The following is a 60948-nucleotide window of genomic DNA, read 5'->3' on the forward strand; positions in this document are numbered from 1 at the left end:
GCAGAATCCTGCACCAGCTACTCATGTAGCGGAGTGGGAAGCGGACCTGAGTGCTCCCCTTGGGGACAAAGTATGGTAAACTATTCACACTAGAGTCTCTAAAAGCTCCATTAGTGTTGCTATTAAGGAGAACGCCTAGAAGGTCCTCACGAGGTGGTACCTGGTCCCCACCCGCCTACAATAATCCCAAATACCTTTGATATGTGCTGGAGAAAATGCAGCCTGCGGGGGGACTTCAAACACATTTGGTGGTTCTGGCTGGCAATCGTTTCTTTTTGGAATAATATTCGATCTCTTATAACGGACGTCACTGGGCTTTCCGATTGACGATCACTAATCTTCTTTTATGCACTCCTGCACCCCATCTCGACAAATCCATCGATAAACTCATTTTACATATTTCCTGCTTGGCCACATTTCAGAGACCACGAAATTGGTAAAAATCAGAATCCCCCTCTTGCCAAGATGTTATAAACCGTATCTGGTTCGTTTCTATGATGGAGTACATCACCAGCCTCCAGAATAATAAAGAGGTCTCCTTTCACAAGACCCCCTTGCCCGGCACATCTTGAATACACCTTATTTCTATTGCCACCCATACCAAGCGGTTATTTTATGACACGTACATGTTTTCTACCTGTTTATTGTGGAATTTGGACAGCTGTTTTTTGCTGTTTTGAATGCACTACTGTTTAAATAAAGTCATTCAAGCAATCTGAGGGCCAGGAGAACAGTAAGTAGTACAGGGTTCTCGAGACCATCTAGGAGTAAATTTATCAAGCGGTGGGTTTGAAAAAGCGGAGATGTTGCCTATAACAACCAATCAGATTCTAGTTATCTTTTATTTAGTACATTCTTCAAAATGACAGCTAGAATCTGATTGGTTTCTATAGGCCTCATCTCCACTTTTTCAAACTCGCAGCTTGATAAAATTACCTCCTAGACTATTACATTTCTACTTGTTGCTCACGGCATTTTTCCAAATGGTTGGCATTGAAAGAACAAAAAAAAGGACTGTTAGATTGTGTGCACATAGGGCTTTATAAGCCCTTGCTGAGGGTTTTTCCTGGCCATCATACACCACCAGTGGGAGGCTTTGAGCAGAGAGGAGAATTAAACTGGGACCCTTCATGGAAAGTCTGATAGTTTTTTTGCTGACTTCCAACATAACCCTCCTCTCTCCCCAGCTGGGGACGTAGTGATCCCCTCATGCACTGAATAATCACTGTGAACAACTTCTGGCCATAAGTGTATTGAAATGTATATTGGTGGCCAGAAGCTCAGAATACGGTGGGAGACAGTGCTAAATTTGCACATGACTGCATACACAGTGCCCGGAAAAAGTTGTATCTAATTATAATAATTTTCAGCCACACCTTACATTCTACCTCCCAAGGTCTCATGACAGAAATGCTCCAACACTTGTAGCACAAACAGCCTTAGTTATGTTCAATCCTCCAAAACTCCAGTTAAGAACTCCTGTCCTATATTGACATTGTGAATATTTTGCCTTTGTTTACATTGAGTCCATTATTTATTCTAGATGAAGTTCGTCTGCTTAGCACTGCAAGGATTTCAATTAGTTCTATGTAGTCTAAATAATTGTAATTTATTAGATCCACGGCACCTCCAAAGGGACCCACCAGGGTTTGTGCCAGCAAAACACTATTTTAATAGGGGACACATTTTGAAAACTTATAGGTACATCCGATTGGATGGCAACATAATTGGATTTCACTGGGCTTCTTCCTGGCACCCTGCTGTCATGGGTGTCAGGGTAATAGTGATAAGTGAGAAATAGATTATGTACTATTGTGCAACTACAATTCCCAGCAAACTGTCGGCCATCGACTGCTTGGGCACACTGGCACTTTAGCCTGCCAAAGACTGGTGCTAGTTCCTGCTTTTACTAAGCCTGTTTTCCCCCTTCTTAAGAGTAAACCAGCTCAGGCAATAGTGCTGGCTCTTGTTATTCATTTTGGTGGGGGACTCATTATAGATTAAAAAAAAAGAGAGAGAAAAAGATAAATTAAAATAAACTATTTAATAAAACAGGAATAGAATATATGTAGTAACCTCATAGTAACAAATTATCTCATCATCATCAGTTATTTATATAGCGCCACTAATTCTGCAGCGCTGCACAGAGAACTCATTCACATTAGTCCCTGCCCCATTGGAGCTTACAGTCTAAATTCCCTTACATACAAACAGACAGAGAGACTAGGGTCAATTTGATGGCAGCCAATTAACATACCAGTATGTTTTTTGAGTGTGGGAGGAAACTGGAGCACCCGGAGGAAACCCACGCAAACACAGGGAGATCATACAAACTCCACACAGATAAGGCCATAGTTGAGAATCAAACTCATGTGCTGTGAGTTAGAAGTGCTAACCACTAGGCCACTGTATTCACTTTCATTAGTCTGACTATGAGAAAAAGTTGATTGTTTGCTTTAAGTTAGTAACCCTCTGTATTGCAGCTGTTCATTTGAGAGCTATGATCTTCTGCGTCATCCATTCACATTAGCATCCGTCTATAAACAGTAACCAGTAAACACACATACACCTGTGCAATGTAGCAGTATTTTGAAATTTGGAGACATTTAGGATTTATACAAAATGACCAATACTGTGGCTGCAATGCATTGTGTGTGATTTCAGTTCTAAGATCACAGTGGTCACTTTTATCAAAATGTGTTTGTTACATTATGTGCGGAACGTGTGCCAAATAACTGTACATACTGCCCATGTAATAAATATAAAAACCGGTCAGCTTAAATGTAAAGTTGGCCTAGGGCTTCCCACCCTCCAAAATCTAAGTGAGAACAGACAATTTACCTGGGTTTATATAATATTAGCCTTTCCTGCATTAGGCAAACTACCGCAGAATAACCCAATCACCATTATGGGGACTGTAAAGAGGACCTATTCATCAAACTGTGAAATGTTTAACCAGATTGCTAACTCCAACTGAGGATGGCATTAGGAGCTCTAGCCTATGTCTAAAGCAGTGCCGGAGAGGGATCTTCTGATCCTACCCCGTCAGGCTGGACCATCCTCCACTGCCTGATCTGTCTCTGCAGATGCACTGAACTATGGCTGCAGATGCGCAGTAAAGACACCGCGTCAGAACCCAAACGTTCCATCTTTCACTGTTGCGATAAGCAAGCGGTGAAGGAATTGGAAGCACCAGGCAGTCATTGCCAGAACAGCCTCTTATCGGCTGCGCTGTCCCGACATGAATTTTTAATAAGTAGGTTAAAAAGACGCCCCTTATATCTGCAAAAAGCAATGATAAATGATGATAATTAATAGGACAAAATTGCAATTATTGATATATAGGCCTCTAAGTGTACATCAATTGAGGGTGCACCTGGTATTGGGTGACCCTAGCAGTAGAGATCTATAGTTTGGCCAACACTGATGCAAGCCATTCCTAATATTTATAAAGGTTTCAGGCCCTCTTCTTTCCTCTGCCCCCCCCCCCTCCCCATCTGTTGCGCTGCCATGCTTGTGTTGTTCACGAATCTTATCTTTTATCCTTATTTTGAAGTCTTGCCAGTGCTTTTTATCTGCTGAATATATCTAGTAACTGGAGCAAGAACATTTACTTTTATGTAATTTGCTGCCTCAGGGGCAATTTGGTAGCAGAAGACCATTTGCTCCACAATGTAATAATGATATGACTCTTTGCTCAATATCAACATTGTTTAAATATTTTCAAGGGCCTGGTCTTTTTTATTCTTGGCTGGCTGAGAGCTGGTGGCTGACTGAGCTACTCTGGACATCTGCAGAAATTATCCTGAGGGGTGAGACAGGGGTGTAATCACACTCATTAGGAGAATGGTCAAAATCATTAATCAACACATACAAATACAGAGAGTTGCTGGAGTACAGGTATACAAAGCACAATAATGTGGCAATGATTGAAGCTACTGGACTGCCTTAAATAGGGATGAGCTGCATTTGTAAAGGGAATTTAGCAGATGCATTTCTGACATAAATTCGGATACAGTATCTTATCATCAGACTGAAAAAACCTTGTTGATGTTTATCAAGGAGTTTTACAGTTAAATAGCTGGTCTGCAGCTCAGATGCCAGTTGCTGCATCTGCATAATGACATTATCACTCAGAGCATCACCTGTGACACCTGCCATCCAGTATGTGTCTTAGATTACAAATATTGAGTATGTGGTTGGAGTGTTGCAAAATGAAGGAAACACAATTTTTACCAGAATGAGTTTCTGGAATACCAAATCTGGTGAATAGTCCACAAAGTATCGAGGAGGAAAGTCAATCAAATTAACAAATTGGTCCAACTCCTCCGGTGATGGAGCGATGGCGGCAGCTGGGTGTTGCTATGGAAATAAGGAGAAAAATGAACATCAACTATGATGATTGATAATCCCCAGTTGCGTGTAAAAGTTATTAATATTTGAAAAACACATTAACATTAACGTTGTATCATGTGCATAACAATATGTACCTGTGTCACAGTAAACCAGCTCTGACGGGCATTTGATATATTTGATAAAACATAAGTAAAAAAGAGAACGCAAAGCATAGAGTATAACTGTAAAAATTATTATTCAATTTATTACACCATTATATGGATATCACAAATATACTTATAAAACACATAATAGCATCTGAAACAGATCCCAATGTTGATCCCAGCTGAATCAACAGCTGTATGATTCCAAAAAATAAACATGCAATGTCCAGAGATAGTGGCCAAAAATATATGTGGATATGGTACTATATAGATTATAGAGACAGGTAAAGCAAACCGTAGCCAAAGATATTATCCGTAGCACAAGCTGAGAAAAAAGGTGGCATTAGGTCCTTAGCAGGCTCAAATGATGAATATAGGCAATGTCCACTGTATAAGTGTCCAATATATACCATTAGGGGCAAGTAGCACCACTCGATAGTGAGATAAACAGGTACTTATCTTCCTATATGAGCCCGCAGATTCCAGAACCAAACATCGATGCTCTTAGTGCGATACTCAGCATAAATTGCAGGTTGCTTCCTGAGATGAAGAAATCCTCTTAATAATCCAAATAAACCCCGGGGTTAATATGGCCAACAACTGGTAAGTAAATCTGCTGACGCATTTCTCGGCGCTCAGCTGATCGCTTATGGACTGCCTGATCACATGACAGTCACACAGGAACTACCTGATCACATGACCTCCAGATCACATGACCTACAGATCATGTGACTTGGAAGTGTATCACTTATCTATACAGATACAATAGTGGGTCCACAGTCTTCAAATACAAAATGTATATTTATGATAAATAAACCAAAAAAAACTAACACGATCCACAGGAAATAATATACATTGACCTAAATTACAAACATTAATATAATTATAAATATATATTATATAGTATAGAAATATAAAAATTATTATTAAAAATCACCTTGGTTCAAAAGAATCATATAGAAATCATTCCATCATATATTATAAATACCTACAGTATATTATGAATATAGGTGAATATCATTATGCATTAGTATTAACCATAGAAATTAATTAAAAAGTTAGACATCTCATTATACGATAAACTACCCCTACTAGACTAGAGAATTGAAAGCTATATCCGGTCCAAATTATAAATATCAGTATTCTCTTAAATGATATATAAATAAGGCCTAACAACAATAGAGCTACAAAGATGAGGATGATTATACGTTGGAAGAATTCATAGGTACATGTATACATCTGTATATTCCTAAGATCTATAGAAAACATCCTATGTCTCCACATATGTTATATATTATTTAGTTCTATAGTGTCGTTAAGACCCTTGGGTATCAGAGTTTTAAGTCTAAAGATCCAATATGCTTTGCGTCTGCAAAGAATATTGAATCGATTCCCTCCTCTTTTTGTTAGATTAATCTGTTCTATTGCTCGAACCTTGAGACCTTCAAGTTTCCCTTTTTGACATATATTAACATGTGATGCCAAACTGTGTGATTTTAGGCCTTTCATAATATTTCGGCCACGTTCTAAGAATCGCACATTTAATGTACGGATCGTACGACCGACATATTGGATACCACACTTGCAATTAATGAGGTATACCACATATGTAGAGCGGCAATCCAGAATTTTATCGATCTCAAAGCTTTCACCTGGTGTGGAGGAGGTAAATTTTGTACATTTATGTTCAGCATATAAGCAGGTATTACACCTAGTTCTTCCACATTTATAAAAGCCAGTAGGACTAATGATCAACCAACCTCCTATAAAGGAGTCCGGGGAGGGAGGCTTATCATTAATATTATTTTTAAAGAAACTTGGGAGACAATTTAATTTTAAGGTTCCTAGATTTTCTAAAAACCGTATTTCGCCCTTTGTTTACATATGGGCCAATAAATTCATCAAGTTCCAACAGACCAGAATTCTTAGTAATAATACATTTGATCTCATTCGCATAACTGTTATATTGAGTGGTGAATACCATAGATTTGTTAGAGTTAATGGTCTTGGGACGTGTAATAAGGAGACACTCCCTTTCAATACCTAAAACTTCAGTATATGCATTCTGCACAAGCTTTTCTGGGTAATCTTGTTCAATAAAGGCTTTAAACAATTTGTCCGAGTGTTTGTTAAAATCCCGTATATCTGAACACTTTCTCCGCATACAGAGGAACTGACTTTTGGGCATACTATTCTTCCAAGAATGAAGATGACTACTCCTGTAATGCACAAATCTGTGTGAATCGACCTGTTTTGAATAACTTTCAGTAACAATAGAGGAACCCTCTATTCTCAGAGTAACATCTAAATAATTAATTTCCACTGGATGATGAGCACTTGTGAAACTAAGACCAAAATCATTAGTGAGATCATTAGAGAATCAATAGTGATATATTTGCTGACTTTGCGGGATGTTGCCTGATAATCTGTCATGATTATGGTGCAATCAGAATTATTAGGAAATAATATATTAATATGGTTATGATCACAAACAATTGAGTTGCTTTAGATAACATGGCTTTCAGTAAATCAAAATATGTAAGCAACATTTTCTATATGCTTCAGAGGCCTATTTTTGTAACCGGGCTTTGATTGTTTACACAGAGATGGTCACTGGGTCAGGCGGCCAGTCAACCATGGGGTAAATGTATCAAGCTGTGAGTTTCCAGCGGGTTTGAAAATTGGAGATGTTGCCTATTGCAACCAACCAATCAGATGCAAGTTATTATTTATTTTGTACATTCTACGAAATGATAGCTAGAATCTGATTTGTTGCTATAGGCATCTCCACTTTTCAAACTCGCCCTAATCTCGCAGCTTGATACATTTACCCTCATGTGTTTATTGTTCAGCCCACTAATGCTGACATTCTTTTGGCTAGACAGGAAAAATACATTACAGCAAAACTTTCCTAAACTAAATTTGTGGAGAACTCTGTATAAATTTGTAAACAGTTGAGCTAGCCAAATGAAATGTGTCATTGATATACTGTGGGGTATAGGCAGCTATAGAGATAATGGGTCTGATTCAGTAAGGAAAGTTAAAAAAAAAAAAGGAGTGATGTCACACCTTGGCTAAACCATGTTGCATTGGAGGGGATGTTAATTTCAAATGTGATGGCAGATTTACACTTGGGTAGGTCATGTCCAAATCTACTTTAAATTTCAGTGTACAAATAAAGCTACAAAACAGCCAGTATTTAACTTATGTGAAAAATAATAAACTAATTTGCACCCCTTGCATTGTAACATAGTTTGTCCAGGAAAAAAAATCACTACTTTTTTTTTACTTACTTTCCTGGATGTATCAGGCCCAATGTATCTACCTAAAGAATTAATATAATGTATTCCTGTTTCCTACGAATAGGTGAAAAGAATCATAACATGTTTAGTTGACTTAATGACATATCTCTACTATATTATAGAAGAGGGTTATAATATTTATAGAATTCTGTATTAGAACTGTTGTTGAACAAAGGGCATTAAAATAGTTGTAAAATGCTACAATGATTTTAGAAATTGTTAGTTCTTGAGGCTCTGTATCTACTGATTACTTATCCACACTGCTTTTTCCAGGTGGCATATTACACAAGAGTATGTGAGTATGCATTGCCAATTTGTGTTTTATTTCTGCTTTATTCTAAGAAATCTATGTCAATGTGTTTACCACCATTATTATCTAACAAACATTGTGACTTTTGATCATATTAAACTTCATTTAATAAAGTTTTGTCTGTTAGAGAACAGCGGCGGCCGCGGGCAGCGCTGCGACTCACCGCCCCCCCTCTCTCTGGCGTTCCGGCCATCGCTATGATGACCGGGATGTCACTTCCGGAACTTCAGGGCAACGGCCGGATGTCGAAATAGGTTCTATGCGCTGCGGCAAGTCTAGCAGCCAGGGCGCATGTGCAGTTCACCAGCCTGTGGGCTGATTTACAGGGCACATTATCTATTAGCCTGCACCTGGGTGTAGGTGCAGGGCAAGCCCTGATTGTTGGATTCTAGTATTTAAGGCAGGGAGGGCTTAGCCTCCCTGCCGGTTATAGCGCTTTTGACCCAGTTTTGCTGAACTGCTCCTGTCTGTTGGACCCTGTCCTGTGGATACTCTGCCTGTTGGATTTCCTGTTGTGACCTTTTGCTTGGACTTTAGACTCTGCAACTTTGCCTGTGACCCTGACCCCTGGCATGTTCACTGACTACACTGCTTGCTTGTGACCCTTGACCTCGGCTACTGTCTGACTATCCGCTGCCTTCTATTCAGCTTCCTGGCCTGCCACTATGGGCCTGTATTACCAACTCACACTACGCCTGGAGTAAAGTCCTGGGGGCATCCGAGTACCAGTGAGCACATAAAGCTCTAAGGGAAAGGCGGCTGCTAAAGGTGAAGACCTCCGCCATCTTGTTCTGTTAGTTGGTGATCAGACCGTCAGCCTAACATTATAACCAGCCATAAAAGTATTCCAGGAGGAGGAAGCCTTGGTATGGATGAAAGCGGAACCAACTTGCCCCCAGCTCAAGTTCTGTCTGATCAAATTCAGACCCTGTCATAAATCGTCCAAGGATTATCCCAGCGTTTGTCTGCTCAAGAGGAAACCTCTAGGACCTCACAGGCTACATCGGATCCTGCAGCTGAACCCAAGTTAAATTTGCTGAACTGGTTTTCTGAAAACAGAGCATTGTTCCGGAATTTCAAGGGGGCATCTGAGTACCGGTGAGCACATAAAGCTCTAAGGGAAAGGCGGCTGCTAAAGGTGAAGACCTCCGCTATCTTGTTCGGTGAGTTGGTGATCAGACAGTCAGCCTAAGATTGTCTTTGTGCTTTTAAAGACTTTACATGTCAGATAGGCTTGGCTTTTCAGAATGCTACATTAATTCATTTGATTGTTTGGTTTACAATAACTAAGGTTAAATAAGGTTGTGATTCCATTTTTGGGATCAGTCAGGGAGTAACTTGCTAAGTGTGTCTACTTTTGAACTAACTGTAAGTGGTGGCAGAACTGTGTGGTTAGTAGTGAGTTTGAGATACATTGGGGAGTCATTTTATACAAACTGGGTTATTTTGTTTTGATTAACCATTTTGCATCCACATGTCATGCATGCCCAAGTGGGTTTTTTTGTAACACTATCAATTTTATTATTGTGCATATGTATAAGAAGTGTAGGAGCTCACTAAATATTTTGGAAGCAAGAAAAAGATCCCAAAGCATAGCATCAAAGACATTCACCCGGACCCCGTCATCATACTAACTTCAATTCCATATACAGTATTATAGTAAATAATAAAAACATTACTACAAAATTAGATAAGTAACCAGCATAATCCTAACAAACAGCAACCTAATATAACATTCTAAAATGGTCACCATAAACACATGTGCATAACAACAGGAATCCATCAGCAACAGGAAAATGAAGCAGTTGCCACAGACAGCAGATGTGGATGGCAGCATAATGTATGGAATTAATTGCACGCAATGGAAATGTTCTTGCAACAAATTTGTATTTTAATGGTTTGTGTGTTGTAATTCTATCACAATACAATAACCTGGGGGAAGTGGGTGACCAAGTAGCAAAGCATAGTTATAGGGTCATTAAGGCCAGGATTTTTACAGAGGTCCAAATATATGACACATAGCTGGCAAATAGCGTGCAGACACAACTCCCTAGGTTTGCTTATAACCCATAGAGAGTGGTGGCAAATGTGAAAATATATGGTAGTAGGTAAATTTGACCAAATGCATTTGTGTGTGTATGAAATAGAAGTACAACCATACAAGTAATTGATATTTGTACTAAAAAGGGGAATGGTGCTATATTGAGCTACTTCCACTGCTGAGTCAGCTAACTCTATTCCTAAAGAAATAAAGAAAGCCCCCTTTGCCAACCACCACCTGGAATATAAGAGGGACCCAATCATCATCACCATTTATTTATATAGCACCACTGATTCCGCAGCGTTGTACAGAGAACTCATTCACATCAGTCCCTGCCCCCATTGGAGCTTACAGTCTAAATTCCCTAACACACACACACACACAGACAGACAGAGAGACTAGGGTCAATTTTGATAGCAGCCAACTAATCTACCAGTAGTAGGTTTTATTTAGAGTGCGGGAGGAACTGGAGCACCCGGAGGAAACCCACGCAAGCACGGGGAGAATATACAAACTCCACACAGATAAGGCCATGATCAGAAATTGAACTCATGACACCAGCGCTGTGAGGCAGAAGTGCTAACCACTTAGGCACCGTGAATGGTACGATTACCCTCACCATACCCTCTCCCTCTCCCCATCCACTGTATCCTCTCTATGCTGTAACATATACACGGAGTTATAGTCAAACAGAGTATAAATGATCTAAATGAGAGGATATGTGGATACCGTATTCCAGTTCCTGTGTGTGCATGATGCATTGTTTAGACTTAGGTGTTACTGAAATATCCTATTATGCTTTTAGTTGTGACTTACAAACCCACCATCAGGCTTCAGTACATAGATGCAGGCAAGTATAATTGCATTTTATGTTCTGTCTAGCACACAAGTGTAGGAATAGGGATCAGTTTGGAAGGGATATATACTAACATACACTTGATACATTTCAAGATGTCAAAGACGTTTCCCAACTGAAGCTGAGCAAGTACCAAGGGTAAGTTGGGAGATTGTATTGTGCCCTACACATGAGCCAAGCTGAGGTATAGTAGTGTTGACACTACGTAGTGATAGCTTCAATAAAAGTCATTTTTAGAGAGCAGCAGTGTGCAACTTTTAAACTACTGTATTCAAACATCTCTTGGAATGCGCAATATGACCTCACATCAAGTACTCATTAAATACATTTGTACGTGTACCTCTTTTTTTTATTCTGTTTTTGTAAAGCTTATCACTGATAAGACTGAAGAAGACAAATACCACTCATCCCCAGCACTGAAATGGTTAATGTGATATGAAATCACTCTGACTACCAGGGTATTTTTATTTAATTAACTTTAAAGGAAGTAAACTCCAACATTCCGGATCAGTACAATACACACAGTTCTAGGACTTTTCACGGACAGGATGTCTAAACAAATTTACAGAAATCAACTGTATGATTCAATTAACATTTTGCAGATTCTGATGAATATTATTTCTAGCTGTCCACCCAGCCAAGTTTCTGCAGAACATTATTTCTGTGTCAGTAATGGTTGGCTCGTTCGTTACTTAGCTGGATTACTTTTACTTCAAATGCCAAATAAGGTGTTAGGGGCAGCACAGTACATACCTCCAAATATGGGGATCAGTGATATATAAGATAGCAGGCAGTCCACTGCAGATCAAATAACGGAGAATGAAGTATTACTAGTAATATTGTATCAGCACAACATAACTATAATTGTACTGTAGTCTATAGTATTCTATTAAACACTGAGATCAGAATAACAACATTTTGGAGTGAAAAATGAATGTTTTTAATAAAGTGAATGCAGATATTGGTTGTTTTCAGCTGTTAGATTCAATAGATAATGAAAATGATTGTGCTGACTGGTAAGACAGGGTTAGCTCAGGGGCAAATTTAATACAGCCAAAAAGTATGGCGGAGGAGACTGGGGTGGTTCAGAGGGAGAAAATAAGAAACAGAGATAAAGGAGTGGGAGCTTACATGAATAAATATATGTAAGCCAGGTTGCAGTAGAGAGGGAGAGATTAAGTCATCTTGGTGGGAGAAGGAGGAGAGTGAGAGATGATTGGAGACAGAATGCAGGTCACGTAGGAGATGACCCTCACTCTATACACAAATGTTTGCTTATTCCTGACTACTGGTTGTTCTGAATACATGAATTACATGAGCTGCACCCAATTCTGAAACTCTATAAGACACACTTCAAACGCTTAGGGGTATATTTACTAAGCTGCGGGTTTGAAAAAGTGGAGATGTTGCCTATAGCAACCAGATTCTAGCTGTCATTTTGTAGTATGTACTAAATAAATGACGGCTAGAATCTGATTGGTTGTTATAGGCAACATCTCCATTCTTTCAAACCCGAAGTTTAGTAAATATACCTCTTAGTCTCTGTGCATTTATTTATTTGTGAAGAATCCTTCTAAACATTTTACAAGGTAATGACAGATTTCATTTTTATATGTGATTTAGTATATTTTAGGCATGTGCTCCAAATTGTAAAAAAAAAACCTTATAGGCTAGATTTACTAAAACTTATAAAAAGTGGAGGTGTTGCCCATAGCAACCAGATTCTAGCTATCATTTATCTAGTACAATCTAGATACAGATTGACTATTTCACTCTTCACAAATTACCTCCACTGACTGTATCATACAATACTTCAATTAACCTTTGTAAATCAGTGACCCAACCACAACGAGTGTTTCTTACTATCTGTGTCCTTTTAGACAAGTGGTACTAGAATGTTTTTCAGTGGTTCTCACACACTGGTTATCAGTAAGAAATATCTCCTTAGGTCTTCCCTTGCAGTCACCTCACCACCCCAAGGAGCTTCTTGTCCAGCGACAGTCACCATTTCATTTCTACTGTGACTGCAGCAGTTACACAGGGCTGGCGCTGGCACTAGGTGAACATAGGCAGTTGTCTAAGGCACCAGGATGTAGGGGGTACTTAATACTGCACTGTGGACTGGATGAAAATCTGGTTGGCTAAATATTAGTGTGTTTATAAGGTGATGAGGCTACAATCCTATTGATATAACAAGTGATCCCTTAGATCTTCACATACATTGCTGAGATCTTGTGTTAAGGATAACACAAGATGTGGCTATCTTAACAATTACAAAAGCTCCTATCATGGTCAGATATTCTATCTATAGAGAGCCACCATTATAATTGTATACTTATGCAAACTTGCCCACTCTCCCAGAGTGTCCTGGAGACACCCGAATTCCGGGTAGGTCTCCCAGACTGAAGGGCGAGCAGGCAAGCCTCCCGCATCCTGCCCGTCGGGAGGCAAAATTACGTGATTTGCAGCAAATCGCAGCATTTTGGGCCGGACTCCTGCAATGAAATGGTAACTGTCGCTGGGGACAGGGCCAAAATGCTGCGACTCACAGCGCCTGTCCACTTCTGCCCTCCAACCACGTCCTTACTCCAGAATCTCCCACGAGCCAGCCATTCAAATGTGGCAAGTATGTACTTCTGTTTCTTTCCTGCACAAAACTAAAACCCCCTAAAAACGCTATACTCATGTAGGGCTTCTTACTTACAGTTCTCACTCCTATCATCATCATCATTTATTTATATAGCGCCACTAATTCCGTAGTGCTGTACAGAGAACTCACTCACATCAGTCCCTGCCCCAATGGAGCTTACAATCTAAATTCCTGAACACACACACAGACCACAGAAAAACAGACTAGGGTCAATTTTTTGATAGCAGGCAATTAACCTACCAGTATGTTTTTGGAGTGTGGGAGGAGACTGGAGTACCCGGAGGAAACCCACGCAAACACGGGGAGAACATACTAAGTCCACACAGATAAAACCATGGTTGGGAATCGAAGTCATATACAACATCTCTCTCTAAACCCTGAGGACAATAACTCTTTCATACTAGTGTCTAGCATCACTATATGAACACCCTTACTGGGAGAGGCCTGCCCAATCTCACACGTGTCAATCTTACAGAGCAAGAAACACAGGAGAAAGGCACCATAGGCTCAGAAATGAAGTATACTAAACACTGAGAGGAAACATTTGTCCTTGTCTGTTTATATCTAGATTATGATGTAATGTCTTACTCAGTAGTCCAATAATGACAGCAGCTGATTTATAGTACTTGCTGCAGCCAGGGCTGTGTGCCTGTGTGGAGATGTAACAGAACATAGACCTCTCCTGTTCACATATACATCAAGGATTATTGGTGTTCTTAACTGTGTTTACGGCATTTAGACTGTCAACGTGCTATAGGAAAATGTAGGCCATAAGCACTCCCATGGCATGCCTAGCAAAGGTGAAGCACTAGGCTGCCCAGTTGTCTCCTCCCTTCCGCTCCAAACACATTCATTGCCATGCAGCGCAGCACTGAACAGACAATACTTCCCCACCCGTGGGACAAGGCTGTCCCGGAGAGGATGGCGAGATCGGGACAGTTGGGAGATATGCAAATTTTACTGCATAGGATGCTTTAGGGTTATACTGAACTTGTCATCATACACTTTCCTAAAATAAGCCTATAGCTCATCCTATTATTTTATGCAATTTACATAAAGTTGAATAATACAGTACCTGCGACACTTACAGTCCATGAGGCATCTTTTTATTCGACGTTCCTAAACATTCGTCTTGCACAACTTTGCGTATTTCATAAATGTGCATAAATACTTCTCCTCATGTATGTGTGCGCACATGTATTCCAGGTTCCATTACAATTCCCATTAATCCATTATTATCCGTCCCATAAATCCATAATCCTTACAAGCCATTATAATCTGTATTATCCAGTACTCTACTACCGCTTCCATAATACTACTGTTCCCATCACTGTCTCATATATATATCATCATACTGTTGCTATCTATACATACTGCTTCACAAGAATATCTATCTATCTATTATTCAGGTGCTGGGCTCTCAAATAGTATGTGTACATTACCCCTCGGTACTTCACTTGTATGAATAAGGAATACTTTATAATAATATATATAAATATATATATATATATATATATATATATATATATATATATATATCTTGCTTCACAGTGTGCCAGTATGAAGAAGACCCTGCAAGGACAAAACAAATATATTTTATCTGTTTGACGGCAAGCAGGTAAGTCTTCTTTGTTCGTGACTTCTTCTGGCCTCGGACAAAGCAAATCTAAGGAGATTTCGGCTTTGGTCCAATAGAGGCCACTACGGAAAGCCAGTCCGCGTTCACTGCTGGCCTTTTGAATTCCTGCACCATGGAGAGACAATGCAGGCTAGCCACGCCATTGCACCGCCCCATCGCGGTGGTTGCTCAGTCGATCTGGGGATATCTAGAGAGAAGACCTCTGTGACCAAGACAGAAGATGACAGAGACCATGAGAGAAGAGAAGGCGGCGCAGATGAAGAAGATGGCGCAATCAAGCCAAGAAGACGAAAGACAGTGGGATCAAGACAAGCTGACAGCAGAAGGCGATCCACAGGCGAAGCAGCAGGGGAAAGGAACTGGGCTATCACAGTTCCACCCTCCTGCCGATGAAAGCTGCCAGAACAAGGTAAGGGGTTCAAACACCATTTTCACAGTCCTGCATCTGCACAAATTTCCGTAACATTCAGGCACAGGCCCTGTGGGCACACTTTCGGGCACTAGGCTCATGACACAACCAGGCAGCCACAAGGCCCATGGTACCCTTAGTAAAAGTTAGCCATTTTTGTGTTGGCCGCAATCAGGCTTTAGGCCATTCAAATCTTTTCCTTTCCATCTATTTTTTACATGAAAAAATTAAATTTGGGTTGCTATTTCAATACTTTGTTGTATGATTGAGGAAAAAAACTGGAATGGACATGCAAAGGAAGAACTGCGAGATTTCGATTGTAGGTCTGTAGATTGCTGCTTTCAGTACATGAAAATCTCCTGCAAACTGAATACAAGAAAATGTATATATGGGAATCAATGTAAAATATAAGTCACAAATGTTCTGCAACAGAGGCTATCCATGTGCAGCTTATAATCATTGTCCTGAAATACTACATACTGTAAATGAGCAGATTAGTTGGTTTATCGCACATAGCCGAGAGGGTGAGGAAATGAGGGTGTCTACAGAGAATGAGGTCATGCTTTCCATGCAAGTGAAATAATATATTGTATCGATGATTGTACAGACAAGTTAAAGAGAGAAAGAGAGGGTGGTGGGATAGGGGTCAAAAGTTTGAAAGACAAAATAAAAAAAAAGGCAGTGACTTAACTCCTTGTTGAAGTTACAGTCTGGGCCGGGTCCCTTCAGTGCTCGGCCACCACACGTGTGTGAAGGCCATCTTTAAATGGAGCTCCGGGGCCAGGAGGGTTAACACCCGGTACCGGGGAGGTTAAAACACCGGCGCTAGGCGCCGCGTGCACAAGCAAATGTTTTAAATGTATTTAATTTAAACAAAATGTGTTTTACAGTGTACGCTGCGGCGCTGGGAAGGTAGTACCCAGCGCTGTAGCATTGTATTGTAACGTGTAGGCGCTGCACTGCCAGCAGTTAACCAGCATGCTGCACTGAAGCAGCTAACTCTCATTGCTAGGCACCGGGAGTGTTAAAATGTGTGTATGTGCAAAATGTATTTAAAATAAATAAAAAAAATTGTGTATAATTAAATAAAAATAAGTTACTGTCCCTGGTGGTCCAGCGGAGGGTGCAGGATCAGCCTTGGACCCTTCACTCCCCAGCAGCCAGCTTCAGTGGCTGCCGGAGGGACTTACAAACTAGCCTCCTGGATTCAAATGAGTCCAGGAGGTGCAGGGCCTCCTGGGGGCCTAGCAGGCTAAACCACATACTAGAGCTCTGAGAGCTCCTGCAGCTGCAGTCCAGGGGCTGCTGCCCCAGGATCTGATCTCTCTACCTCTGGTACTATTTTCGGCCAGGGGGGAAGGGGGGAGAACCAGACCCCAGCGCAGGGTCCCTGAAAGTAGTTTAGGCAGGAGATTCAAGAGATAAATCTCCCGCCTTAGACATTCTGGCACCAGGGAGTAGAGGAGGCTGAGCCCCCCTCTCCCTGGCAGCTCGTAGACATGGGGGGGGGGCATGGAGCAATACACTCCCCCATGCCACTAGCTTCAATTGTAACAAGATGCTAAACCCTCCAGGCTGATTCACGTGCAGGCTGCATGAATTAGTCTGGATTGGTTAAAGGGGCAGGAAGCTGGATTACCTCCTGCCAAGCTAGGTCTCTAAAACTGTATAAAAAGAGCCCTGTTTTACCCTCAAATGTATCATTCCATCTAACTTCTGGAAAGATCGCTAGTACCATAAACTGCCATGTAACTGTCCTTATTAGGACTACTTTAGCTAATAAAACATCACTGCTTCAAGATCCTGCTTGACGACTACTTACCTGCTGTAATTCATACAGAATAGACTAATCTAATCTAATCTGTTATCCGGCAGTTCTGAGTTTGGGACCCAGCATCCAGTACCAACGCTTTGCCCACTACCACACAACTGTGGCCAGTGTGATAGGCCAGGGAGAACCATCCACAGCAATCTTTATCTAAAGGGAGAGGTCTGGTGTACCAGCCCAGGTGCCCACTAGAAGCAAGAGATACCCAGAGGGAAGAGGCTCTAGGTGCCAACGAAGGAGCCTAGTAGTGGCAGCAGAGGGTTTAGAGGGGTACCGTTTGGGATAAAGAAAGGGGATGGTGGCAAGACAAGCCCAGCTAGTCCCCAGCACCACAGACAGGGTGGCATAGGAGGTCCATCCTGTCACACAGTCTATGGAGAGTACTTTGCTATCCACATCTACAAAATAAGTACATGCTGTCATATATTGATGACTGTCCACCCCAATGAAATCACTAGCTTAGGGTAACTGTGTACACTGATCTTTACCTGTTTAGAACTTATTATTTTGTGTATCACAAAGGCTTATTTGTATGTCAGCATAGAGAGTTTAGTGTATTATGGTGAATGACAATGGAGCATAAGTAGAGCATGGGTAAGAAAAGAGGCATACTACCTGTCACTAATACAGTGAGAAGTGCAGGTAATGTAGATGTGCTTACTGGTTCTCTTCTGCCCCCAGCACTTTAGATGTGCTTAATATGGAGAATGCACTATTAGCAAAGAACAGCACAAAAAGTAAAGATCCCAATAGCTGAATACCATGGAGTGAGATTAAGACGTAGTCAGGGATGAAAGCTAAAAGGCAAAAACAGGAGGTGGCGGCCAGACAAGCCAAATTCATAAACAGGAGGTCAAACAGGAAAATTTGCTGGTATAAAAAGTACAATAAACTGGTAAGGATACTAGCAATGAGATCACCATATATAGGAAGAGAGAAAATTTGTGCAGGAATTTCATTCCATTGCTGGAAGCATAGGCATCTGCCAATTACAAAATTACCTGCTCATGATCGGCAATCAAACATTTGCTTGCTCATATTCCACACATGGATGCATGTACATCTGCCAGTCACTAGATTGCCTTTGTTTCTGCCGTGGCGCAACCTGGAATGGGAATAAAAATTGTGGGGGGGAATACGAGACAGTATACACGATACAACCAAAATATTAGGGCTGCTGGTGTGGTTAATGTTTATAGCTTAGTTTGCTAATTTTGAGTTTATAGCTCTTTTGCTGCATCTATAGCTCTATTGCGGTGTATACTGTGGTGGTGGCGATTTTGTTATGGGTGGTCTCCTCCTCCGTGAGGCGCTCGCAGTGCATGTCGGGCGTGACGTCATCACGCCTGAAAGTTGAAGCACCACTTTAGCCTGCGGTCTCGGCAGACTAGGGGCAGGCTGGGCTGGGAGGCAGGAGGCATCTGCCCCCCAGGCTGGTCCCATAGAGGGCTACCTTGGGCTGGGTCACCTGCATTTTGTTCTCTTTAAAATGTTCCGAATGACTGCTGAGTTGAATCAGCCCTCCCCTGACTAGGGTGGTGAAGTGGGCATAGTTTCCTTAGTCTTGTTTCAAAGATTATATGTGTGAAAATGAATTTACTAAGAATAAAACAATATCATTTATATACAGTGATACACTTCTGTGGTGGGGCACCGCTCGCATGACCTGAAAGCTGTCTGTGTCTTTGGCTGACACACAGTATATGCATAATTTGAAACGTATAGTTTTAATCAAAACTCGTGGTCCAGTGAAGCAGCGCATCTCAGCTGCCTTTTCTCCCCCTAAATGTTGGAAACGCCAGGAGAACCAGGAGAAGGCAGTGCTGGGAGCCCCACAGTAGTTCCGGGCAGGTGTTCAATGACAGAGCGAGTTTGTGAGGGGGGGGGGGGGGGGGTCATTATTATAGAATCTCACACAACAATTAGGAAGCAGTAACACTGGATCCCTAATCCATAACAATGAAGGGATTCAAATGAATCCAGGCAGTGTGTTGCCAAAGAGCCGCAGTCCAGGGATCTGGCGTCCAGCCTCATGGAGCTGATCTTGGCTGAGAAGTGGCACTAAACGCCGTGACAGAAGGCCTGCAAATTAATTTGAACAGGAGATTTTCAGTATTAGATCTCACAGGCACGGGTTTAGTAAAGTTAGGGTGTAAGGGGTTGAACCCCTTCTTGCACTGGCAGTGCATGGATTGGGGATGGACGTATCATCCTGCCACTTAAAATAACATTAAAAGTAAAGACACAAGAACAACTGATGTTATTGGGACTGGTAAAAGGTTTACCCTCACCAGCATGTTATGTCAATTGTATAAAAGACAGTTTGAAAGTCTCTGTGTGTAACATCTTCACTGGCATGAAGTGATGGTGTGTGAGCAATAAACATCACCACTAATTATCTTACTCTGATCCTGTAAAACACCTAGAACAGTTGTGTTCCTGTGACCAACAGATAAGAGGAAAGGGCTAAAACTCTAATCTATCCCATAGCCGTACTGTGTTGAGCCTTGCAGTCCTGATCCAAAGTGAAAGGTCAAGTGGATCTAGCCAGAGTAACCAGCTAAGAGGTGCTGCAGCAGTTACACACAGCACTCACAGGCGTAGTCTGCTCCGGTGATGGCAGGAATACACTCCTACTACTGGGGTACCAAGTTGGTACATAGTTGACACTTGCAATTGGACCGCGGCTGGTTCAGTAACAGTAATGTACCTGTAAACTTGTAGATAATAGACTAATCCGAGCCAGTCATGACTGATATCCACAAATATAGAAAGCATTTTGCTTTACGGTGGTTGATGTCTATATATAGAGAATTACTTCAAAGAAAATTTACTCTGGATATCTATAAAGTACTTGAATAGTCTATATACTGTTTATACTCCATTCATTGTAGGGGCTTGTTATTGATTTACAGTAAATAAAACCATAAACACATTCTATGCTTTATGGAAGGTGAATAGTGATGCTCCAGGAACGCTTAGTTTCGCTATACTTTAAATCCCTGGCAGATGGTCCACTGGATATTTGTTTCTTCTTCAGAGGAAACTGGGGCATTTCCTGACAGGATGACTGTAGCATTGTTTTGGCCATATCACTACAACATCTCTCTGTAGATACCTAAATAATGAGAGGCCATTGGCAGGGATAATATATACTTAAACTAGACTCAAAACGTAAAGCCTGCACAGCAAGAAAGAGTTTCTCGGTCATATAACCTTCACTGTGATTGGTATAGCAGAGGCTTCATGACCTTTGAACGAAACAGTTGCTGACAAAATTCCTTTAGAATATGATAGCTTATGAAGACAGCGAGGATCAAAAGGTCCTACCCTATGAATGGTTATAGGTCCAATAAAAGGTAACTAGCCCATATTTCACTTTGCTCAGTTCAAACTTTATAATAACAGTCTTTACATAGTGCACATAATTTTCCTGCAGTGATGAACAGTGTCTCAGACCCAATTTCCCTTACTATTAAGTTATGATGTCTGGAACACTGGAAGACAAAGTGACCTGTCTAAGAACACAAGAAATGAACACTGACACTTGAAATGTTGGGCAGGAGTATACATGTTAGTTCTTTAGTAAGGATGGTAGAAGAGAGACCAAATGGTTTTATTGTTAAGTAAATCAAATTATAGGCCATAAGGTTTCATTTTTTTGTCTTAAAAAAAAAAAAGAGAAATAAGTTTACTTCACTCAACATGAATACAAGTTATATTCCAAAATTGCTCAGCATAGGAGTGGCCCGGTAATGAAGGCAGACTATTTTAATACCATACTGAACAGCAAACTAGACAGATCTAAACCTCTACTCAGCTTTCTCAAACATGTTGCCTATCACTAAGGTTCTAACACATTTCCTGTCTGACACAGGGAGGGTCAGAGACACAAACAACGGTTAAAGATTATACAGGGGTTATAAAAGACTACATACCCTTACTGAAATTGCAGATGTTTGTGATGTAAAAGGATGAAATCAAGATAAGTCATGTCAGACCTTTCATCATCACCATTTATTTATATAGCGCCACTGATTCCACAGCACTGTACAGAGAAATCACTCACATCAGTTCCTTCCCCATTGGAGCTTACAGGAGAGAGAGAGAGAGAGAGAGAGGGGAGAGGGAGAAACTAGTGTCAATTTTGATAGCAGCCAATTAACCTACTAGTATGTTTTTGGCGTGTGGGAGGAAACCCACGCAAACGCGTCCAGCTTTAATGTAATAAACAAAATTCAAGCGAAAAAGAAAGGCGATTTTGGAAAATACAAAAACCTACAATATCCAGGTTGCATAAATATGTAACCCTATAACTGAATACTTTGTGGAAGAACCTTTTACTTTTATTACAGCAGTGAGTTTATTTGAATGTCTATCATATTTGCACACCTGGGGGTAAATTTATCAAGTTGCAGGTTTGAAAAAGTGGAGATGTTGCCTATAGCAACCAGATTCTAGTTATCATTTTACTCTACAAAATGACAGTTACAATCTGATTGGTTGCTATAGGCAACATCTCCACTTTTTCAAACCCACAACTTGATATATTTAGACCATTGTCTTTATAATTCGGCATCACTCAACTGCAATAAAATTCAAGGTCCATCAAATTGTGAGGGGGATCTCCTGTGTACAGCCCTTTTTAGATCATTCCACATGTTTTCAATGAGATTGAAGTCTGGGCTCTGACTGGACCATCTTTCCTTTATGAAACCATTCCTTGGTTGACTTGGATGTGTGATCTGGATCGTTATCTTGGAAGGTGAAATTCATCTTCAGCTTTTCAGAGCAATAGGTTTTGTGCCAAAATATATTGAGATATGGAGCTATTATGCCCTCTATCCTGTCTAGAGCCCTTGCTGAAGAACAGCCCTAAAGCATGACATTGCTACCACAATGCTTACAGCAGGTATGGTGCTCTTTGACGCACTGCTTGTCACCCAAACACATCTTTTAGAATTAATGCCAAAAAGTTCAACCTTGGTCTCATCAGCCCACAAGACATTTTCCCACATGGTTTGGGGTGACAATGTATTTTACTGCAAAATCTAATGTTCTTTTTGTGTGAGAAATGGCTTACCCTCCAACCCCATAGACCAGACATATGCAGAATACTGGGAATTGTTGTCACATGCAGGGAGTGCCCAGTCCCTTACAGACCTCCTTACTATTGAATAGGAATCCCTCCCAGTTCAGTTCCCCAGAAGAACATTCAGAGCTTTATCTTTAATCCATTAGACTGCACCCGATCAATCTTTTACCACAAATGACCACCACAGACCCAACCTATTTTAGAAGCACTCCCCCAATTCCCACCATAAGCATCATTAGCTTATTTACGGTTCTATGAATCACGGTCTACACGGGTGCCATTTTAAATGATAAAAATGCAACCATAAGGTTGAATGTACATGTCTAAAAATTGATATTGCACCCATAATTTAAATTTATTTTTTCCCCAGTCAGAATCCTGAATTATTGAGATGATTCGGTCATTAATGTTAATTTTTTGATGTAAAAACCATTAAAGTTGTTCCTGATCTATATGAGCCATTACTTTCATGCATCTATGTAGTATGAAAATAGTTAGAGCTTTTAAACGTGTTGCATCTGTGAATAGGTAAAGCAGTGAGGAGCATCACAAGAGAGGTGGAGTCGAGGCCACACAGAGGAAGGAAGGAGAGCACAGGAGGTCACGTGATGTGGAAGGCAGCTGTCCTTGGTCTGATCAAGAGCAGCCGGTTGGGGGGCCACAGGTAAAGGCTCGGCAGGATGCCTACCACTGTGGTAAAGCCTAGTGCTGCAGAGGTTATTTCATTTAAAGCTTCATTATTAACAATGACAGCATAAAATAATTACATTGGTTTGCAAATCATATCAACTTGATGCTATAAATAAAATAAATATAAATGAACTGAACATCTACTGTAGCTGTTTGATGATGTTGATGATGATATACTAGGCAGGAGTACCTGTTGTATTTTACTTATATACTGTGATGTTACCGTATTGGGGCCTTGAGAAAATCAGAGCAGCTCCAGTCCCAGAGTGCTGGCTTCAGCAATCTGCCAGTGCTTACATAATCCACTCGATCACGGTCAGCATTTATCCTTGCGCCTTAACACTCCAAAAGCAATGGTACATGGACATCAGTGGCCTGAGTTACAATAGGTACTGACATCCGAGTGGCAGGGCAACACTGCTGTACTGTAATACACTGAACATAAAAATGAATTTGCAGATTGATGAAATTACAGCAGGCTCCACAAAAGCACAATAATCCTGTTAGATCTGCCGAATCTAGAGGACACATTGCCGAATATATACAAATGAATGACAGAACATAAACTATTCTATTTTGATGCAAGAAAATATGTACCCAATGTCCTTGCAAGTGTTATCAATAAACAAGAAAATGCGAACAGGCATGTGCATGTTAAGAGCACTAGGCCCAATGTGTTGTCTTTTGGAGGAGCATTGGAAGAGAGCACCAAAGACTGCACGGTTTCATGCTAAAGAACTATAGTTTGGGAGAGAGGTTGTTATTTTTTAATGAATTGTAGGAAATGTTATACTGGTCTGCATCTTACATGTTTCTGTATAGGATTTAATAATATAAAAGTTTTGAAAAAGAATATGTAAATTAACTGTGGAAAAATATACTGCCTTGCTTACACTAATGTTACATGTGTTAAATTGGTCTTATTATGTGAAGTGTTAAGTGTACTTGCTATACAGCTTTTATAATAATTTCATCAAGTCTTTATATATAAAAAAAATTCAGGTGTCAGTTGGGGAAACAATTTACTTTATAGATCTCCAAGATGCCTCAATTCACAGTAAGAATACACTTCATGTTAATATATAGCATTGGTTCATTTGTTTTCAATGTATACAATGGCTTACATTTATGTAGCTACGAAACAAACTACGTACTGTACTTTGCAGACCATGACTTAAGGGTTATCAAGTATGCTACCAGCTGCCCGCTTATCAGTATTTTGAAGGACAGTTTTCTTAACGGTGTTGAAGGTATTGGGAAAGAAAAAAAAAACCGGAAAGGTTACCAACTCTAACTGCATGGAGCCAAAAAGAGGGACTTGTGTCATTGTAAAGTTTAATAATTAAAGTAGTAACTTTTAGTTCTTTAAAGCAGCAAAATATATAGATTCAAGTTTTAACTTAATCTGAACACAAAAGTATAAAACAAGTAATAATTTATATATGACGAAAAAGGAAAAAACATTTCAACTGGTTAATGGCTCAAAGCAAAATCCACATTTAAATGTTTGAGGACAAACTATGGGCCTAGTGTTTCATTACACCATAAAGTCACACCAGCACAAGACACTTACATATTAAACTGTTAGATGGCATATTCATTGAATGCAAAAGTGCATACTGTATCATGAAAACTCAACAGCACGAACTGCACATTTCTAACCCCACCGCTGCTTTGGACCTGGTGGACTCCGCACAGTCCAGCATCAGTAATATTTCTGTGCAGTGTTGTCAGAACACTGCAATGTTAGACAATAGAAAAGGGCTGCATTATAATTTAAGACTAGAACGTACAGAAATTTCTGTAATGTGGCACAGCAGGAAAAGAACACATTTTCATTCGTTTACTAACATTAAGTTGGCCAAACTATGGAAAAGGGATCATCTGAATAGCTGCCAGTCTCCCAATAAAAATAGACTTTGCATATTGGTACTCCTGACACCATCTATGCTACCATATACATTTTGTGATTTTTCTTTTTCAAATTCAGATGAAGCGGGGAAGGCATACAATTTAGGAAACTAAACAGCCTATAACAAGAGTGAGAGGTCAATAACTTTTCTATTCAAAGCCTGGAATGGACAAAAGATTCCAAAAAGAGGCTCAATAAAATATTTATTTACTAAATTATAGGTGGGAAAATGGTTGAAAACAAATAATTGTCATACATTTCTGCATAGCTGCTGGTCTCCAAAGTATGCTCCCCATTTGTTTTGGTTGATTTGACATAAAAAGGTGCCAGTAGCATAAATATGCATCTAAAGACTGTATAACATCTGCCTCACAGCGCTGGGGTCACGAGTTCAATTCCTGACCATGGCCTTATCTGTGTGGAGTTTGTATGTTATCCCCGTGTTTGCGTGGGTTTCTTCCGGGTGCTCCGGTTTCCTCCCACACTCCAAGAAATACATACTAGTAAGTTATTTGGCTGCTATTGCACTTAGTCTCTCTCAGTCTGTGTGTGTTAGGGAATTCAGATTGTAAACTCCAATGGGGCAGGGATTGATGTGAGCGAGTTCTCTGTACAGCGCTGTGGAATCAGTGGCGCTATATAAATAGATGGTGATGACGATGATGTGCATAACCTACAATTCAATGCGATTTCTACTTTTGCAAGCAAATCGCTAGAACATTTTTAAAAAGGGATAGCAGTATTTAGTGCAGTATATGATTCAGGATGCATATACTTAGTCATGAGCCTCTCACAATAAGAGGCCACCCCTCTTAAATTGCTCCTAGTTAATAATAGCAAATTAATACAAGAAGAGTTCAACCACAAAGGGTTGCCACAGCACTGCATAAACTGCACTATAAGATGCTTCAACTGTCCATTTTGAGAATGAAACTACATTCCTGGTCTTCATAAACAGTCTGTTTTAGCTATCTGGCATCATTTTCGTTAAAGTCTTTTGTTTGTTGAGACATTAAGGGACTATAGAAAGAGGATTTCAAGGTGCTCCAGCATCCTATTGGTTAGCTGAAGTTGTTGATCTTGGAAGGGTAACTGTGAAGAACATTTATATACAAGTCTGTTATTCAATCAATCACATTGGTTGGGGGGGGGGGGGGGGAGTGTACTCGTGTGACCATAACAATCACAGCGGTTTATTCAGTTTGATGAAGTTAATTGAAGCTTTACTTCTGATTCATTTTCACCTCTATGGATTTCATTAGATTTATGGATACTAAAAATGTGTTTTGTTTTTGGAAATAATTCCACATTCATGTTTTTGCGATACATATAAAATACGTAAAAATTATTGTATTACTCACCACATATTTGAAGGGACCAGTTATTGGTAAGGGGTATAACAATTGTTCAATTCTTTACCGAATTGCAACACATTTACATAAACATGTAATTCCTGTAAGTCATTATGTGCAGAATGGGTCATAGGACTATTGCAATGAAGTAGTCTGCATAAATGGTGTATTTATCGATTGGAGTACTAAATTGCATTTACAGGATAATTTAAGTATGGTGGTACTCTCCAGTATAAGCAGGGAAACATCTTGTTATTCGTGTGCTCTTGAGTCGAAGGAAAATCTCAACATAGAATATCCTTTGTGATAGGAAAATTGTTCCAATTAGGACACCCTTATCAATAAAGCTATTGTAAATTCACATCTAAATTTACATAAAGTGTGTATAGGAGAACCAGTGTTAATTTATTTATTGCCCATTCACTAAGGATTTGTGAGCTATATTAAGGATTCACGCATTCTAAATTATTTATAATCATCATCATCATTTATTTATATAGCGCCACTAATTCCGCAGCGCTGTACAGAGAACTCATTCACATCAGTCCCTGCCCCATTGGAGCTTACAGTCTAAATTCCCTAACATACAGACATGGACAGGCAAACACACACACAGACAGAGACAGAGACAGAGACTAGGGTCAATTTTTTTATTTTTTTTGTTTTGCAGCTAATTAACCTACCAGTATGTTTTTGGAGTGTGGGAGGAAACCGGAGCACCCGGAGGAAACCCACGCAAACACGGGGAGAACATACAAACTCCTCACAGATAAGGCCATGGTCGGGAATCGAAGTCATGACCCCAGTGCTGTAAGGCAAACGTGCTAACCACTACGCCACCGTGCTGCCCACGGTGCCAATGATTGCACTATATTATTATCTTGCCACATTCACAGTTGGATAACAAACCGTTCTAGAAGCCATCAATGGTGGCATCTAATTTCAGTACCTTCCTGATAGTGTATGACTTCATTGACTCAGACTTTTGTCGAAGATCAGATGGGGCATAAAGACGCCCCCTGTAGGCGATGGGCGGTTATCTGATCCTCTGGATAAAAGGCTGCCTGAAGGTTCTATGTGTACTGGTGATGGAGCCACCACATGCACAAAGTAAGATACTTTGCACTATGAATTTCAGGTACCATTATTTTTCTTTAGCCCTTGCCTTTCGGCCAGGACAAGGACAATTTATTATATGCTCGGTTGAGAGCCTGGGGCCTTAATAGGCACTATTAACTTATTAAACACTTGCACCACACTATACACTTGTCACATTTTCTTCTTTGGGTGGCATGTTTGGGTTAGACCCTAATGGGCAATCCGCAACCCTCTCCCTAGCCATCAAAGACTCCCTCCTTCTGGGGGGAGCTGAACAGTCAGTTCCCCAAGGAAAGCTTCAGTCTACCTTGTGTGAAAAGCGACCACCAGAGCCTTGCCACAGAGGTGGACCTGAAGACTCTTGCCCCCCAAGGGGCCCGATGTGTCTCCAGGGGTGTCAAGGCAACCACCCCCCAGTTTCTACAAAAGAGGGGTCTTATGACCCGGTGATGGTGAGGAACAGGACCGAGTCCCCACCCAGCAATGACTATTTGCAAGCACCGCACCTCGGGTTTCAATAAATTAAACAAATATAAATGACTTTACTGACTTTGGGAGGTGAAATTATTACTGTATTACCTACCACTAGCTCTTCCCATTTATGCCATATCACAATACATCAGGTACACATGGTAAATGTTTTGCAAAAAAAAAATCAAACCATAACCAGATGCAAAATGAAATAAACATTTATTTGTTTTTCAAACAGGACAAAACTGACATGTCACAAATTCAAACTTTCTGGTCTTAACAGTCTAAATAAAAATGGAAACGTTAAATTTTGAATGATTATTTTTCTCTAATAACTACAGAAATAATTCAAACTTTCATATGCCACTGCTCAAATGCTTTTCTTCTGATGTGGCCTTTAAACTTTACATTGGAATGACCTGGGTCAGGATGGAAAGAGATTGGGTGGGAGGAATGCTGTCCTACGAAAAGGTAAAAATGTATTTGAGTGTGGTATCACACAGGTGCTCTCAAACAGCTGTTGTGACAAATTAAAATGAATAGCAATGTTTCCCTGTCAGCAATGTGTAAAAAAGGAAGGCTTTTTGTATATGTAGTTAAGTTTAGCTGTATTCTTCTGATCTATAAAAGGTTTCTCTCACACCTGCTGGGTTTTGGAACGTTCAACTGAAATAAGATTCCGTTTAACGGTGAAATATTTATACTACTTTGCATTGCGCCATAATTTGAACTATGGATCACTCCTTGTTGTTGCTGGTTAGTTCCAGCCAATCCCTGTTTACTTATTGGTTGACCAAAAAAAGAATATACACCAGTAGTTACTCATTGACTGGCTTAAATAAACTAGGTGCTTGGATATTACGACTAGATGTGCAATGCTATAATTTACAAGCTGCAAACAAGATTGCCATGCAAACAAACAAGAAGGGGCACAGATGTGCGGCATAATGTGTTTTTTTAACCCCAAAAAGTAACACTGTTGCACTTATTTACACTGGTGCAAAGCTGAACGTCACCTATCAATTTTAAATATTGACTGCGCATTAACACATTAAAGGAAAGGCACTGCTCTTGAATGCATTTTATAGAACATTAGCACAGTCCACTCATACGAAGTTGATGGCTTTCAAAATGGAAGGAAGGGGATACGTATTTCTGAAGTGCATTAAACAAAGTTTACAAACCCATCCCAATGTTAACAGGACCATAACTCTCATGCAATGGGATTCCTCCAGAGAAACATAAAACAATCTTGATGAAAAGCAAAGCATGAAAAAGCATTGGATCTCCTTCTGAAATACAGTAACCTCACTAGAACCTTAGCATAGAACTAAACGTTAGAACATCAACTCAAAGTACCAGAGGAAGATCAACCTTGTTCTCATATCCGTACAGTGCATGAATCTGAAATGAAAAATATAAACATGCAAAAAAAAAAGACTTCATAGATACATAAAAGTCAAGAATATACAGTATAAGTCTTAAAATTCACACAGAGGGGGGGTATTCAATTGTCAGCGACTTTTTTTTTTGACCGTGTTAAGTAATTTTAACGCTGGGTTTTTTTTTCCCATTTTCGAGCGGGTTACCTTTATCCGCAATTTAATTCCATTTTTAACACTACGTTGTTTTTTTTCATCGAACGGTCCTCTCGTGCTTCAGTAGAAAGTCTATTGAAAGTATAGGGTGTGCGAGAGGCAGCTGCATTCAAAGCTATTCAATTGTTTAAGGCGGTGGGTAAAACAGGTAAATATGCTGTTTTGTCTCGCACCTCCTTGGGGTGTGTTAAAAATAAAAAAATCTCTGAAAAGTATTTGAAATCATGTAAAAATGTGGGAAAAAAGTTAAACTTATGTTTATCACTAATGCCTAACTTGTGTAAAATGATTTTATTGTGAAAGAATATAAAAAAAATTAAAAATCAAATCCCTAATTATATTTATGTATGTTTTTGGTACAAATATAAATGTAGTAATGTGTTTTGACATGGTAGATTATTGTATCGTAAAGAATAGTTCAATTAAAAAATATGCTAAAGAAAGTACTGTAATGTAGATATTATTAATGTGTAATGCAATCTAATGTATGGAAATGTATGCAAAATCTTTTTTTTGTGTTATACATCACCATGTTAAAACTCCCCTTCACTCCCCTAAAATCTCGCAGACATGATTTTTAACAGGGCCGCGCCCCCCCTTTTTCAATTAAATTGCACGAGTTTTCCCCTGCGCTAACTCAAAACAGTCGCTATTGCCGTCAAAAAACCAGCAGGAGATTGAATACTCCCCAGAAGATTTAATAAATCTACTGCCTCCAGGAGAATCCAGGTGTCTACTTTACACTTGGCTCTCAAATCTCCAAATGATAGAGGACATGCTTGGATATGCAGTTCCAAACAGTTAAAGATCAAAGACCACAACGTTTACTGAACAGACAAATAACTATCCAACACTGTTGTGTATGTGAAACTATTTCACTGTTGGAAATACAGAGTGAATTTAAACTTGAAAGATGTAGATATGGTGTAGAAGGTGGCACATTACTGCCATTCCTTGATGGACATAACAGCTTTAGTTAGTCCACACATTATTCATAAGTTTCACCATACACACCCTGCTATAGCTTTGTGATAGACTTGCCCACGTCCCTAGTGACCAACATGATACTGTTGGGAACATCAGACTTCTTATATATTCTTAAAAAAAAAAATATTTAGCCTGTATATTTCATTTAAAATTACAATATAATTTCCTTTGATCTCAATGCCCTATTTAGACAAAGAAATCACGATGACCGAGCCCAGTCAGACAAAACACACCATAAAACTGAGGTATGTCAATATATTAACTTTTTGAGTTTGCTTCCACTTTAATTAGGTAACCGTTTACAATTCAGTTGGTGTTTAGATCTTGGGGGTGGATGGGATCAAAAAGCATCTGTACTGGAGCCCCAGAAGCTTTCAGTGGTCCTGGATACAACAGCCAATCCCCATGCTAGGGGGATGACATCTTGTTCATCTTCTCCATAAAACCATGTCCTGCTATTATATTCCATCCCATACAGAAGTAATATCATGGTCTAGTTAAATTACTTTGCAACAAAACAAAAAAAAGAAAGTTAATTACTTAAGTCAAGATGACACTAGAGTGTATTTCTAACCAAGCCAAGCGTAATGGGCAAAAGACATGTCAGATTTTAAAAGGAGCCTCCTTTTTATCACATAATGCAACCATAAATAGAGAACTTTCAGGTGTTTGACATAAAAGTTTAAGCTTGTCCACACCATGAGTAAAGGGAATAGAAAGCAAATGCCACCAAATCAAATTAGAAGGACCAAATATCTTCCTGCAGCACTACGCAGAGAGGACCTGCAGTGTGGCATCTCCTCCTTGTAAAGAGGTAGACATTCCAACAAGCTCAGCTCATCACTTCATCATGAACCTCACTCTCCTCTGATTTGGCAATTATTGGATCACAATCTAAGAAAGGTGTCGGACACCATATTTTTATGTGCAGTGGTACTGCAAGCAAGCTTCTATTCTCTATGGTCAGACTTTCTTCTACCCAATAGAAAAATAGGCCAAATAGTGTAACCTAATCGTACAGTCCTATTGCTGTAATATTAGCTATGTAGCCAAATCAGCTAAATGTTTCCATATTCCCCATATTTGACCAGTCTTTGAGACACTGGATTTTACCAGCAGAGGCATTTTTAGCATGCACAGACCTTTGCAAGTTACATAAAAAATATATGGAAGAAACATGAATACTCACAAATATGGAGTCAAGCCTTATCATCTGTAAAAAGAAAAGCACATATTAATTAGTTGATAAGCAAAATTATTGCAATAGGGCACACAATAGTTTATGCCACTGGACTGGCTGTCCTTTTTTCTACTGTTTTTAATAAAAATTAATTCAACTGTAGTCTTTAAATTGCCACTGTAAGCGACTGATCACACACTGCAGCAGACCGAGTAAATAGTACTTTCAAAGTTACAGAAAAAGCAACCCTTACATTTTAGTTCTCCAGGCATCACAGAAACATTTTGATATAGAAAGTGATAGGAAAAGTGATGTGGCCTCCTGTCAAAAGTTAAGAGCTGCAGTTATCTACATACACCTACCAATAAAATATATACGTTTTCATTTCAGATGGTACAAAGATGACTCCTCTCTCTTCCACTTTTATTTAGTATACAGATAAAGAAAAAAAAAAGGGGAAAAAAAAAAAAAAAAAAAAGATCACCTTTAATGGTTTTATCAAACGATTATGACAACTTGTCTGGCTGCAACAATTCCATAAAGATGAACAAAAAGCAGGACTAAAGCTCCCTCTATACATCATTACTGGTATTTCTATTCACATAGTTATGGACACTTACTTATTTGCCATGGCAGCACATAGGGAAGAGATTTAGGAGCACGTAAGTTAGAAGCAAGACTATTTTTCGGATCCATGAGAGTACCAGAACTGTAAGATAAAACATCATAACAAGCTGAATATTATGCAAACCACTCTTTTCTGTTGCAAGATTTATTTATTTTGCATTTGACTACTTCAACCTGAAATAAAGGATCTAGTGGCTAACAGACAGCATTGCTTTACAATGTGACTACCGCATTATTCATAATTTGCATTCAAAATAACTGGAGAAAATCTGAACGCAGCAAAAATAAAACTATATAAAAAGACACATTGAGGGTTTATCACATAAAATATGTAAAAATATAGATCAGGACATAATCTGTTCTACAATGTTATAAATCTTTATAAAACAGATTTTACTTCTGTGAAAACGTATGTACACCCTTACTGCTTCAACATAAAAAAAACAAACAAAAAAAAGGTATTTTGAGCCAGGTGATGTTTATCAAGCACTTGATCATCCGGAAGTGCTGCCATCTCCAAATAAGAGCAATAAGACAGTTTGCTCTTGAGCATTCAGGTTCTTGTTAACACATGCCAAGGAGAACAGACCTCTGCAGTGATCTTAGAGAAGCAATTGTTGCTGCTTAACGGTCTGAAAGGTGGTACAAGACGCTCTGCAGTCCATCATTCTACACCGAGGAACATAATTTACAAATGGAGAACATAAACGCTGTTGCCAATTTTCCAAGGAGTAGGCTTGCCAGAAAATTCACTCAAAGATCAGACTGTATGATGTCAGAGATTGCAAAGAACCCAATAGCTACATACAGGCACCTACAAACCTCTGTCAACACCGTAAATGTTAAAGTTAATGACTCCAATCTCAGAAAAAGACTGGCTGAACAAGTCTGACTTTCACAGAAGGGTAGCCAAAAGAATAAATACCTTCCCTCAAAACAAATCACCAAAACCTCTAGCCAAAAAACATTGTAGCACGACAGCTTAGGTTTATAAAGTTACATCTGAAGGAATCAAGAGACTTCAGGAACAATGTCCTCGGAATTGACTAAAACTAAGGGCGAGATTTACTAAACTGCGGGTTTGAAAAAGTGGGGATGTTGCCTATAGCAACCAATCAGATTCTAGCTTTCATTTATTTAGTACCTTCTACAAAATGATGGCTAGATTCTGATTAGTTGCTATAGGCAACATCCCCACTATTTCAAACCCGCAGCTTAGTAAATCTAGCCCTAAGTGAGTTGTTTTTGTTATTGCCAAATATGGTGTTGAGCATTAAGACCAAACATAGTGCATCCACTACCAACCAGTCGAGCACAATGGTGGAGGGGTGATTTTGTGTTGTCCTGCAGCCATAGTACCTACACTCCTCACACAGGGCACCATAAACCCTTCTTTATACCAGAGCATTCCAGGAGAACATGTGGCCACCTGTCCGACCACCGAAGCTTGACCGAAATTGGACCACGCAACAGAAAAACCCTAAATCACATCAGTAAATTTACAATAAATTAGCTGAAAAAGAAAATGAAATGTTTAGAATGGTGGACTCAAAAGTCCAGACTTCAACCTCGAAAGTAGCTAGGACATGGGGTGCATTTACTTTTTCACACATGGTTTCTTCAGGTCTTATATTTTGTTGAATAATAACTTCCAATGAGTTATTTGACTCATGAGAATATATCACATGTTGACTTGGTGTGAGAAATGTTTTTTAGGCCCATTAATTCCAAAAAAAAAGTTCATATGTGGCAATTATCTAGTCCCCACCATTACACCCCCACCACAAAGCAGGATGGATTAATGTTGTGCAAGTCAAATTCTGACCCTGCTATCTGTATATTGCAGCAGAAATCGAGATCTGTCAGACCAGGCAACATTTTTCCAATATTCAACTTTTCAGTTTTGGTGAGCCTGAGCACACTGTAGCCGCAGTTTCCTGTTGACAGGAGTGGAATACTGCGGCTGTAGTACATTCACTTCCAAGGTTCGACATGCTGTGTGTACAGAGATACTCTTCTGCATACCACAGTTGTAATGCATGGGGGTTATTTGAGTTATTGTTCCCTTCCGGTCAGCATGAACCAGTCTGGCCATTCTCCTCTGACCTCTCTTATTAAGGAGGTGTTTTCACCCACAGATTTATTGCCCATTAGATGGTTTTTTTTTTTTTGTTTTGCTGGATCAGCAGCTTGAGATACACAAACCACCTTGTCAAGCACCAACAACCATTCATCAGTCAAAGTCACAGATAAGATCAGCGACAGTTCCCGCTGTCTACCTAGTCGGTTGCCTTGTATCGGCTTCTCATACCAATCAGGCAGCAGGGGGCGCTGCCTCATTCAGAGCTGGTTACCAAGTTACAGCAACCAGCGTCTCTTCCCTGTGCACTACCAGAGTCTAGCAGTAGTTGCCTAGCTATTCTTGTTTACTTGTGCAGTCCAGGCTGGACCCCTTCTCATTGGTCCTCCTATGTATCTAAAAGCCTCTTCCCGATTATCTCCTGTGCTGGCGATAGTTTTGTGTTAGAGATAGTGTGCTGTTTACTAGTCTGAATTGAGTTGTGACCCGGATGGTACCTTGGATTTCACCTACCCCTGACCATTGCCTGCATCTGAATCTGCTATTAACATCTGCCTGCCCTGACCTTGCATTGAATTCTGCCAGCCCTGACCTCCGCTTGTCTTTTGATCATACCTTTGCCCTCTGTGCATTGACCTTTGGCCTTTATTTTGGATTTATCCATGTACTATTGCCCTAGTCTGCCATCTCCTTCCGTGTTCTGTCCACCCCATTGGCAATGTTTTTTACATACTGCTACTACCACGGGTTAAGACCTGGGGGTAACTAAGTACTTTGGAACATATGGTGTTCCTTGGAAAGGGGGCTAGTATAGGCAAAGACCTCGAAGTTCTAGTGGTTTATAATCACTTCCAATATTGCCTATAACAGTCAGATCACATTTCTTTCCCATTCTGGTGTTTGCTCTGAGCAACAACTGAACCCCTTGACCATGTCTGCATGCATTTATGCTTTGAGCTGCTGCTGCTACATGATTGGCTGAATAGATATTTGCATCAACAAGCAGGTGTAACTTATAAAGTGGCCAGAGTGTATGTAACTAGTAGTTTTTCCCAGGGATTTCGTTCTACTAGATTCCGGAATGAAATGAAAAATCTGCAAGGGAAAGTAATTTCTCCTAAATATAGGGTCAATGAGCATCTGACTGCATTGCTGTGGTATCATTTAACATACTAGAACATATCCTAAGAAGGTGAATGTTTTTTTTCAAATGAAAATTCTAAAAATAATAGTAGAGAGGGAGTCAGCATGTCTTAAGTATACTATTTTTTTTGTACCAAACACAAATAGCCATTGGTACAATACCCTTATGTCGTTTCACCAACCTTAATGATCCCTGATATCACCCCACTCATGCTCTATAGGCTTAGTAGTCCTTCATGACAAAAATTAAAGAGTCAACTAAACTCACATTAACAGCAGATATATTGTCAACAGAAGCTATTTGTGCTCCACATACCTGGGCACAGGGTAGGAAGGTACTCCCCATACAAATGTAGACCTCTCACTCTGCAAATCTGAAAAAGATTATTTCCATCATTGTATTGCACAATGTATTTAACTTCCCGTTTGCTGTAAAGTCTAACAGAAGCAACTGTCACACAACAGGTATTAATTAAGAATATAGACACAAACACAAGCCATTAATGGTTTAGATTAAATTAACTTGCCGATTATAGACAGAAAACATGGTATGCATTGTGGCACTATTTAGCTAAACACATTACATATATTGATCACCAATGACCCTTCAATTCGGTTATCAATGCTCCAAGGGTCTATTTCATCATCACTTACAGCAAAGCCTGTTATCCAGTTACAGGAAACCACTGACACTATTGCTTTGGGAAGTAGGAAATCATGTTTATGGAGGAGTAAATGAAGAGCAATTACAAAACTGAAGACAAATTCTAATCATTGTCATAATGATTTCTTATGGCACCCATCTTTGTCTTGTACTGGACCTCAATACTGTGTTATCCCTATAACTACATATGCAGCATGTTTTTAGATAAATGCAGTGATCGAGTGCCAGTGATGCCACAACACATCGGTCAACTGTTCACCTCTAACCTAACCATCATTGTAACACGATCATATAGGCGGGGTGGGGTCCAGCAATACAGCATGTTCTCTGCCACACTGGACCATATGACGACTGATTTTCCTTCCCACATTGTATCCGTGGTGCTTTCCTTATCACTCTTTTTTGCCAAATGAAAGTTGTCTTTAGGCATTCTGTGTATTATAAATAAGTTTTCTTATAAATAAGTTTTCCCCTATACTGGGTGCCATGCCAAGTCTCAAACCTCTAAAGAAATACTAGGACATAATTATTGCAACAAGATCCATTTAGACCCCAGAACCATCACTGCCAATGCATTTTTATTTCACAGATTTATCTTCATGCAGCTAACCCTAAGTGAGACCGTGTTTTATATATATATATACCTTCGTCCCAGTCCTCATTACACGGTGGAGAGTGCCACTGACTTGGGCTCACATCTCTCTTGTACATGCTCTTTTCATCAACTTAAAAAAAACAAACAAAAGATTAAACAGGTTTATGGTTGTTAGAAAGGGACAAAGCAGTTGATAACACGAAGGCTAGCTGCATACTCACATATATTCATTGTTAATATGGCTTACAACCTAATTTTATAGCAGAATGATGTTTAGCCAAAGAAAGGAAAATTAATCATCTGCTCCAATAATAGGGAAAATGAATAGTTGTGTTAGGGCGGGTGATGTGGATTTACTGTACAGGAATACATGTAAACGGTTACATGTAATGAATGAGCTGTGCCGTGTGTGATCCTGTCACTCCCAGAACTCAAGACATAAAACACTGATCCCTCAGTGATCCCTACCATGCAGAATACAGGAGACGTGCGTTTACCTTAAGCCATTCTTTAAATCTGCATTGCCACCAATTACCAATATGGCCCTCCCCACGCAGCTTATTTGTGCTTTCTGCTTAGCACACTTCAAGGCTCACACTTGCTCCTGAGTCCTTGTAAATCCTCCCCCAAAATCAATTTGCACCTAGTACAGCTGATCACCCTAAAGATACTCATAGTGGGAAGACTATCACCTCATAGTCCAACCTACAAACAACCACATGTTTATTTTACGGTTTTGTTTTATCTTTTTCTCCTAAAATACAGATCTGTTCTACCGATGGATCCTGCAGAATCGCTGCTTTCAGCCCACATGACCACTCACTTTCACTGGGAAAATATATTTTTGTCTTCCCAAGATGATTTTGAGTTTTTAAAAGGGCAAATTCTACTTGCTACTGTTTTTGGAGGCACATTGGGATACATATACAGTATTAAACTTGTTTCACTGCTAGTTATTTATATGCAGTTTGTGCAACCCCTAAATACAACAGGCAATACTACAACATGTAACATTTACAAGGACACTTACGTGTATTTCAGATGACACAGTGACATTTGTAAATGAACCTTGTGTTAAACTGCCTAAATCAAATCTACCACAAGATGGCAGCTATCCGCTGACTGATCTCCACAGACTGCATGCTGGGCCATCAAGAAGGAGGGGGGGTTTGTTCAGATCTAAACCCCACCATCATCTCCAGGTGAGCTTAAAAATACTTAAAAGCCAATGTCTATTCACACAAGCTAACAGCAGGCTTACCCAAGTTGAATAACATAGTTCCACAATTTGAATTTCTTAGAATGCATCAAAGCTTTCAATTTTTTGTACCAGATGGTCATCTGGTGCAAGACACGTTACTCTACAGATTACTGGGCAAATATCAACCTATACTTCCCTCTTAACAAACCTCTTCGCTTGTACACTTTACTGCACAAGCATTATGCATTATAGAAAACCATTACGGTGACCGGAAATACTCTTAGTGGACCCACATGTGACATGACCAGGATGATGGCTACACTATAATTCTCAACGCTGTGCCTGGGAGCGTCAAATGCAGAGAACCATTCTAGGCCCTGGACGGTGCAATGGAAAAGGGGATGTCATCCATAGCCCGACTATGGAGGTGCTATGGAGGGATTACTGGAAAACAGTGGAAATAACATTTCTTAGTCACCCATGGTGACCAATTTCCTCAAAACAGGGCTACAATATCTTTCTTCGTTACACTGCTAGACACACACAACTTCATTAAAGAAATTCCTTTCAACGCATTCATGTCTTCCTTTTAATGGGAGGTTTCCTGGAAACATTATAGCATAGCTCAGCCACTAGCACTGTCACATACTACATGTCATTGGGTTTGAAATGATTATCCTGAATGACCGTGCATCTAATGAAAATTTAGATATACAATAGGGGCTATAGTCGAATATATAACAAATGTACAAGTGTTCATAAATGTAGACTTATCCTTTGCCTAACAGGGCATATTATGAAGAGGATTTAGGAAGAGCATATACATTTAAATAACGTGTCCCTACACTATACAGAAGCTGCAATGATTGTAACTTTTCTCCCTCAGTCTTATTATTAGACACTTCTCACTAAATAGCTGCATGTGATAATTATAGATCAGTGTTTAGGACAAACCATAAGTGAAACATGCTGGTCACACTTTCAGTGAGCTCCATTACCTGGGAATTGCTTTTCCTTTCTAACCTTAATTCCGTTACCAAGTATAAAGGCATGCGGATACCGCAAGTGCAGGGTTGCCACTCACTATACAGTTGGAGCAACGCTCGCTCATCCACTGCCACGTTGCAAACATCCCAGCAAGCAGGGAGAGTACCAAAATTGACACAGATTTACTTTCTTGCACCAGCTGTACGTTACTTCCATTGTAACGTCTGCAGATCCACACAAGCATTGACCCTGCTGCACTGTAACAGGGACTGTGATATTGCTGCCCTCGTGTGGCCAGTTTCGGAAATATAATTTATTAATTGGCCTGATTCAGTGTTCCGAATAACTGTATATAGTGTGATACCGAGACATCATCTTGAACCCATTCCTGCTCACTGCAGACACTTCCTTAATAGTCTCCTTTCATCTATGCCAAGTACTCTGGACACCCACACAATGATTGTCTCCCTATAATCCACACATAGGCCAGGACCCAGTTGCATTTTCAGCTCTTACTTGCCTCACACATACTATGAGGCTCTGTACCTCACATAAAAGCTCTTACTTGTGCAACCATGTCGCATAAAACCAAAAAAAATCTGCACCCCCTGCATACCCGATTTATGTTTAGGAAAAGTGACAAACTGGTCCGCACATCCTCCCCTGCGCACTCAGCTCTGGTCTCAGATTTGGAAACTGATAAACCCGCCACTCCCGGAGTGATATGCTCACATTTCAGTACTCAATAAGCGGATTCAAATCACGATTCAATCAGAAATGCGAGCCATGAAACAAGATCTCAAAACAGAGAACTTCTATAGGTACATGCAGTGACGAGTTGGAACACAAAGTAGTTGATATTTGTAACGATCTGGTGTCAGTCCAGCGCAACCTCACAACCGTGTGTTCTGAACACGAGTTGATGAAACAATACCACCAGGCAAAACAATGTCCGACTCAGAAACATCCCTGAGTCTGTTAAGAAGGACTCCCTCCCAAGCTATCTGGAAAGTCTTTGCCAACAATGCCTACCAGACTCCCCAGTGGAGAACTTCCAACCAGACAGAGCTCGCTGTACACAGAGAGCAAAACCCCCATCGGATCAATCTCTGAGAAGCGTAGTAATAGGCTTACACTACTTAAAAAAAAAAATATCCGTTTCTATCGCCTGTCTACAAGGCTCCAGTAATCCCTTACTTTGGGAACAACCTGCAAATCTACAAAGACATCGCTTTCTCAACCCTGCAAAAGCAAAGAAATATTATCACCACCAAAAGACTGGTAAACCATGAGATAGGCTATCGTCGGGGATTACCATTCCAACTTTCAGTGACCCACGAAGGCACCTCCTACAGAATCAAGACATCGGAAGGCGGCTCAGATGCTCTCAAAGACACTGAGATTTCCCTCGTTCCTCCTACGACAACCTCCAAGAGAGCCTCCTCCCCTAGGAGAGTCCTCCCCAGGTGTGGTCCAAAGTGTAATCTAGTCCAGGGACTCGCCTACAACCTGTTCAACGGGACGGATACGACCGAATTGCTCCAATATTGGTTCTACATCTCCCCTTGTTTTTCTCCTCCACTTTTCTCCTATTCCCCTGCAGATACCACGGAATTTTTTTAGTGACCACATCACCACCAAAGATTGGACATAATTATGCTTTTTTCCAGGTTTTTCATAACTCATAAATGACTGTTTACTGTAGTAGTTTGCTGGCTCCGGGGAGGAAGGAGCTGCCCATCCAAAGCGGAATGGCAAAAATGAACAGTCTGCTCTTACAAACTTCCCCATTGTTCCCCCCACCCCCTCAAATATCCAGCCCTTATCTTTTCTACTGCCTCCTTGGGCCGGTAGGTCACAGGCTCACCCTCTTATCAGCACAGGCTTTGTTCTCAACTGTGACTTGAAATTTCTTCAAATGCTGTTTATTATCATGTAGTGTTAACTGTTATATTCTGGTTCATTCCACTTTAGGGATTTGCTCTTGAATATGTTTCCCATAAATCGTCAGTGTATTTTCCCATGTATATCCAACAAGTACATCATCCCTACAGGGCCAGGGAATCTCTATCTTCCTCTAGATCCCAGCTCTAGCCCCCTGCTCCCTTCACTATTTAGTTTACTATCTGTTGCTATTTCTAGCTATATATAGCCTGCCTATTGACCCGGGCCCCTTTCGGCCACTCACTCGCCAGACAACTCAATCCCCCCTAATTGTACCCGATAGTGTGGGAGGCACATAAGGCCACCATCCGGGGTACTCTCTTAGCTCTAAGTTACGGGGGAAAAGAAAAGGCTGTGTTTACAAATCTGCAACCTTGAGTCCGCCAAAGCTGCTCACCCAAGCGTAAAACCTTTCACAAATCGTTAGAACTTCGTGGTCAACTTAACCAACTTCTCTCAACAAAGGCAGCCTTAACCCTGCTCTGACTTTGTCAATACTATTATGAACGAGGTGATAAGGCAAATTCTATCTTAGCCCAGAAGCTCATAACAGGATAATGTCCATTCAGGACCCAGCAGCACCATTTATGACCCCCTAAAATTTGCAAACCAATTTTATGCCTATTACACTGACATGTATGACCTTCAACAAGATAGCAGCCCCCTCCCTCACAACCTAATGAACAAATTAAAAATTATCTTCAGAAATGCTGCCTACCCCGGGCTTTCCTGAACTCAATTGGCAACCCTTAACGCCATAGCTACCACAGAGGCATTAAAACTCACAGCTCAGTCACTCAAGAACTCATCGGCCCTAGGCCCTGACGGCTTCCCTACAGTGTACTAGAAAATGTTTTTCCATTAAGGCTGTTTATAGACATTCGAGAAATGGAGGTTCAGGTCTTCCCAGTCTCCATAAGTACTATTTGGCCGTACATCTCGCGCAAGCGGAGCTGGCTCACTGACATTCACATACCAGACTTTGGTTAGACATTGAAGGTCATCTGTTCCATATGCATTTTCCCTACTCCCTTTTCTGGATTGACCCCAAACATCGCCCCTTGTCCTCCCAACTCCCGCCAACCCTGCCATTTTCGTTGTCTGTATGGAACGTCTGCACCTGAGCTTTTGATTTGATATCTGACCCCACCGCATGTTCCCTCTTTGAAACAACCCAGAGTTCGCTCCAGGACTAGACTCCAAAATATTTAAATGCTGGACGACCCATAACATTACATTTTTTCTTGACATTGTCTCCACTCAAGTCAGACTACCAGATAACAGTCCCCGAAACACACACACAGACTGGACATTTTCTCTTGACAGCAAGGTGTCATATTACATAGTGTTTTAAGTTTGTTTACCAAATGATTATATTTGGATCCACTTGAAATCATTTATTTATATAGCACCACCAATTCCGCAGTGCTGTACAGTGAACTCGCTCACATCAGTCCCTGCCCCATTGGAGCTTAGTCTAAATAACCTCTCACACACTCTATATACATATCTATAATTTCTTCCCTTTAGACTTTAACGTAACAGACCCCAGATATTCTCTCTTCCCAACACAAGTATCCATCTAACTGGCATTGTTGGTTAGTTACACTTTGCAGCTGAGTGTATCTAATGGTACTTAAATATGCAAAAAATAAAGGCACTTCACTCATCAGGGGGAGGAGCGTGGTACACACACTGCATACATTTCCCACCATCACCAATGCATCATTTTCAGAAGTCAGATGATGTGGCTGCAAAAGGCTGAGCATATGTTTACATTCAATGTGACCACATGGAGATTGCACATTAATATCTGTATATTCTGGTGGCAATACTCTGTTAGAGAGAGTATCTAACAAACAAAGAACATTAGGCAGGAACTTGTATTTGTTAAACCGAAACCTAAGTTGCAGGTTTCGGCCATATCCAGGAGCACATATAGAAAATATACAAAAACGTAGAATTATTCATTAAAAGGCAAACTTCCCTTTCATGGTGTTTCCTCTTCTCTGGGTTACCTTTACAAAATACGCCCTAAAGGGTCACCACCTTTTACATGCACTCTGCAGTAGAGAGTGAATAGACCACTTACCTTCCCATAGCTGCTCCCCCATCTTCAAGAGGCCAGCCATAGCAAGACCTCCGTCTATGGCCGGTCCCCTCTGCTTTCTCATGATTTGAACAGAGAAGAGAAAATCTGTTTGTGCTACTTCGGTCAAACCAAAAGGTGTGAAGTTTGTGGTGCAACGGGGGTCATTGCAGACTGCCCTTCTCCCCATTATAATTTGAAAAAATATATACAATAAATCTACTGGAATTCACAGAAGCAGTCTCAAATATATATTTATGGGGTCACAAAAATGGGAAAATAAATTTTTTTGAGAAAAAATAAGATCTATTACAGATATTATTTAAAAGATAGAATTATCCTTTAACACAGTTGTAAAACAATTTAGCATTGAAAGAACACGCATTCTTTTAAAAATATTCTTTATATACTGGAGCAAACACCATTATTGCATAAACGCTGGTGGATTAATAATCAATGAGTTGAGTATATATTTGTTTTGAATCACTCAATAGCTTACCAATGTCTTGCTCAATGCAGCCCTTGTCATCACATCTGGAAATATGGAAACTCAATTCTCCCCGAGGAACCATATGACGGGCATTGAAAGGGCAGGTGGCAAACTGATTGGCAAGTTCATGATGATTCTTGAATATAAACAAAAAAACACACACATATACACACATAATTCAACTCCTAATATCCAGTAAGAAGTTGGATGATTGTGCAAAAAAATAAAATAAATAAAAGGTAAGTTGTACTAGCAGTAGATGTAGAAGTCTGAACACAGAACAGCGAAGGTGGAATGTATAACCGGAGGCCAAATTTCAAAAACTGAAAAGATCTACTCAATTCAACCCTGCTGCTTGAGATTAGCCAACTGAAACAAAATTAGATTCAACATCCACCAAATAAAGATTTCACAGTATCAACATGATTTATTCCACTTAAGACTTAATACCAATAATTGGTATTGATAAGGCAAGTTATCCATCCACACTGCAAATCTAGACTACAAACACTAGGCAATATTTTAAGGTTATGATTTGCACATGGGAATATCTTAAGCTGGCCTAGAAGTAGTCTGAGATCTCATAGTTGCAGGTGTAGGGAGATGGGACTGAGGGCAGAAAGGTGGGACAGCAGCTGCTGATCAGTTGCAGAATACAGCTCTAAAACAAAATATTAGATTGAAGCAGCAATCTGACAGTTCTGCACTAGAACTTTTTCCAGTTTAATTTACAAATATACATTTTGACAGCACAGCTTTTTAATTATAAACCCCATGGTTATTTCTGCATCTAGATTTTATTTTTCAACATAAGTTGTGGGGCATTTCAATAGGCTAAAAGTCAAGCACAGGTGAATTGAGCTCCAAGGGACGTGACAAGAGTCAGAGGAAAGGGTATGGTAGTGTGGGAGGAGTTGATGGGACTGCCATATAACATACCTGGCCTATAGACAGCATAAGGGTAAATCTGAATCTGTCCCTGTTCTGAAGCCCATGTCCGAGCAGTAATCTAGTGTTTATGGAAAGCAAACACATAGGCCTACACTGGAAGAATAGTCCATAAACAGGACATTCAATACTGAGTTAGGCACAGCCATTGCCCATGATGAAGTATGCAAGGTCTAAAACTTGCTGGGAATGGCCACAATAAAAGCAAGGCTCTGTGAGCATATATATATATATATATATATATATATATATATATATATATATATATATATATATATATATATATATATATATATATATATATATATATATATATATCTATATCCCTTACTGGACAGTGAATGATTTAAAGATCCTAGATGCAATACATGACCTTACTATCCTATACAAGAGTTGCCAATTAACAGAGAAAGCAAAAATGAACTGCACTAAAAATGTTATTCTATATTCTCCTGCTGTGTGTATATTAAATTAGTACACTGACCATAGATGGAGCACTGATAAATGTATTTTCTTAATGTAAGGATGCATAGACTGTATATCGGATTATCTGCGCAATGTACTGTATCACATCATACAAATATTATGGGAGTTACATTTGTTCCCATTTTAAAATAAAATGCATACTCACCTTCCTGCACTTTATTAGGTGATAAGGAAAGCGACAAGCTCTTATTTGGTGGTTGGAATCATACGGACACTGCAAGAGTCTGTCTGGATCTTGTGGGTCTACAGAAAGAAAACAACAGGGCTTGTAAACAGTCAATGTATGATCCTATGTTATTATCATAGATTTGTAAGGTGCCACAGTGCTCTGCAGCGCTGTACAGTAGGGAAAACAGTACATACATAAACAGGAACATACAAGGTAGACAAAATAAATGCAGACATGAAATCAAAAGGGTGTGGACTCTACTCATTAAAGAGCTTATATTATAAGTGGAGGGCACAGAAAAATCGTATTTTATATTCTCCTGCTCTGCGTGTATATTAATAGTAACAATAGTAACATTTCTTTCTGGTACACAGTATTAGCTATGCACCATAATCTACAGTACGTACACTGAAATCCCAGATGAGGACTTTATGAAAGTCCTCATGACTAGTTCATAGGCATAGACAGGGTCTCACACAGAATAGCAACAAAAAATGCAAACACTCACATAACTATGGTCATTCAGATTGCAGACATACAGGTTACCGCAAGGGAAACAGCAACAGGGCACTGGGCTAATAAAGTCACCAGTTACACTGCCATGACATTATCTAGACTCTGAAATGCTAATGGAGATATGCAACACCATTCTCCAATGATAGATTCTTTGAGCCAATGTGTTTGTGGTGAAGAGAAAAAAATACAATAAATCCATCTCTTCAGAATCTCCGGTAAGTGTTCAATCAGGCTGAGATCTGGTGGACTGCCAAAGCATGTTTTACATTGTTTCCATACTCAAACCTTCCAGAGACCAATGTGAATATGGACATGGTTATCCTGGAACTTTTGACTCTCCTAAGGATAGTATAGCAATGCCACACTATGACAGTGAACACTCAGAATGACTTTACATTTGCTGGCATTTACCGTGCCTTTTAAGGGTTTGATTGTCCACAATTGTGAAGATACTGGGTTTTCTGGCCCAATTCTACCCACTTCACGCTGGCTGGCCACACACAGGTCCCTTCCTATGCCAGGAAAGCCTATCCAATACCTTCTAAGGTTCTTATTAGTCACTCAGGCAAATGCAGTTAGAAAGTAAAGCAATACATTTATTGCAATAAAAACAATCACTAGATTATTACGTACAAACAGTAAATAAATGCCAGACAGGTTACAACATCATCTGTCCCTTAACCCACTAGCTTAAGGAGTTAGTCACCTGGCTGTCCGGACTTGACGACCCATGGATCTGATGATGTATTTCACTGGTAGAGAACGGCAACTCTACAACCAGCTACCCTGTAGCTTCCAGTCCCAGAATGAATATCTACTAACCCCCTGGACTGGATCTTTATATCTAGGGCCTTATTTCCACAGTGTTTTCCCCTCCCTGGGCAAACCCCTGTGTCTATCCTTCTTAACCATTGGTGGGTGCTGTATCAGGGGGTTGGAGGGGGAGTGGAGATGAGCTGTCCTTCCACAGAAGGTCCCCTGCTGAGCTCTAGACAAAATGTCTGAACTAGACATGTTGAGAACAATGGATACTAATTGGTCCACCCCCGCCCTGTATTCTGCAATCTGAACCTTACCCATAACCCACCTGGCTTCACTTTAAGAATAATGACTAACAGCTTCCATGCAATATCAACAAGATACAGTATACATATTTACAATGCGCTACAATGTCCCCTTACCCCCATGTAATTAGACACTGCAGTGGTATTCTGTTGAGTAGGGAAACAAAAGAAGGGCTATAAAAAGTACATGCTATAATCCACATTTTTGTGAGAAATGAGGGACAGGCTGGTTAGAGTGATATTAATGCCTCGTCTTACCACAACAACCCATGCCACAATAGTCTCCAGGGATCTTTGGACAAGTGACACTTGTATTTGTTCACTTGTTAAGAGCAGGATGCAATACTCAATAGCCCACCATGTATTCCCTGGTCTATAAAATGCAAGTTTAAAGCATACAAGACTGTTATACATTTATCTACCATTTACTATTTAAACACTCTTTAATGACTCCATTGTGGAATAATGCAAGCAACGAGTCTGGTCTCAACCACTGAACAGAATAACAAGTCTGATAAATATTGGGGATCCGCTGCTTTTCAGACTTTGCTGAACTCCTTTAACATTTCTCTCTAAGTCTTGTTTTCTCCAGTAAATGCAAATCAGACACCTTTATTCCACATTACATATTCCGAGGACCATAATGCAGACTGCCTTGTTGCTGAAATTGCTGTACCATGGAAGTGTTTTCAAGGAGATTGATATAAACTATTTATAACCACTTGTTAACATACAACAAAGAACCATAAACACTCTCCTACAAGCTCAGGAGGTGGATGCAGGGGAGCCTCTAGATCTGGATGAATTGGAACAAATCCGATTCAACACTGCAAAAAGTTCCATAAAGGTCAGAAAATGTGTACATGCATTATTTTCAAAAGTCTCCGATCACTGTTTGAGACTTGTGTGGGGAAAGCGCCCTGTCCCTCACTTGGTGGAGTTGTCAAAAAAATACTGGACTTTTATTACCCATCAAATAGCACTATTGGGCTGTGTTTATAATACATGTCTCATACCAAAGACTTGCATGTTTGCTTCCATCTTTGCTTCCTCCTCTTCTTCCCTTTTAAGAGACAGGGCTATCCATTGAGCTTTCTTTTTTGAAGGCTGTTGACCAACCAGCTTCTCTTTTTCCTTAGCATATTTGTTCTAAAACAGAAAATGTCAATCATAATAGATACACTTTTAAAAAATCCTGTTGGTTGTACTTGCTATATCGGAAATAGCATCCTAAACAAATATAAAAAAGAAGAAAAAAAAAAAAAAAAAAATTAAAATTTTTCGGTAAATCCGTTTCTCAGATTCAATCTGGGGGGGGGGGCGGGGGGGACGGACACACACTCGTACCATGGGTTGTATGAGGGGATCAGAGTTGGCACTTAACTAGTTAACTTGTTTAATGTAACATGCCGACAGACCCCTAGTAGCTCCTCAGTGTAATTCTAAAGTCCCCAAGGAAGGGGAGTCAAACAACCAAAGAAGGGCAGAGGGGAGGGAACGCAGTCTCCCAGATGGAATCAGATAAATGGATTTATCGCAAGTATAAAAATCCTCTTCTCTTTAATCCAATCTGGAGGACACTGCTACCATGGGGACGTTCAAAAGCAGCCCTCTAAGGGAAGGACCGCTCTGACAGCCCTGCACATAAAGTACTACGTGCCAAAACAGGTGTCCGGACATGCAAACATATTGAAGTGATAACATTTGGTGAAAGTATGAAACGAGGACCAGGTGACAGCCCTGCGGAGCTGGTCCGCAGAGGTCCCATTCCATACATCCCAAAAAGCCTCCGAGTGGGTGGAGTGGGCAACATTGCGATTGGGCACAGGTAGATTAGCACTGACATAAGCCTGCTTGATGGTAGATGTAAACCATCTGGCAATTGTCTACTTAGAAGCCAGCCCATCCTCTTTATGGGATCAAACAAGACAAAGACAATCTGTGCAGACAATGTGGGATGTCTGCTGTATAGAGATGAGGAGAATCCCGCACCACATCCAGAGACTCCATGGGGTTAAGCTCTGGAGATGAAGCCGCCTCTTTGAACACCGGAAACACGATCTCTTGATTGATGCGAAATCCGGGCCAAATAGCACTGAGCTCAAGTAAGGCAGGGTCTCTTGGGATTTCTTCGATTTGGTATCGACATCCCAGAACCTAAGCCAGAGAGTCCTCATACAAGTATCCTGAAGCCTCCTTTAGGTGCAGGGCAAGAGGAAGCAGGTCAGAGTCCTGTAATCCTGTCGCTGGCTGGTCAGTCCATGTTTCCATTGCTCTAGCAGCCCATGCTGAAGACAGCAAGGGTCTGAGAGAGGTGCCCGTCGCTACATAGATGGATTTCAAAAATCCCTCTACTTTACGGTCTGTGCCGTTCTAAAGGGCGGTTGCCTCTAGCACTGGTAGAGTACTGAAGCAAGCCAGCCGTGCCACAGGTGTATCAACTCTTGGTACCTGTGCCCAACAGACCAAGTCCTCCACCTGTAATAGATGGAGGGCAATGAACCTCCGTGGGATAACAAACTTGCGGTCTAGCTGGTTCCAGGCCGATTCCACCATTTAACTTAAGTTCTGTTGATGGTGGAAAGCAAACTATGCGTCTCTTTTCTTAAGAAACCCTGGTCTGTCGCTCTGGGCTCCTCTAGGACCAATAGGTGCAGAGCTTGATGCACCGCCAGTTCAGGGTCGTCAATACAATGATTTCTGGAACATTAGTCCTCAACTTCTTCTTACAACGATCCCTCAGTCAGCGATCGAAAAAAGAGGGTTGGTGAGCCTGTGACGCTTGTTTCTCAACAGCGGAGGTCTAAGCCTCTGACTAAGGATGTGGACAAACAGGTTCTCCTAGTGAAGGGCCTTGTAGAGCGAAAGAGGATGTAGGACCGGTCAGTCCTAAATCTGCGATCTCAGTAGCCACTGGTAACCAGACTGCTGTGGTAGGATCGACTTCTACTGAGATGGAGGGGAAACCCACAGCAATAGCTGGTATCTCCTCCGGGCGTGCAAGCAGCTGGACTAGTGTTGTAACAGACTGCGCTAGCGAAGTTGTCCACACCGGTTCCTCCACTAATGGTGTACTAGTTTTGTCCTGCGCAGCCTGGGCCCTCACATCGCAGACTTTACAAAGTGGCCCGAGTCTTGTTTGTTCATTAGGTAATTTAACTTTACACTTGAAGCAAGGATTTTGTTATAAGTGTCCTTCCCTCATCAGACATTTTTTAATCGAAATCGTGCCACAAAATAGAGAATTCAGATGACAGTCACACAAGATATAGGATTTTTGTTACAAGGATACTAACTGATCTATGACTCGTAGTCAAAAGTAGCATCTCACAATAACCTGTATGTGTGATATTTATACATATACCCCAGTGGGTTATTTTTGTGAGCAGAATTCTATATAATACTCTGCTTGCATAAAAAAGCAATTCCTAATCCAGTTGTCAGTTATAAGACAATAAGTATAGTATGAAAGTATAGAATAAATCTGGTACTTAACCTTCCACAAGACTAGTACAGCTAGGCATGAGCTGTGTCAGTCAGCAGGTGAGCTCAATTGTCACTCGTTGCCTGACACAAAGTATTGGTAATTCTCCTGTTATAATGGTCGCTTGACGTGGCTTCTATAGTTTGAAGCCTGCAAACGACCTGATCTGCTTGTCTATCATAGGCTTTTCAGCACAGGTATGCGCTTACTTCGATCCTCCCCTCCTCTTCTGATGGTAGGACTTGGTACATTCCAGAAGATGGCAGCCACCACCGCTCCGAATACCGGCACTCTCTACCTTTGATGGCAGCGCCGATAATTCAGGGATCTACAGTGTGACAGCGACTTTGCTAAGCCGACTGTCAGCACTGAAATTGTAATGCGACTCTCACCCAGCGACGGCTGTATCGCAGCTAAGATGCCCAGAATGTGCTGTTGACACTGCACACTGCCTAAAGCTGTCATTTGAAGAAAAAAAGGTAAATAAAAAAAAAAAAAAAAGAAATGAAAAACTACTGCAGCAATAAAAGTAAGCCCAATTCCTTGAGGGGTCTGTTTTGTTAATATACTTGTAAATCAGTTCATCAGGACACTGAAGCATGGGTGGGCACTGCTGAGCTCTTTATTCAGCCATTTGCAGACTCTGGGTACATTGCACACTGGCCACACCCACTTCCCAGCATTCCCCATGGTCTTAGGGACCATCACTAAAGATTCAAGCTTAAACATATAAGGGAGTGTCTACAAACATTAAGCATATCTAATGCAATAACATCACATCTTCTTTTCTTTAAAGATAAGCCCTGTATCCTTCAGTATAACAATTTAACAATATAACATTAAGAACATCATCTAACACGTTTCAATGAGTCTCTCAGGTCTGCGTATTTCTCTTATGGGTCTTTCACACAAAGTCTGTGTATCGTCAACCATGTTGGACCTTTCTTCCATCATGGTTTGTTCACCATTATCAAGTCCATCATACATGTCAGATGAAGGGTATTCTTCAGTCGTGTTGCCATCACTATGGTTGGGTTGAGATCTTAAATCGACCCGATTTCTTCTTACTTCTGTTCCACGATCTGTACGTACAATATAAGATCTTGGTGCTACTTGTGCTTGCACAATACCTTTCTGCATCCAAATGCCTTTCTCATGATCTCGGAGACGGACTTGGTCACCTGATCTTAGATCAGATAAGCTTTTTGCTCGCCTATCATGGTACAGTTTCTGTTTCTCCTGTTGACGTACCTTACTCAGTCTCACCAATGCTGAGTTATGCGTATTAAGCAGTTCGTCACTTATCGGAAGATTTGCTCTAATCCTCCTTCCCATCAGCATTTGTGCAGGAGAGAGTCCATTCTGTAAAGGTGTACTGCGGTAGATTAAAAGACTTTTGTAGAAATCTTCTTTGCCGTCTTGTGCTTTTTTCATTAGACTCTTTACAGTTTTTACTGAACTTTCCACCAACCCATTTGACTGTGGATAGTGGGGACTCGATGTTGCATGGACAAATTCCCACTCTTCAGCAAACTGTCTAAATTCAGCGCTGGAAAACTGAGGTCCATTGTCAGTGAACACTTCCATAGGAACACCATGCCTTGCAAAGATTGACTTCATGCAACTGATTACGGCTTTACTAGTAGTTGTAGGTAGAGTCTGCACCTCAGGGTAATTAGAATAATAATCAGTCACGACAATGTGTGTTTTTCCAATACAATCAAACAAATCTGCGCCTACCTTCTGGTATGGTCTCTCTGGCACTGCTTGAGGACTCAGCGGCTCGACTTGTTGCTTTGGTCTGTACGTAAGACACAGTTCACATGTAGCTGTTGTCTGTGCTATGTCCTGGTTCATTCTTGGCCAATACATCACTTCACGCGCCCTCCGTTTACATTTCTCTTCTCCTAAGTGGCCTTCATGTATCTTGCACAGCATAATTTTTCTTAGTCGTGCAGGTATAATTCTATTGCCTTTGTAAATAATACCATTGACAACCGTAAGGTCAGTGCGGTACATCCAATAATCATGAATAGACAGTGGGCACGCATTTTTTTCTGCTGGCCATCCTTTCAGAATGATGTCTTGTAACACTTTCATTGTGATGTCTGTCTCTGTTTCTTTTCTTATCTGTTCTTGTCTTGCAAGAGACACAGGTAGAGAAGCTACAATCAAATTAACATATGCGTCTATCTCTTTATCCATCAGACTTTCAGAACCTTCACTTTTGTTCACAGCACGGGAAAGTGTGTCAGCAATGTACATGTATTTACCAGGACAGTACAGCAATTGGACATCATATTTCTGTAGTCTTATAAGCATTCTTTGAATTCTCATGGGACAGTCATGTAACGATTTAGCCATGATAGTTACCAATGGCTTGTGGTCAGTTTCCACTGTAAACGCTTGACCATACACAAATTGATGAAATCGCTCACATGCATATGTGATTGCTAGAAGTTCTTTTTCTATCTGAGCATATCTTGTTTCAGCACTTGTCAATGCTCTTGATGCATAGATTACCGGTTGCCATGTATCCTCATGTTCTTGTAACAACACTGAGCCTAGGCCAAATTGCGAGGCATCTGCTGAAATTCTTATACTTTTTGTAGGATCAAAGAATCTTAGTACCGGTTGCTCTGTGATGGTCCATTTCAAGTTTTGCCAACTTTCTTCTTGTTCATGTGACCACATCCACTCATTATTTTTGTCCAACAACCATCTTAGAGGTGCTGTTTGTTCGGAGAGTTGAGAAATAAACTTTCCTAAGTAAGTAATCATTCCTAGGAATCTTCTCACGTCGTCTTTGTTGTTAGGACGTTCCATGTTTATTATGGCTGATATTTTCCTCGGGTCAGGCTTCACACCTTCCTCCGAGACCACGTCACCCATAAAGGTAAGTGTTTTCACACCAAATTCACATTTGTCCTTGTTCAGCTTTAGATTCACCTTCTTGATAAGTTCCATTACTTGTCTCAGTCTAGAATCATGTTCTTCTTTTGTAGATCCCCAGACAATAATGTCATCCATCATTGTTTCAACACCTGGAATGTGTTCAAAAATCATGTGTATCCTTTTGTGATATACTTCTGGAGCAGACAATATCCCATATGGTAGTCGAAGGAATCTGTATCGACCTTCTGGGGTATTAAATGTACACAGCATTGAGCTGGCTTCATCTAGCTTCATTTGCCAGAATCCTGAAGATGCATCCAATTTACTGAACCATTTTGCTCCCGCAAACTGTGACATGATTTCATCTCTGGTTGGTAGTTTGAAATGTTCTCTTTTAATAGCCTTATTTAAATCTCTTGGATCCAGACATATTCTGAGTTGTCCATTTTTCTTTTCAACAATTACTAAGGAGCTCACCCATTCAGTAGGCTCATCAACTTTCTGTATCACACCCAAAGCTTCCATGCGGTTTAACTCCTGTTTTAGTTTTTCTCTCAGCGCAAATGGCACTTTTCTACAGGGGTGTATCACTGGAGGAACTTGCGTGTCTAGATTTATCTTATGCTCGCCAGGCAGACAACCTAAACCTTCAAACATGTCTCTGTATTCTGTAAACACTGATTTGCATTCATCTTCTACTTGTGATGTCACCATGAAAACTTTCTTTATCAAGTTAAGCTTCTCACATGAACTTAATCCTAGAATCGGTTGTACATCTTTATCCACAATCAGTAGCGATGTTTTGAACTTTTGTCCTTTGTAGCTCAGGGTCACTAGGCATGTACCTTTCACAGGAATTTCCTCCCCAGTGTAGCCTGTAACTTTCACATTGGCTGGATGAATTTTAGGTTTTACTCTAAAAGTCTTATAGTCTTGAAACGATATCAAATTCACCTGCGCACCAGTATCAAGCTTAAAGGGAATGACAATCTCGTTCACTGTTAAAGGAACAATCCATTCTTTCTTGTCTGTACTGCAAAGTTCAATACAATTCACAAAAAAATCTTCAGACGTAGCTTGTTCAACGGCATGCACTTTGTTTGTTTCACTATTGGTTCTACAGCATTTGGCAAAGTGATTAAGTCCACCACATTTCATGCAGGTTTTACCATAAGCAGGGCACATTTTAGGATTGTGAGTATTTCCACATCTACTGCAGATTTTCCTATTAGATTGCATTTTAGACTGCTTCATTTTAGAGAATGGTGGTTTGCTTGGCTCTGTTTTCTTCACCACATGTACAGTAGTATCAGATTCCTTGTGTAACTGTTTGGCTTGCAGTCTGGTCATTTCTGTAGATCTGCACATAGTCATTGCCTTGTCAAGTTCTAGGTCTTGCTCTCTCAGCAATCTTTCTCTGAGTCCATTATCAGGTATTCCACAGACAATACGATCTCTAATCAGTGAGTCCTTTAAATCACCAAACTCACAGGTTTTGCTGAGTGATTGCAGTTCTGTAACATACTGATCAAATCCTTCTCCAGACTTCTGATCACAGGTGAAAAACTTATATCTTTCATATGTCACATTTTTCCTTGGCACAAAGTAATCTTCAAACTTTTGCATTATAGAAGATAGCACCATATTCTGCCCTTCAGCAAACTGAAAACTGTTATAAATGTCCAGCACATCCTCTCCTATCACATGGAGGAAGATGGATGACTTTGTTTTATCCTCCATTGCATCAGCTCCACATGCAGCAAGATATATATTAAACTTTTGTTTAAATCTTTTCCAGTTTTCAGACAAGTTGCCAGACATGAGCATGCCTGCTGGAGGAGACAGCCTATCCATAGTTACTCACTGTTTGATGTGACCAGAGCACAAGACAGATATTCAGACACTGCGTGTCACAGCTTTACAGACTTCTGCAGGATCCTTTCACACTCTGAGCTCTAGCAGTCCAGTTAAAACTTCTTCTGACACCATGTTTTGTTAATATACTTGTAAATCAGTTCATCAGGACACTGAAGCATGGGTGGGCACTGCTGAGCTCTTTATTCAGCCATTTGCAGACTCTGGGTACATTGCACACTGGCCACACCCACTTCCCAGCATTCCCCATGGTCTTAGGGACCATCACTAAAGATTCAAGCTTAAACATATAAGGGAGTGTCTACAAACATTAAGCATATCTAATGCAATAACATCACAGGGTCTGTCAGTATGTTACATTAAACAAGTTAACTAAGTGCCAAGTCCACGCTCCCCTCATACAACCCATGATAACAGTGAACCCCAGATTTAATGAGAGCGAAATATTCATGAGACTATAGCCGATCCAATCCACTATGAAAGCCCATAGTTTTTTGTGGTTTTTCTTATGATTATGTATCATTTACTTATTACAAGCTACTAACAGGTTTATTCAGCATTCACCCAACTCCATGACAGGGTCCCCCATTGCTCAGGAGAGCTCACACCCACCATCGCTGTAATTGATTTTCGTCACAGCATTTACGACCCATACAAAACAAAAACCCATACTGCGTTTTATCAGTCAGAAACACCTACTTGGAGCACCCCTTCTCTCAGGTGTTACCATACAGAGACGAACAGTTGCAGATAATTATAATGGTATGAAAAATTTGCTTTCAGATGGGATAAAGATATAACGTATAAAAATAATAAATTGTGGTTTTAGCCTTTATACAGTAAAGAGAAGAGTTTGCAAATAACCACACTATAAAAAACAAACAAACTATGCTCTCTAGGACAATCACATTACAATATATGTGGAGAGATAAATGGGCCGTGATGTTTATACATATATTGCACAACCCCCCCCCCCCCCCCCCCCACAGAATATACAGGGTTACTTAGACTAACACAATATGGGTGACAAGGTAGCACAGTGCCTAGCATTATTGCCTCTCAGCGTTGGGGCCATAGGTTTGATTCAAACCAGTGCCCAATCTATGTGGAGTTTGTATGATCTCCCCATGTTTATGAATTTAAGTGCTCTGGATTCCTCCTACAGTCCAAAAATATACTAGTATGTTAATTGGCAAAACGGAGAGAGCGATGTGTATTAGGGAATTTAGACCGCAAGCTCCAATGTAGCAGGAACTGGCAGAATTTTGTTTTAATATTTATTTATTTTAAGGTAAATTGGACTATGTTTAATGAGATTTTCTCCTCAAATACCCTAGTTGATATATATGAAATAGATGGACACATTTTTCAACCTAAACAACGCTACAAGGGCCTGATGTTGCAATGAAGGTAGAGGTCCTTATAAAATGTGGGAACAGATTTATAGTTGGGAAAGGGTAGGTTCTAGATCAACTTTAAATCTCGGTATACAAATAAAGCAGTATTTGACTTGAATGCAAAAAAAAAAAAATTGATTTGCACCCCTTGCATTATAACTTTGTTTCTCTAGGAGCAAATGTACTCCTTTATTTTGCTTTGTTATACCCCTTTCATACTGCAGCTGGGTTTTTGCTGGGGCGAGTCCCGGCAACCCGGGTTGAGGCTGCAGTATGAATAACACCAGGTCTAATTCCCGGGTCGGCTGACCCGGGACTTTTGGTGGTGTAATTCCCGGGTCCGACCCAGGTCACCTGCACTATGAGTGTCGAGACCCGGGTATTTTAATCCGGGTCTCACCAGACATAATGTTGAGGTTTAAAAAAACAAAACAAAGCACATCACAAGAGGAGCCAATCAGAGCTCCTCTTGTGATGTTGCCATGGAGACCCATGTTCTGTATGAACAGGGTCTACCCGTGAATTTGACAGGTAAGAGCCTCTGTCGCCCCGACAATATCCTGGGTTCATATACCCAGGATATTGCCGGGCTGGCAGTATGAAAGTGGTATAAGTAACTCAGCATCAGGCCCTCAGTCTCACCTCACAACCCAAGATCTCCCAATTAACACATTGAAATGCTGAGAGAGCACTGCTGCATTGGTTCCTATGGATATTTTATCTCATCCAAGAAAGCAACACATCTTTATGCTACATTATAAAGATGCAAACATATTCATTTATTTAGGTTAACCTTTTTAACTAAATATTTATAGAAAAATAAAGTGTACAAAAATCAGCATATAGTATCTCTTTAAATGTGGTATCACATGGGGATGATTGGCTCACTTTACACAGATATTGCTGCAACATGGGTAATATTTAAATGATTCAAAACAATTACTAGCTGTTCTTATATGTGAAGAAAAGTGGGACAGTACAGTTAACTCATCCACATATGAATACAATCACCTAGTAAAAGTTAATACCGATACCTGACAGGTCATAAGGTGCATTCTCAACTCCGTTCCATGGACCTTGTGCTCAGCATTAAATGGACAGATGACATAATCCATGATTAAACCTGTTAAACATATACACAATAATCAATACCAACAACTGAGAAACACGACCAGTGTTCTGTTCCCTTGTCAATAAACATGTGAGAAGTCAACAACTATTAACTGCCTCACATACAATTTTTCTTTGTGAGCAAACTAACACATTTCTGCAAAAGCAGATTAATATACAACAGAGGTACAAATGTAACATCCCAATAATTTTAAAGTCATTTTTAATCAGATTGCTAGCTAGAAAGAAAAGATTCCTTCACACACACTTACCTGTATATGCTACTAGGAAATGTTAACTACTTTAGCAATTGTCAGTGGACTTTCTAATTTCTTAACATTCTAAATGAGAAGGTCTACAAGTGCAATTATATTCATATAAATTATTAATTAACTGCACTCATTACTTTCATCATCAACATTTATTTATATAGTGCCAACAGAATCCTTACCGCTTTACAAATGTCAACAAACATTAATAAAACAATACTGGCTAATACAGTCAGAGGTAAGAGTTTGTGATTTGTTGATGAGTCTTAAAATATTTTTTATTTACTTCTAGGGATTCAAAGTTTGGATTACTTTTATATGTATATTAATGCCTCAGTATTAAAACATTATGTTTTTCAGATGAAAATATATTTTTATTCATACGTTTTCATAATGCTCCAATACGTTTTATCTTTAGGACCCAGCAGCACCGCTGTGTTGCAGTTTGGTCTACATGGCTGGTTGGAGGAAGGATCTTGTTTTACTGGAAAACTGAGCAAAGCATGAAGCAGATCCGAAGAGCAAGCAGCACTCATGGCCACTAAGAGCCAGGGTAAAGGTTACCTACCCATTCACAGGTAGTTGTGGATCAGGTGGAAAACTTCATGCAGCAGGCTGAATAAAGAAATTGGGAGTACAGCCAAATGGTTGGGGAGACGAAGTTCTGGAGCACTTTTTGACAAAAGATCTAGGGGTATATTTACTGCGAGTTTGAAAAAGTGGCTATAGCAACCAATCAGATTCTAGCTGTCATTTTGTAAAATGCACTAAATAACTAGAATCTAATTGGTTGCCTATAGGCAAAATCTCCCCTTTTCTAAACCCGCAGTTTAGTAAATATACCCCCTAGTCTTGGTTGCCACATGTTCAGTACGAGATGCTTGGTGGACTTGCATTTCTGTGTTGCACTATTTTCTTGATCTCAATAAAAGTAAGCTACACTGCAATTATTTTACATGGGTGCAGTTTTTATTACACAGGTACACTTTATACACACTTATTTTTAAAACATGTGTTCAGATCTACAAGACCAGTACCAATAATCATCTTCAACCTGAATTTAACAACATGTATATGATCCAAATTATTTTTGATAAGACTATTATAGGGCTTTGCAGCGGTTTTAGATTACAGTGACTTAATTACCAGATACTGATTATGATATTGTATGATGTGGAGTTCTTTATGTTCTCAATATCACTGGTACTTTCCATAGCAGGCCTGGCCAACAGCATCCTGACTCTTCACTACAGCTAGCCTGTTATGTTTAAGGAACCTCTTAGAATGCAGACATGAATCTAACAGTAACTGCCATTCTAGTTATTAAAATATCCTATTTATAAGAGAGCTACATGAGTCTGATGAATCCTAAAAATTCTACAATGGTGAAAAAAATAATAATTAAATAAATATAAATTATGTGGTGGAGACACAGTACAAAGTTCTTTCTTCAATAGGTTATGATAACATCTACACATTACAAAAAACAGCATTATTGTATTTTCTCTTTCTGGAACTATCTGGATAGTGGGTTTCTAGATAATCATTCACACACATACTAATATTTTCCAGGTGTAAGTAGCCCCCTAGGGACCAGACTGTAGTATATTTCATCCAGAACAGAGTTAGCTTTTTTTTTTTTAACATTAGTTATTTAAGTTACGCGTGCCGTGGTCACACTGCAGCCCTGGTCTATAATCCAGGTTACACTCCTGTGCCCCATTCCTGCAACTTCCACCCACATGAGACCATCAAAACCATGCACTGCATGTTTGTATAACACCAATGCAGATTATATAGCTGCCTTTTTGGAGATTATGGGGATTTAACACTTTACTTCAATAATATACTTAACAATTCTGTTTGCAAGGTCGCCATTTTTTTTACATTTTGTATTTAATTAATGAACGAAGTTTGCCTGTCCAATTAGCAAATACATAATTAACTGGCACATTAGCATTCACTAGCTGACAGTCTGTCCTGCAGGTTGTATGATGACCCCCATCTCCGCGGCCTCTCTGACCTAACGTCCCCCCCATACATGACTTGTACCATGCTTTCACTGACTACTAGATGCCAGTGGCCCCTTCCCCCGGTCTCTCGCCACCTCCTCTGCAGGCAGCATTATTACCGTGGTGCCGGTGCCGCCTCGCTCTGCCTGCTCCTGCCGTGCAGCTCCGCTCCGCTGTCTCTCGCTCCTCCCTCTCTGCAGATGGCGGGAGACCGCCCCAGCACGTACCACTCCCTTAGCCGCCAGTCTGGGGAGACACGTGCTCCTTCTGCATGCACATAGCAATTATGCAATGATAGAGTTTTAAATCATCGTCAGGGATGTATTTACCAGAATAAAAACTAAGATTAGAAAGAGAGGTTCGCAGCTTATATACAGAATTTCATAAATTGTGCTATGCAGTTGGTTAACAGGGACAAATGTTAAAAACTTAGGGCTATCCCAGTCCCTCCAACATGATCCCTATCATGGGTACAAAATGCTTTGCTCTCAACTTCCAACTTTATTTACTGTTACACTTATCTGTGCAGAAATGATTCATTTGTGTTAACTAAAACAACATTCCAGTTAATAAATGAATAAAACACAGATAGCTGCAGCTGTAAATTAAATGGGTTTGGTGTTTTGTACCATGCTGAAGGGATCATGTACACACATTTACATCTTTTCAGGGGTGTACCTAACTTCTGCTGCTCACACTATATACCTTTCTAAGGGGGATAAACAATTATCTGCAATGTTCCGCTGAATAACACGGCTGCACACATTTTCAGGTAATACGGTAACTCAACATCGCGCATATCTCCTTGCACCTCTATGGGGGGAATTCAGTTGGCCACGTTACTGCCGATATAACAGTAATAGGGGGGTATTCAGTTGTTCCTCAGGGCGCCGCCGGAACAAGCGCGTTAAAACTATTACCGTTTATACATAACTTGCACGTAAAAAACGTTAATACGGTAGTTTACTCGCTGAATTTCATCTCGC

At 40.2% G+C, this 60948-nt stretch overlaps 1 protein-coding gene across 1 annotated transcript; it reads right to left on the reverse strand.

The window, feature by feature from the left end:
- Nucleotides 1-28354: 28354 nt before the first annotated feature.
- LOC142141111 (gametocyte-specific factor 1-like) lies at nt 28355-60203 on the reverse strand. Its single transcript, XM_075199241.1, has 10 exons — nt 60082-60203; nt 57606-57694; nt 47937-48069; nt 45317-45414; nt 43747-43873; nt 37076-37156; nt 36084-36141; nt 32538-32626; nt 31927-31950; nt 28355-29556 (listed from the first exon to the last, which is right to left on the reverse strand). The coding sequence occupies exons 2-9, from the start codon at nt 57684-57686 to the stop codon at nt 31937-31939; spliced, it is 681 nt and encodes a 226-aa protein (XP_075055342.1). The 5' UTR covers nt 57687-57694; nt 60082-60203; the 3' UTR covers nt 28355-29556; nt 31927-31936.
- Nucleotides 60204-60948: the final 745 nt, after the last annotated feature.

This window comes from Mixophyes fleayi, chromosome 2 (genome assembly GCF_038048845.1).
Source record: "Mixophyes fleayi isolate aMixFle1 chromosome 2, aMixFle1.hap1, whole genome shotgun sequence".
NCBI classification, from domain to species: Eukaryota; Metazoa; Chordata; class Amphibia; order Anura; family Limnodynastidae; genus Mixophyes; species Mixophyes fleayi.

Coding starts and splice junctions, on each gene's coding strand:
- LOC142141111 (XM_075199241.1), bottom strand. CDS start 57,686: ATGGATTATGTCATCTGTCCATTTAATGCTGAGCACAAGGTCCATGGA. Junction 48,070..57,605: donor TGCACCTTATGACCTGTCAG/GTATCGGTATTA, acceptor TTTCTGTTTTAG/AACAAATATGCTAAGGAAAA. Junction 37,157..43,746: donor CTGCATTGAGCAAGACATTG/GTAAGCTATTGA, acceptor GTTTTTTTTAAG/TTGATGAAAAGAGCATGTAC.